Source organism: Lytechinus variegatus, chromosome 2 (genome assembly GCF_018143015.1).
Source record: "Lytechinus variegatus isolate NC3 chromosome 2, Lvar_3.0, whole genome shotgun sequence".
NCBI classification, from domain to species: Eukaryota; Metazoa; Echinodermata; class Echinoidea; order Temnopleuroida; family Toxopneustidae; genus Lytechinus; species Lytechinus variegatus.
In genome coordinates this window covers 66,583,216-66,655,304 of record NC_054741.1, presented here as the reverse complement: position 1 = coordinate 66,655,304, position 72,089 = coordinate 66,583,216, and the positions used below count along the sequence as shown (strand labels likewise).

At 36.5% G+C, this 72,089-nt stretch overlaps 4 protein-coding genes across 5 annotated transcripts in view; 2 read left to right on the top strand and 2 right to left on the bottom strand.

Annotated features, from left to right (window-relative positions):
* The window catches only part of LOC121409602, a 4,839-nt gene extending 956 nt beyond the window's left edge, over positions 1-3,883 (top strand). Inside the window, exon 2 of the mRNA XM_041601513.1 lies at positions 1,860-3,883. Coding sequence (XP_041457447.1) covers positions 1,860-2,514 — 655 coding nt within the window. The 3' untranslated portion in view covers positions 2,515-3,883. The remainder of the gene's footprint in view (positions 1-1,859) is intronic.
* A 3,378-nt stretch (positions 3,884-7,261) lies between these two features.
* Positions 7,262-21,893, bottom strand: LOC121406920 (lactadherin-like). Its single transcript, XM_041597794.1, has 10 exons — positions 21,845-21,893; positions 18,490-18,651; positions 17,911-18,066; positions 16,967-17,125; positions 15,067-15,243; positions 13,035-13,369; positions 11,078-11,234; positions 9,144-9,367; positions 8,183-8,329; positions 7,262-7,451 (listed from the first exon to the last, which is right to left on the bottom strand). Exons 1-10 carry the CDS (start codon positions 21,891-21,893, stop codon positions 7,308-7,310), a joined length of 1,710 nt encoding a protein of 569 aa, XP_041453728.1. The 3' UTR covers positions 7,262-7,307.
* A 3,002-nt stretch (positions 21,894-24,895) lies between these two features.
* On the bottom strand, positions 24,896-33,299 carry LOC121408720 (trypsin-3-like). 2 transcript variants are annotated; one of them, XM_041600324.1, is made up of 8 exons: positions 33,004-33,299; positions 31,866-31,946; positions 29,787-29,961; positions 28,439-28,743; positions 27,901-28,040; positions 27,149-27,332; positions 26,309-26,443; positions 24,896-25,611 (listed from the first exon to the last, which is right to left on the bottom strand). In XM_041600324.1, exons 2-8 carry the CDS (start codon positions 31,933-31,935, stop codon positions 25,556-25,558), a joined length of 1,065 nt encoding a protein of 354 aa, XP_041456258.1. In that variant the 5' UTR covers positions 31,936-31,946; positions 33,004-33,299; the 3' UTR covers positions 24,896-25,555. The 2 variants fall into 2 exon arrangements, with proteins under 2 accessions (XP_041456258.1, XP_041456259.1); XM_041600325.1 differs by lacking the exon at positions 31,866-31,946 and having other exon boundaries at positions 33,004-33,297.
* Positions 33,300-36,776: 3,477 nt separating this feature from the next.
* LOC121408717 (RUS family member 1-like) lies at positions 36,777-53,321 on the top strand. The gene is made up of 14 exons (XM_041600323.1): positions 36,777-36,939; positions 42,056-42,133; positions 43,567-43,681; positions 44,302-44,347; positions 45,013-45,045; positions 45,414-45,519; positions 45,916-46,017; positions 47,044-47,114; positions 47,924-48,114; positions 48,946-49,003; positions 49,245-49,318; positions 50,627-50,736; positions 52,036-52,084; positions 52,757-53,321. The coding sequence occupies exons 1-14, from the start codon at positions 36,805-36,807 to the stop codon at positions 52,945-52,947; spliced, it is 1,359 nt and encodes a 452-aa protein (XP_041456257.1). The 5' UTR covers positions 36,777-36,804; the 3' UTR covers positions 52,948-53,321.
* The last annotated feature ends 18,768 nt before the right edge of the window (positions 53,322-72,089 follow it).

Genomic DNA, 72,089 nt, shown 5'->3' with positions numbered 1-72,089 from the left:
CAGATCAGAGAGATGTGGCTTTGACGAATTAGTGAACGAGATCGAGCCCCAATGATGACATGAATTTTGACCAATCATGATGTGTCGGTGGAGAACCGGCGCACAGTTGGCCGGCGCGAAACAAAAGTGCGCCAAAAGTCATTTTGGGCAATTTCAAACTTTTAAATTTTGTCATGCCCAACTGAAAGACAACACTTTGAAGAATACTTCAGCAAAATATTTCATTCGGGAATTTGCATAAAGGTTGTTAATTTCCTATCTCAAATCGTAAAATTTTTCGAAATGCCGCGCATATGACAACATAGTTGAAAAATAAGCCATTTCACAGGTTTTTCATGTAGGAATCTGAAATGGCACCCACATAATCCTGATATATTCTCTTTCCTTGTGAAAGGGTTCAAATTAGATAAAAGACACATTGCAGAAGGTTTATAGGATAACATTCCTCGAAATAGGCTGACTATTCATGTTTTTGCATTTACATAAGAAACGTTTGGATTTCCGTTTAAATTCTATCATCATCATTTTGCCAGATATCAAAGCTTTAAGTCGATACCAAATTTAGCTGCGCGTTTTTGCCCGTTTTCATGTTACAGCCGATTTTACTTGACAAAACACCCCAAAACGATCATTTTCATACCGCGCAGGCAGCGCACCGTGTGGGGTGAACATTCCCGTTCATTTTTGCACGGCGAGGACGATTCCCCTTCCATTTCATGAAAATGACATGAATTCCGGACTTAAGGTTGACAACGCATACTAGGACTATACCCACCCTCTTCCAGAGATAAATGTTACTTGTAGAATAATTTCAGCAATAAACCCTCCTCATAGTAAAACATTCGTGTTGTTATATACTCTGCGTTTATACTCAAGTCTACGCCGCTTGATAAAGCACGGACTGCACGGTTAATATTTTTTTCAGATTTTTAAGTATTTCTTTTCATCTAATGATCAATTTGATGCCATAATATTATTTTCAGGATCTCATACACACTTTATAGGCATGTGAGAAGCATAAACCAACATTCACTCTGGTCAATCTTAAAGTAACACATAACACAAAGTTTCTATATTGCACATTGTTTAGCGTAATTTGTCTTTTTCACAGATAGGTTTTAAGTAACCAATCAAAATTTGGTATCAAAGTTTCGTCAGACCGGCTTTAAATCACATTCAGTCGTTTCTACGCCCAAAATTACACTTAGTAAACATGTTGAAGTAAAAATATAACACGGAATATAATTTTGGCGCACTTCAACTCATTCTGGCCCACTGTGCGGCGGCAGCTGGGGTCGTCATCTCGTCACCGACGAAGTCCCTCAGTTTTAACTTATACTGCCTACACTAACATTTGTGGTCTATTCTAGCTTTAAGTGGTTTTCCTCGAATTACTGAAATTAACCTCCTTATATACCTTGCCGCGTAACTAACCGTATTTTAAAAGCACTTCTAAAAATTTAACAGTGCATAAAAGCAACTCATTCCTATTAACAAAAGAGACTTCATGTACATCCGCACACCTACATTCATCAATGCTAGAGCTAGGAGGTCTTTTCTTGTGTATTTATGTAATTATAAAGTGTATTTCATTCTCATCAAAATAATCAAATTTTTCTAAATTTCGCGTGATTGCGTGCAGAATTACGTCATCCCGGGATAGCTTTGAAGCTGCTGAAAGGGATTACTCTTCAAGGTTCAAGGTCATGATATGATTTATTTGATATTAGTTACCCTTGAAATGGATTTTTTAAAAGAAACCTGTAGCGTTGATTTTTTTTTCTGTTGAAGTCCTATTACCATCAAACTTTCTTTTTAAACATAACTATTTCTTTTTCCATATCTTGATTTATCGATAGTTATGCATCCATTGGTCGACAGCTGGAGAAAACAACTAGTCGCCACGTCTTGGTCAAAGATATGGCCCTTGCCGTTTCTAAAGAGCAGAAAAAGTTTATCCCAAAAGGCTTCAAGCATATCTTCTTGATACGTCACCCGCTCCGTGTGTTCAACTCAACACGAAAATCGATGTTCAACCAACAATTAGATCTGGGTCTCCTAACCGGGGAAGCTGCCGTCGAAGAAACATTCGACTTTGAGCGTGACTACCAATACGCAAACGGATCAGGTTCGATGCTATTCAAAGACCTCTACGATATGTGGAAGTTTGTCCAAGAGGAGCTTGGTCAAGAAACGGTAATTTTCGATAGCGATGAATTTTTGTCTAATCCTTCTGAAATGCTACCGAAGATCTGTCAAGCAGCAGGGCTGCCGTATAACGAGTCACTTTTGAAATGGGATTCGTCTGTTGATGTGACAAAGAAGTGGATGGTCCATGCTGATGGTTACGTTGACAAGCTTGGGCACTTCTTCGAAACTGCCATCAATAGCTGTGAATTTTTGCCCCCAAGCAAGATGCCGTCACGTGATGAGGTTACACCTGACGTCATCAGATGTACCGATCGGGCTATGAAATATTATGACGAAATGTACGAAGTGAGACTAAAGGTCTAACTTCAGATTCATCCAGCAGTTCAAGGAGACTACTCTAGATCATCAAAAGGCATAATCTGAAATTACCCCCCAAAACAACTGTTTTGGTACTTGGATTTCTACATGTATAATCTGATATTTTTAATGTGAGTCTTATATTTTTCTCCTTAAAAGGATTGGTGAATTGTCTCGCATAAGTTTCCCCACATGCAGCATCATTACAAATTAAATGCGGGATAACTATTACTTTATAACAATGACTAAAGTTAGTTGGTGTAAAAGACCGGTTTAATAATCACACCAACACTTCTCGAAATCTTATATTTTCATGAGTAATCATCAACTAGAAATTGTACATTTTGACTCCCGTCGTTCTTAGTCGTTTTTATGACCTCTTGATAATGCATCCGGGGATCTTGAACCCTCATCCTCAATACAACATATATTTATCAAGTCGTATTCACTAAACATATACAACAAAGCAATTTGAAAAGAACAATATTATGCATATCTTGGTGTTGGGAGAGTAAGTGTGATCAGCAAAAATTTTGATTTGAATAATGAATTTCTTACTATCATAAAAGACCAGAAATAGTAGAGGAGAGATTTGATATTGTGCCCCCTAATATTTTGAGTAGGGGGGACATGTCCCCCCTGGGATTTCCGCCCACGCTGTTGACAGAACTCCGTTTCATCCACTACATGCTGTAATCTATTATTTACATAATTTCTAAACAAGTTCAAAGCTACCCCATGTCAAAACTGTTCACTTTCATGTCTATCAGTTGGATTTACGTACTAAATCCAAAAGTCCCACATTTGGAGAGCAAACCTTTCGCTTTCGAAAGTCAAATTGCGAAGCATGCTGAATAGCTGAATTAGAATTGTTCTTGGTTTATTTCATGTCTATATTCATATTTTTCTAATATACAAATAAAAAACAAATAAAACATGTAGATTATGATTGAAATCATCCAAATATACAATATTATCCACATGGCCGTACGCAGATATTTTCCCCCGGGGGGAGGGTTAGAAGCGTAAAATGCCACGGGGACGCGTTTGCATATTCCAAAGTGAACTTGAAAAAAATCGTGCTTACTTTTCCTGATTTTTGTGGAAATGTTCAGTAAAGGAATGTAAAGTTTTCAAAATTTCTGGGGGATCAACTGCCCACGTGAACCTCCCTGCTGCGATGCATTTACCCTATATTTGTAAATATCATAAAATATGGGTAACGATCTAACCCAGCATATATAGCTTCAGTTGAAACATTTCCAACTGGTGATGTCTGATTACAGAAACCGTATTTCAAAACTAGTGTTTGTTTCATAAACCTATTCGTAAGTTAAGAGCGACCTTAAGAACGACTGGTGAATCTTTCTTACGCGCCAAAAATCACCAATGAATATTTAATGTTGAATATCATTAATCAAAAGAAATGATCACCAGTCGTCGCAAAGTCGTTAAATTCACTGTTAACTTGCGAACAGCTTTATCTATTCTCAAGTTCACCACCAGCTCTCTTAACGCTAGACACCTTTTATGCTCCTCAAATGGAAATGAAACATTTTGAACAATTGGGCTTGTGTGGAAAAAAGAAGAAGAACAAAGAAAGTTTGGGGAAAATCGGACAAATAATGAGAGAGTGAGCATTTGAATATTGCGATCACTAATGCTATAGGGATCCTCCCATTGGCAATGCGACAAAGATGTGTGATGCCACATTTGAACGACTTTCCCTTTGATGGACTATAAGATACCCCCAAAATGTCTCTCGTTCTTTATTATGGTGATACAAACTCCCGTTATAAACACTTCATCCATAACACATTCTTTGAAAATCTGTATTACATGCCCTCCAATAGAAAGGGAACATGATCTTCTGATAGACACGATAAAAGAGGCAGTTTAAGTGAAATATATACTAAAGTAATGGGAAAGTTGTTCACAAGTGACATCACACATCTTTATCGCATTGCCAATCAGAGAATATATATAACATTAGTGACCGCAATATTCAAATGCTTATAACTTTTTCATTATTTGTCAGATTTTTCCAAAACTTTCGTTGATCTGATGATGATGATACACAGCATTATTTTGTATAGCGCCATTTATCTGTCAAAGAAAGATCTATTTCTTTGGTTTTTCTGTTTTCACACAAGCTTTATTGTTCCAAAAGTTTCATTTTCCTTTAAGTATTCCATTATATATTTCCTACCAATGCATTAGTTACCTAATTAGATAGAATTGATTTTGTTATTAAATTATCGTTTATCCATCTCACCATCTTCAAAGTATAATGAGTAAAGGTTAAAATATAATAACTCATGAAAATATTTGACCACTGTTCAAAATATATGATATTCAAACAGTTCACCAATCACTGAGTCAAGCAATCAATAATGATAATAATAATAAAGATGATAATAAGAACGTTTTATTTACCCAGGGTAACCACTTCAATCATGAGACTGCCCTTCCAGCGGGCCCTGCATAATATATTATGTATACCCTTCTCCAGTCTAAATGCTGAGCGCCAAGCAAGAAGGCAGAAGGTCCCATTTTCATTAGTCTTTGGTAGGACTCAGCCGGGGATCGAGCCAACGACCTCCTGTTCATAAGGCGGACGCTCTACCGCTGAGCCAACATGCCCGGTCAATCAATCAATCAATCAATCAATAAATCAATCAATCAATCAATCAATCGATAAATAGATCATTATATTAATTACTCCATCTTTTAAATAAACATTTGTAATGATAGTAGTTTTAATTAAAAGTGTTTAAGTTACATTTCAAACGTAATCAAATATACTACTGGAAATGAGAAATGTGTAAAAACAATTATTTTGTAGTAAGATAAGATTAACTCTAAAAGAGCCGGGTTATTTGGACCCATCCCACAGCCGGGGAGGGGCGGATCCCCCCCCCGCGAAGATTTGCACAGTGGCAGTGTGCGATAATAATCTACTAAATCTACTAAAGGCTGTATCATTATTTTTTTAAATAATAAGATTTTTCATTTAATGAATTAATTATGCTAAATTTATTCATGAAATAAAACATTTGCTCTAATCGACTATTATACTGCCTCAAAAATTGCTATTTTTTCAATCACAGTCTTTGTAGGATCTCGATCAAATGTACTTCAAAAAAATTGGTATCGCAATTTTTTTCATAATGTATTTTATTGTTTTTTTTTCAATTTCTTTGTTTTTATTGTTTTTTCGATGGAAATTGCTGCAGACTTAATTTTTACCTTAAACAAAACAAAATTAATTAAATGTAATCAGTAAGACAGTACTATATATACAAATAATGATACATTTATGAATTTTGGCTAAATACACAGTTTGCATTATATTTGTACATGAGCAGTTTTGGGTTTGACATGCACTTACATAATGTTGCGTCATTTCGTAATCGCGTACCCGGGCATCGCAAATTTGGCCTCAAAAGTTGTACGAGATTCGAAAGTAAGAAGTCATTGAGCGGCGCGTTGAAAAATTTCGCACGTGGCAGATTTATCGTAAAAATGTAGGGGGGTCTGCCCCAGGCCTTTTATGGTTAAAGGTCAAGTTCACCTCAGAAAAATGTTGATTTGAATCAATAGAGAAAAATTAGACAAGCACAATGCTGAAAATTTCATCACAATCGGATGAAAAATAAGAAAGTAATGACATTTTAAATTTCCCCTTATTTTTAACAAAATAGTTATATGAACGAGCCAGTTACATCCAAATGAGAGAGTCGATTATGTCACTCACTCACTATTTATTTTGTTTTTTATTGTTTGAATTATACATTATTACCTGAATGAGGCATTTTGGCGACATGATATAAACGCGTATTTTGTCTGTCACAATGGCCCGGTCAGCGATCAGCTGAATGACGAGTGACCATAATATTCGTACACCCCTCCTCCCCGAAAAGAGTAATTTTCCTACTGCACCTACGTACAATAATTGGCGGTCCATAATATCCGTATTCCGAGCGCGAGCTCATCAATCCCAACCGCATTTGTGGATGCGTATAAAGAGATACGCTTCATAAGGATCCGCGCACTAACAATATACGTCATAATAAAGACAACGCTGGATCCGAGCGCTTAATGTACGTCATAAAGTACGTCATAATGGTAAAGTGCAGAATCGACACTAGAGGCATGACCAAGGTAAGTCCAACAATTATTTATCTATCAATTTGTTAATTTAATGTACCAGAAAGTGTTGAACAGGTAATAATAATAATATTGACTGGCGTTACTTTTGGGAGATACCAAAAATATTTCCCTCACTAGTCCCATATTGCCCTCGTCTTCGACTCGGGGCAATATGAGACTAGTTTGGGAAATATATTTGGTATCTCCCTCAAGGCCAGTCAATATTATATAAATATTTCAATTCTTATGAATTTGACCTCCTTGCCTGAAGCACAAAATGTTAAAATAATGGAATTCCACGTGTTCAGGGAGGAATGAAACTTCATTTCACATGACAATGATGAGAAAATAAAATATTTCATATTTCATATAATAAAATACAAAAGAACTAGTCAGTGAGTGATGTCATCAGTTCCCTCATTCGCATACCGACCGAGATGTGCATATAACTGTTTTGTGAAATGAAGCGAAACTTTGAAATGTAATAACTCTTATTTTACATCCCATTTTGATGAAAATTTTCAGTGTTATGCTTTTTTAATTTTTCTCTTTTTATTCAAATCAATTAGTTTTTGTTGGGGTGGACTTGTCCTTTACGACTTAAAAAGCGACCCTTTTTTGTAAATATTTTAGCTATTGAAATTATCCTAATCTCGTATACCAAGGACTTCATATCTCATGCCGCAGACACTCTTCCATGTGAGTGGGTGAATTCTGACGTAGCGAGCAGTGAGTGGCTGGTTGAACACAATAGTCACAGGAGTGTCATTATCGTAGTTTGCAGGAAAGATCTAGTGAAAGAGAAAAATCGATTTAGATTCGGCGGGAATGAAAAAAAACAAAGAGAAGGGAAGGATGGATAAAATTGAACATAGAGAGGGGCAGGAAGAAAAGGGAATAAAATTAGAGGAGGGGAAATATTGTAAAAAAAATGAAAATAAAAATAAGAGGACCATTGCCGAAAGAATTGCGTTCATTACCTTACCCCCAAATATCAAGCGCAATTTCCAAATGAGTGCTTTTGACTGGTTGAAAATCAAGATACTTATGATTTCTTTTAGTTGCATTCGATTGGAACCAACGAACGTAGAGGGCAGCAACACACTGCACAGTGTTGCTGCTCTCTACGTTCGTTGCCGTTTAATAATAATGATAATAACAATGTTGTATACCGCAAATTCGCAAATTGCAACGTTTTTGTGCACAGGGACCTATGATACTTTATACAAAATATGTTTTTCTCGCGCGCTTGTTCATTAGGGTTAATTGGGGCTTATATTGAGATTGAATATATATGAATAAATATTTCTGGTCGTGTGTTGACCTTTCATTATTTTCCAGAAAAAGATTCGCATACTGTTGGCCACAAAAGAGTTCCCAATATGTCCCATTTTCAGGCCTGTTAAAAATTTCCAAAAAAATTACTAGATATTTTTTGCAACATCCCATTTGTTTAAGGAAAATGTCAGAGGAAAAAGATTGAATGCTTGATTGCTTTATTGTAACGTTCAAGCAAACTTACTTGTTGATCGCATTGTGGTTCCAAAACGAATGTCCATATATAATCATCAAGGGAATAGGACACTTTCAAAGACGTTACCCATTGATGTTCCATGTGTCGCCCTTGTACAATAATACCGGTGATGAGAGAGGTTTGACCAACATCTATCTGAGGAGTCAAAACATTCGCAGAAAAAAAATCAAATGGATAAAAAAAGTAAATAAATCCATATCCCTTGCCTCATGCAAAGAATATTAGTAAACTTGGAAAGCTAATCAGTACCCATCCCCCTCCTACCCCAAAGTTCTTGCAGCAGAGTATCAGAACCCCAGACCAGTAATCGTATATTGTGTTAAAATAAAGAGAATTGGTATCTGGGGTATGGATCCTTACACATTTTCCTTCAATAAATATTATCTTACCATTAAATTCTGTTTGAAATAGACCTTTTACATTAATTACCAACTAATTCACTATATTTTGTTTAAATAGACCTTTAATATCAATTGTCGAATGATTCACTAATTTTTCTGTAAAATCTTATTTATTCATTTTTTTATAATGTATCATAAGATCTGTGGAACCGTTTAGCTACATCAAATTTTCACATTACTGTATGATTTATGTTCAGGACATCTCCTTGTGATGAAATCTTGAACTTCCTAGGAATGTTCCTAATTATTAGAACAAGCGTAAGTGATTAGCTTTAACTCCGTTTTAAATCACAAAGAACATAATAAACCAAATTGTAAAAAGTTATATATTTTGTTCATTTTTGTTATGCTATGCACAATTACCAGTCTCTTAACATTTTGTCAAGACGAAAAAAAGAGCAAATCCCTCATAATTAATTTCAAATCTAAAACGCACATCGACCGATTCCAAATTTTCGGTCAAATGCGTAGCGAGATAAGTCTTAGACATGTCTTTATGAAGCACAGACTTTTCTGTGCGCAGACGAATACAAATATAACGGACCCACCATCACCCATTTGTCTTGGTCGTCATCAACGGCTAGCCAGCCAGCTTTCCTATTAGAATCCATTCCGCCGTTCAATCTTCCATTTTGCGCTAGAAAAAGGAATCCACCAAGAATTTGATACGATGAAGAAGTAAGCCTAGAATCTGGGATTTGCCCATCTTCCACTCCCATTTTACTTCCTCTCAGGGGATGTGAACATCCAGATTCCTCTTGGTTCATAGCAGCTAAACTTGAAATGATTAAGAATTAACAACGATTTAAATGAAATATCTTTGAGAGATCGATAGCAAGGCAAGTTAATGCCCACAGGCCTATCTAAGGCTACTTCTTCCGTGAGTTTTTCGGCTTCTGTCCGAGCAAGAGGAAAAACAGATTGTACTTCTTGAACTTCCCCAATCGAGATATTCCTAGGAATTCTCTAAATTCCTAAGATTAGAATATGAAATGAGATTCGAGAAAATCTGTTAGTTTTAGATGTTCAATCTAATTTTGGATATCAGTGCACTCTACATTATTTGCAGTGGATTTCTACGCATTGTCCAGAGACATTGTCCAGAGACATACCTGTGAAGTCAGTTGAAGTAGTGTCACGAGTATCAGTCCAGATATTAAGTCGCAGTGCCTCATGATTTTAGCCATCGATTGTGTGGATATTGTGAACAAATGTTTTTTTTTGCAACTTGTAAAAATTCCTTACTTGTCAAATATTTTTTTTTCTGATTGTGTTCAAGCTTCACCATATCTGCTTCTGTAAAATGACTTTGTGGCTAGTTCGAAATCCGCTTATAAGTCAAATCGTATTAGAGTATAGTACTAGATCTTTATTACTATTCACGCACAAATAGAATTAAACACATTTATCAGATATCGTATAATCTAATGGTGGTGTCACACCTTGGCGTTTTAGACAGCGTTTTTTCAACTGTGGGCGTATACTTAGAGTATTCATAGTTGGACGTATACATAACGTATTAGTATCTTATATCGAACGCTTCGTTAACGTATAAGTAACGTATTCCAACGAATGCTTAGTGTATTGCTGGCGTACACAACTTATGCCCCACGATAGCCTAACTTACGCATAGCGCGCGGCAGCGTATCGCTGACGAACACGTGTCGTAGCCTATAAAAAGGCTGCCGCTCGACTATTCAAATCATAACCGCACGATACCCTCCATCTCTCGAATGGCATGGGCATCTGTTCACCATGAAGTCTTCGTGAGTTCTGATGGGTTCCTCCTGTGAACCCCACCTTTATATACCAATTCCTATAAACGTTGTCAATACGCCATTATACGGTAGCTGTAAGTTATAAACACGTTCAGTAAGTTTTGTGGTCGTCCGGAGCACGTCTTCATACGTCAATATACGTTGGAGTTAAGTTACACATACGTTCAAAGCACGTTACTCATAGGTTAGAAGTAAGTTTTAGGGTACGCTGGACATTATCTCGACGTACATCGACTTATGAGTAACTTACGAGTAACGTGTGTCAACGTGTATCAACGATCGCGTAACTTGCCTACAACTTATGGCCCGCGTATGCGGGACGTATGAGCCATACGCTGGCATACGTCGAAAAATGTTGTGCTTGCACAGAATTTTTCGACGACCTCGCCGTATGACGACGTATACCAGCGTGTTTTAGCGTACTCTTAACGTTTGCAAAACTTACCCTTAACGTATTCGACGTACGCCAGCGTATTCGCCAAATTCCTCATACGTCGGGCATACGCTGTCTAAAACGCCAAGGTGTGACAGCGCCATAATTTCTATATTTGGTGTGAAAAAAACTAAATCTTATCTTAAATTATAATTTCCGATAATTGTTCAAACGTTAAATTCTAATTGAATACTAAAACTTCGTATTAGCTTAGTTCCAAATTCGATCGGAAGCACTGACATCATGATCACTGATCATTATTTGTGCTCACCTAATAATTCATTGATGGGACCGTACCCGGTGAGTTCTAACCTGAGGCTCTTATAACCCAAGCTCTTTAGCAGATGGATACGAAAGTATCTACATACGATGGGTGCAGAGAAGCTGTGTTCTACTTGACTCTCACCGTCGTAATTTCCTGAGAAGACCTGAAGAAAACGCAAAAACATGGTTGTATGATAAGATGGTAATTCATAATTTTCATAATGCCGGATAAACTGTTTAAAGTAGGCCAAATATTAAAGGAGAATGAGACCTTTAGATCAAGATAGCTTGTGTGAAAACAGAAAAATGAAAGAAACAGATCAACGAAAAATTAAGAAAAATCAGATAAATAATGAGGTTATGAGCATTTGAATATTACAATCACTAATGCTATGGAGATCCTCACACTGTCAATGCGACAAAGATGTGCGATGTCACTTGTCGTCATGCTGTTGAACAACTCTCCCCATTACTTTAGTATATATTTCACTTAAATTGCCTCTTTTATCACATCTATCAGTAGATCATGTGTTCTTTCTATAGGAGGGCATGTAATACAATTTTTTAAAGAATACATCATGGATAAAGAATATGTATCACCATAAGAAAAAGTAAAGAGACATTTTGGGGGTATTTTATAGTCCATCAAAGGGAAAGTTGTTCACATGTGACATCACACATCCTTGTCGCATTGCCAATGGGAGGATCTCCATAGAATTAGTGCTTGCATTATTGAAATGCACAAAACTTTCTCATAGTTTGTCAGATTTTTCTCAAACTTTCGTTGATCCGTTTCTTTGATTTTTCTGTTTCGACACAAGCCTACTTATTCCAAAGGTTTCATTCCCCTTTAAGATTAGGCCTACTCATCATGATAATAATAATCAGAGAATGCAGTTTTCAAAAGCACATTTGCTCTGATAAAAGTGCTGATTATTTGAAAACATAAAAAACATGAACCCCTATTTTTTTAAATGTTTACACCTTTTAAATATATCTTCTATGCAAAATTTGGTGAAAATGACATGGGTTTTGAATAAGTGCAGCTGCATTTATTGAACTTCTCAAATTTGTATTGAAATTACACATTTTTGAGATTGGGTTTTTGTTGTCTTTCACACCATCTTTAAGACCCAGACTGAGGGTGTGTTTATGTTTCCATTGCGAGGACAGAATCAGCGTTTTCAAACGTTGTTTAAAACGGTGATCGTAAACGTAAAAGAGCATACAAATAGCAATGTTATATTTTCCATCTTAAAGAATACAATTATTAACTATGTTTCGAAACTATGCTGCGAAATCTAATATTCATGGATTTTGACTGAGTAATAGAGGATTAAACTCATTGTAGTGATCTCGTGAGGTCTAAAAATTCCAAATTTTTTTGAATGCGTAATTCTTAAGAACATCCATTTGGGTGAACGTTCAAAGCTCTATAGCACAAAATCAAGCACATAGACCCACGTTAATTTTTGCATATTTGGAATATTCAGGTGCTACTTACTATTCTATGATTCTATGTTTGGTGCAAATGACATGGATTTCACTTTAACTGTGGAATGTCCTTGAAAGATCCACATTGCCCTCGTTTTAAGAGTCGGGGCAATATGATTCTGTTGCTGGCGACAACACACTGCACAGTGTTGATGTTAATGTAAAAAAAGTTATCGAAATTGTAAAACTCAATCTAAAGACCCCAAGGCCAGTCAATATCATATAAATATTCCCCAAACTTGTTTGGACCAAATCATAAACAACCACGTGAGGTTTTGTTCACACAGGCGTTTGGCCATGGGTGTATTCATTAAAATCTCTCTGATAATAATGCAATTATTGGGATTGAAACAGTATTTAATTACGCTCGCTATCTCCCCCTCTCTGTTCTCAGATTTGGTTCCAAGTTGTTTCAGGCTTTGTTTTGTATAGGATATTAAAAGAGGACAAGATGCAATATCGATGTTTACCTTGTCTGTATTAGCAGAAGTGTCTTGGTAGAAGGCCCATGACGTTCCGTCCATACTGTAGGACGCTTTGTATGCGGTCGTCCACTGTCTTTCAAATACTGGTCTGCCTTGTGTTATGATAGTTGTGATGATAAAAGCGGAATCAAAGGCAACCTGTAGCCAGGGGTCAGCGTCGTGGGTTATGTTAGGGCGCCACGCAGAGTAACCATTAAGACGAGCTTTATTTTTGTCCACAGTGGTCTCGCTCCACTCACTTGAAACTGAAATAGCATCATCATGTATTTTACCGCTTTCTAGACCTAGAGGACTACCACGGGGTGTGTTGCACATGTACGCTGTTGTATAGAAAACACATATGCAGAATTGTAAGCGGTCCTGATAACCATAATTAATTAAACTGATTGTGTGTATAAGCACTGTTATATAAAAAAGAAACTGAAAATCCATATCGGTCATTATTAAGATTAAAATTCACTCTATCACTAAATAATGACTGTAGAGAAAAAGGGGGGAAAACCCTATTTTAATTTAACCCTCTTCCCTTCTCTCTTCCCTAACTGCAAACACTGCATTGTAATTGCATTGTAAAACAAACTTAAGACCAGGTAACATCGCCCGATTTTTGTTGGAGCGTTCCTTGAACGGAAGGGAGAGGGGGCCGAATTTCGAGAACGCTAATTGTTGCCTTAGCGGTGCACCGCTGAAGCCAACGTTGCTTTAGCGATGACGCAAGCGTTGACAGAGCGGCGTTCTGCACATGCGGATGTTGGCTCGGCGGGGGTTTTAAGTTGGTTTAGCGGCATACCGCTTTTGACTACGGAGCTGAACGGATGTCTTTGATAGAAGTTCTGATAGATTCCAAATGGGCCCCTGGTCCATTTCTCCCCGTATTTATAGTCTGTTATGTTCTTGTGTTGTGGTTCTTAAAGGGATACATAATAATGAGATAATAGCACACCGATGTAGAGTAGTGTCTGCCATTTAATGTTACGCCATCTTGCTCTCTCTCGCGCATGCTTACAACGCTGCACATCAAGCTTGCGTGGTTAGTCTTCATTTCCATACATCACATAGTCGAATGCTGGTCCCTCTCCGACACCTCCATACCAACGCCAAACCAAAGTTCATCACAGCAACGGATCGCTGCTTCAACGCCCGACACCTGCAATCCCGTTTCTGCTCGTAAAACGCTGGTCAAAACGAAACTTAGCTATTTTTGGTCGGGTAACTATTCTTAAATGTTTAGCACTTAGTCAAATAATACATTTGAGCATTGTTCATTCCATTCCAACGAAATTCCTGAAAATTCTAAATAAATATAGTGTTTAGATTCATTTGGAACAGAAAAGTAGAAAAAATTAAAAGATGTACTTTAACAGATAATTATATTAATGGTGGAATAATGACTGATGTACACCATCAAATGCTAAGCTTTCGGTTAAAATGGTTAGGAAGGTTTTCGAATGACAAAACAGAAAAATGGAAAAAAATGTGTTCATATTGACCTCCTAGGAGGTATCTCGTTCCTTTTAAATTGTAATTTCAGTACTAAAACACTGAAAATTATAAACGAAAGGAAAATACCAACTTTTTACAAATAAATATTGGCGGCCTGGGAAACTTTTAGAACTGTTACCACATTGAAAGATGTGTCTAGCCTATGTCTAACCCTAACTGTAATGATATTCGAAATCAAATACTTTGGCATAATAAACATATAATATTTGATAACCAGTCTTTGTTTTATAAAGACTGGTATAGAAGTGGTATAGTGGTTAGAGCGAAGAAATAACAAGCTGACTAAAATAATCGGTTATTAGACTACGTTCGTTGCCACCGAATGTACAAAGTGTTTTTGCCTGCCGGGTATGACGTTACATTTAATTTGGTTATAATTTGTTGAACTTCCAGTACTTTATCTTTACATATTGTTTTATTTGACTTTAATCGGTTTACTTTGATATTGAATTGAACTCATATTGTGAAAAATTATTTGCCCTTCAAAGAAAATCGCATCATTCTGAATACTCACATGTACAACAAACAATAGCAATACTCTTGTCCAAACGGATCTTCCGTTCCATACGCTTATACCAGCAGCGAGTAATGTTATCCATATTAGCTGGACATCCTAGAGACACAGCATCATAAGAATTATTAGATGAGGATGATATCTCAAAGAGATCTCCTCCTACTGTTGCATATGCACCTGTTAAGAGACAAATAGAAAATACAAGATGAATGGTGACTTCCGTTGCTTAACGAAGTAATATGAAATGGACTTTAGATCCATTCATCATTCGCAATGGGTATTCATGAGTGACTTTATCCAGTGATGTTAAAGCCTTTGGTTGAATTACATGTAATTCACCTTAGATTATAGTATGTTTCTTTTCATAAGATATTTGACGTAAAATGATTATTTAAAAACTACTCGTAACTTTAAAACAGATTATATCTGCCAACTCTATCCAATTATAGGAGGCGCGATATCTAGCTCAGTCGGTAGAGCGGGGATTCGTATTCCGGTGACCCGGGTTCGATTCTCATTTGGTGCGCTAAGTGCCCTTTGGTAAGACATTAATCCTCATTACCAGGTCCTTCGGAGAGGATCTTAAGCCGTCGGTCCTCTGGTTGCTTGCTTACAAGCAATCATGCTTTCTTAGCAATCAGGTAAAAAATCCCCACCAATCAATTAATTGGTGGTAATACTTCCGCGTTAATATGCGGGTTTAAAGTACCAACTGATTTTGATTTTTTTTTCTTTGACTAAGTGGTATTTTTAATCCTCTTCAGAATCACCCAAGCAAGTGGTTAAACAAGCGCAAGATATGCGTTAGATGTTTCAATATCTTATTCAAATAGATCCAAATTGCGGATGTCTGCATCCACTACAAATGTTGCACAGAACAGCAAAGATTGAAAGAGTTTGGATGATTGGGAAGGAGCCAAGCGATTGTTGAGTATCATATACATGTACGTTGCTGGAATTTGTCAGCCAGTTAATCTGAAGGAAAAGTGTATTCACGAATCGCGATGTCCAAAAAGTTTCCTTTTTTGTCAATAAACACTTCAACTCTCGTAAAATGTTCAATAACGCTCAAACCTTCTCTATTGTTACTTCTGCCATTACCCTTACATGTCTTTTAACATTTGATATGAACTATCGTACAGATAAAATTCCTTCCTTTCAGTTCGATTTTGCAAAACGTTGTGAATGTGAGGGGGATAGAAGTGTACCGTGAAGCCAACTGTCGTTATTGGAAAATAAATCTTTTTCTTTTAATGTATGTTCGCAGACAGGAAGTGCAAATTTATATCAAGAGGAATGTTATGTTACAAGAGCTCGAAAACACGAAGTTTTTCTTTTGGTCCACCCAAGGAGATATCTCCTTGGTCCACCGCTGCGTTCCCTCGCATTAAATCAATTAACATACTGAATGAACAAAGATGTCAAAGAGGGAAGACCCAACCCATCCCCCCCCCCCCCCCCAGAAATTCAAGGTCCCCATCATCGTGATACTTAACTCACCAGGTGCCAAATGGAGAGCAATTACAAAGTATTTTGTGTATAGCTTTGCAACTCTCCATATTTGACATTTATTATATTTATTATATCATAAATGACACATTGGGTCTACTCTAAGTCTTGCAATGCAATGGGTACACTGCAAGAAGGCCATACATGAGATTTTGTATCAAAGGGCAAAATACGTTCAAATTATTCAGAGGAAAGCTAAGCGACAGAATGCCAACGCGGTTTAGGCATTGTTAACGAACTTCATCGATGAATTCACATGATTAAAAGAGCCAAATTTATTATTTGCTAAAAAATCTTTCTAGAAATTGGAGGGGGTGTACTTGCCACCCCCTCTCACAAACAGTGGGATATATCCACCAACCTCCAGGGGTTAGCTCTGGTGATCATTTACCTTCATATCCTAGATACCTGCAGACGAACCGCGATGCATCCTTTGGCCAATCTCGCTGATGAACGAGCAAATCAGTTGTTGGGTCAGCTTGAGATGTGACAACTAATCTTCCCTCAGTTTCATTACCACCGACAAGTCTTAAAGACCGTAAGAATGGGTCTTTTGTAAGGAAATGGAAACAGATTGCAAACATTAAGGGAGTTTCTACCTCTGACTCCAAGTTGTTTAGTAAAAATGAATCGGGACTTTGCACGAATGAAAACATTATCGTTGACTTGTTATTTGTAGGACCAACAGTGCTTACAAATATTTTTGATGAAACACGTAAGATATATTACTAACACACAGTGCAGGCATATGGCCAAGAGGAAGAACAGGTTGGTTATTCATAGCTAACCTGAAACGGGTTATCTCTACGCTATAAGTTCTATATATCCTTTATTATTATGTTAACATATTCTTAAATAATTATTTGATCATACAAAGTATATTTGAAATGTAAATTCAATCATAAATGAAATTTGGTTATCTTATCTCTCTGCAAATCTCTCTCCCTTTCTCTTTGTATGTGAAGTGGTCTTTAAATTGTTATTGGTCTAAAAGAACCTTTTATGTGTTTATTTAGAACAAACATATTCTCCTTTTAATAAGTATATTCTCCAAGGATTCCAATACAGAATCAAATAATAGTTCAAATCACAAATTATTCTTTCAGAGTGTATATGGTTCTAGGACATCTCGCCAAGAAGACAACTCCCCCTGTCCCCAGAGGACAGCTCTCCTGGAAGACAACTACTCCGTAAGATGTCTTACCATGCAGACATGCTAGGATGACTAGTCCCCCGTATAGGTTTTAGAGAGAAAGCGAATTTTACAGTTCGAATTGTACACGCGTCGGCCGCAGTTATAAGATTAATTTATCTTCCAGTCGTCTATACCATTACATGGGGGAGATGTCGGAGTTGTACTCGGTGTGAGTTGTATTCGGGGGAGTTGTCCCCCAAGAGAATTGTATTCTTTGGTGTAAGTTGTCATCTTGGGGATATGATCAGGGGAGCTATCCTCCAGGAAACTCGTCCTCTGGAGGGGGACGCTTCCTCCTAGGGATATGAAATGCGAGGTAGTCAGGGAGTTGGGAGGTCCATCCGTGGTAGTCCATCCGTGAGATAGGCAGTACACATGAATATACACTCTCAAGGCAAAGGAGCTATAATCTGACGGACCAGTCCTGGTGGAGTGAGATTTTGGTCTTTCAAGAGTAAGTTTTCACCCTTTTGGAGTGAAAGTGTGCAATTTTTCATACTTTCACTCCGAAAGGGGTGAAATTTCACTCTTGAAAGACCGAAATCTCACTCCATTACGACTAGTCCCTCATTCACTCTCAGAGGAGCGTGATAAGGGAGCAGAATAGTTCCTTTGCATTTACAGAGTACTTGGACATTCTCAAGATCGCCTAAAAATTGATATTTTGTTCCACATTGCTTATCAAGGGTATAATAAGTTGTCAGTTATCATGTTCTTACCTGCACAGTAGAATCCTTTTGATTGAACAGGAGGAAAATTGAACCCACTTGGTATGGCCGAAGTTTTGACTTCCATTAATTCTGATTGTACAATGTCTCCACTTGCCAACGTCTTTGGTGGACACTTAACGATCTCTGGGCAAATTTGACCAGCAGCAAGAGCTGTGGGGTTATAGTGGTTTATGAAAAAAAGACTATCAGCAAAATCTCAAGGAAAAGGAACATCCTTCATGGAATAATAGATCCGCGCCTGATCATTAGTTTGTTGTTTCATCATGACTTTATTCAAGTCTAAAAGACAATGATATAATAAATACATAAAAAAGACACAAAGGTTAGCGATAAATAGCACGCTTGATTTTTTATGATTGATTGTACAATGCAGTTAATGCAATCAATCGTAGAAAAATATTCTTTGATCATTGTTAAGCTTTGTGTTGCGGGCCCATGGTCCACCTTTTCATTCCAGACGAATGGCAGGTCAATACATGGGGTACATATCAAAAGTAACACATACCAATACAGAAAATTATTCAAAGTAACATCAAATGCAGGAGAATAAAGTTAAAGCTCTCATTGATATCATATTGAAAAAAAAACACTTAATCAAATTTCTAAATTAGAATCGGATATAAATCAAATTAATTTGTTACTGCATAAATTGAAAATGTACGGCGAATACGGAAGTATAACAATGGGACGCTGAATAAATGGACGCGACCAATATATGTTAATGTGTATTCAGATCAAATTAATTAGTTTCCGACATTACAAAGTTTGAAAAGTAATGATGATAAAGTGTATTTGGCTTTAATTAATACACTAAAAAGCCTGACTAAGTGAATAATGTTGGGGATGGTTACGGGTCCAAGTGTCGTATCTCCCCCAGGTTCGCCCTTTTTTGCGTAAAATATCGAAAAAGTAGGGCGAGTTTAGAAATGGTATGGAAGTATTCGTTGGTCGGATTTTTGAGCTTGTTATTCTCAGGAGTGTTCATTAAGGCGGTGTTTGCCATTCTGGTCTACTAGGCCCCTTTCTCCGGCTTCTATCGCCTAGACACTGTGTAGCCCTTTTCCTTGATGTCCCTAACGATCCAGTCATACTTTCCTTTGGTGTGCATTATCAAGGTTGGTTTCAAATGCGATTGTTCATTCGGTCATAATTGTCTCTTTCTGTTTTTTTTCCGAAAAATTATTAAATCATGGAGCATAGATGTTGTGAGAATGTTGGGAGGTATGGGCCCCCTGCGATTGAATGCCCTTCAGAGTCAGTATAAATGTTCCCGTTAGTCAAATTTTCATGAAATGTTTTGTGCAGGAACTTCAGAGTGACGCCACTCATATCTCTCAAGGAAGACTGGGCAGTTTGAGAGTATAATATGTTGAAAGGTGCCTGTTGTACCAGCGCAGAATAAACACTTATAATTTAGGCCTTTAGCCCAGGTATGTAAGTTTGTATAAGAGGGCAAAGAGTCAATATACGCATTAACAACAAACCTGAGAACTCGTTTTGGAAGATTATACAAACTTGATTTTCAATGGTTAGAAGTAAGTTTTAGGGTACGCTGGACATTATCTCGACGTACATCGACTTATGAGTAACTTACGAGTAACGTGTGTCAACGTGTATCAACGATCGCGTAACTTGCCTACAACTTATGGCCCACGTATGCGGGATGTATGAGCCATACGCTGGCATACGTCGAAAAATGTTGTGCTTGCACAACATTTTTCGACGACCTCACCGTATGACGACGTATACCAGCGTGTTTTAGCGTACTCTTAACCTATGCAAAACTTACCCGCAACGTATTCGACGTACGCCAGCGTATTCGCCAAATTCCTCATACGTCGGGCATACGCTGTCTAAAACGCCAAGGTGTGACAGCGCCATAGTTCTCGTTTTCCAGAAACAACAATAAGGCAATTTGTCCCTGAACCCAGAGAGACTCTAATCAAACCAATATTTTACTGGTCTTCCTCTATTATCTCCTTAACGGTTTTCTTCACAGTGTGCCATGGACTATAGTCTCAACACTGGTAGTGTTTTCAAGATTCAACTCTACGATGGGTTTCATTACAATGTACGACAGTTCACGGGACCAATGTGACTCTCTCTCCATAGCAGAGTCAATCGCTAGGTTAACTACTGAATCCGCTTTAACTCTCGATCTGCTAAAAGCGGTGGATTGGGATTGATTGTAAATGTCGGATTGTCATGGAATATTGAGACCTTGAGTTAAGAGGGACATAGCGATGTGGGCACCTCGAGAAGGGATACCTAACCAATTAGGTATTTATCGGCTAGCACGTCGAGTTTATCTAAGTGGGTTTTTTCATGGAGGTAGGGCGGACAGATAATGTGTCTAATCTTTGGATTTTATCGGCAATTTCAAAATCATATACCTCAGCTGGTTTGCCACTGAAACATATATTTGACCCACAAAGGGCTTTTCTCTGATTGAACGAATATATTCTGTGCCGATTGAGATCTTGATTTATTTCGGGTTACCTCCACAGATTGACAGACTGCAACATTTGGAAGGTTTTAATTTGAGTCCTATCGACGATGTGTATGAATATAAATTATGGATTATCTTTTGATGTTGTATTTTGTTATTTGTTATTGAAGTAAAATCGTCGGCGTACGCGGTAATTATGATCCTGGTGCCATTCAGGTCACTTCCCAGACTATTTTTCATTTGACCGAGGTATTCAATGAGGGGGTTAAAACATGACAAGAAGATAATAGGTGAAAAGGGATTTCCCTGGAACACACCTTTTTTTAACATAAATGTTTCAGATGATCATTTATTGCCTTTGACCTTGCAATCTACCATATAGATTACCGATGTACACTGACGGATTGATTTGGCACATGAAATCGACGTAGGGAATGGAAAATTTACTCATGAGATACACTACCAAAAGCATGAGCTAAGTCAAAGAACGTGACATGTACAATGCGTTCCCTGGCTTTACTATGTGACATTATTCATGTAGGACTTGATTGTGCTCCACGCAACCATAGATACCATAAGTTAAAGCCTTCTGTACATTATGGTCAATGTACTTATTTGTTGTCAAGTTGTCAACTAAACGATTTGCTGATACTTTATGGAAAACTTTACTTACACAAGAGGTTAACGAAATCATTCTGAAATTTTCTGGTGCATTGGAATCCTCGCCCTTGTGTTTGAGCGTTACTTGGCAACGGGACCAGTTCTAAGGGGGTCGTGTGTTTCGAGAAGAAGTTACGAGAAAAATGATTAGCACATGGAGTATTTTTCAATTAATTTTCATGACACGAGGCTATCAAAGGATAATGAGTGCAGTGAATAGTCTTAAATATTTACCTGTTTCTTGAAGAAGAACCACGGACAACAAGAGAACTATCTCAAACATAACGAAAGTTGTCACCACACGACGCTGGAGACGTTGCCTGATGTGTGTAAACAGAACATAACCAGGAAGTCAGAAACAAGAATTTTCGGGGACGTCCGTCGGAAATGAAAAAAATCTTGTTCTAAAACATAAGAACTATTGTCCTACAATTTATAAAAACAAAAAAAAATCGAAAAATTGCAATTTATGACGAATTTTATATCTGGTGAGAAGAGACGTGCGATGTGTCACAAGGCGTTTACTGATCTGTAGTCATCAAGTCGACGTTATGCAGTGAATTTGACAGGATAATAAGTAATATTTGGTAAAGCCGACTGGATACGTGAACGAAAAGGACTTTAAACAAACCGATAGTTACTCATTGGTAATACAGTATTTTTTTGTGTGTCGAATTGAGACGGTTTCTATGATGTACCTGTATCATAATGGGTGAAAACATGGAGAAACATTGCGATTATCAAATCCAGAAATGTCGTTAGTCGATTACATTTAAATCTACTTTTCACAGCGTGAAATGAGAAAACATGCCAATTAATTGGCTCCGATCGGTCCGCGCAACATGACAATTATATGACAAAAATACAATCTTCAGAGTGATATAATGACGATATATACGAATAACTTTCTTATTGCTTGATTACCCCTGAATGATTACAAGTAATGAGAATTGCGTTTATTCATATGTTCGTTTTGTTTCGTTTATTTGTCTGTTCCAAGGTGAGAGGAACAAAAAATTAGAAGTTGTGAACAGCTTGATTTGATTGCACAATAACCACTGGTGCAGTAAGAGTGTTGATAATGTCAGTTCGTTATTATGACTCACATGAGAATCTTATTATAATTTCCAATAAACACAATTATTTTTCTTTCTTTTCTTGCTACAGATACATGCATTGTATCGTGTTTCATTTGCGTGTTGAATGTTTTCGGCATTGTGGGGGAACCGACGGAATTGTAGGTAATTACGCCTCTAAAATGTCTAATATTGCTAACAAACTTTTCTCTACGACGTTGACGATATGCCATTGTTTTTCATGACGTGCTAATCATCACCTATCACCGACCCCTCCCTCCCACCCACCCATCCAATTCCACGCACAAAATAGGTATTTCTGAAACGGCAGCGACTCGGTGGGTCATTATTAGGCCTATAAAATAAACCCCTTAAAAAGTTTGGAAATCTGAGTTTGGCCATTAATTTCTCCCAACTCCCAATTTTACACAATGCATATTTGATATCATTAAAACGATCAAACGATCATTTAATTATCTTGAAAAATAATGATACCATGCTTGTTATGATCTTTCCATCATGAAAAGAGCAGGATTCAAAAGTGTTTGATGAGGTCCGAATTGAAAAGCTGCAAAACGAGCAAAAATAGTCATGGACGATGAAGGGTCAATGAAGAACATGATTCTGTCCGTGTCAATAGAGATGAAAATCCACTGAAATCAAGCCCCTGCTCTTCATTGTTATATGTTTTGTTGTGGTGTATGTAGTGATGGTTCTGTGAGATGGTTTGAGTCGTGGTTGGAAATACCCATGCACGTTTGTTTGTTATGTGTTTGCTTGCGCAGAGGTGTGTTTGATTACATGTTAACGTTGATGTTAAAAGGTCCATGAAAAAAAAAAGAAATCGCTGAGAAACTCGCTCATTACCACGAAAAAAAGAACAGTGACTTTCAATATCGTATCATTTTGCAACTGTTTAATTTTGACCTTGCCCCCACAATTCAAGGCACTGCACATCCATATGAACCATGATCATATCATGTAGGGTATCATTTTAAAGATAACTGAATGGTGCATATAATCATATAATTAATATTTACTGAAACTGAGGAGTGATTATCGATCAAATTCTGATTTCCAAACATTTTTTGAGGAGAATAGTTCACGGCAACTTGATATTATCAATGACGTAGGCTGGTTTGAGCATGGGAGGCAGTTAAGATCCTGTGGAAGTAGAACTAAAGTGGTATATATTGGGGAGCACGTTTTGAGGAGGTAGAACTGAAGTTTTGAAAATCAGCTGTTGAGAGCAGGAGGGGTACAAAGTTCGTTTTGCTTGCCAGTGTCGGAACTCCTCTGCCTCAGCGAGAGGATGCACACACCCACCCACAAACAAACACTCTCACATACAAGTAATATCCACTCTCTCCCTTTCCCTTACATGCATGCGTATTCACATACATTGATGACAGAATGACACAAATCATGAAAATGCTCCATATTGTATGATATGGAGTATGTGATACAATCGGTAAAGAAGCTCTAGACCAAAGCACCTAACCCATCCAAATCCCCCCAAAAGACACCCCATACGCTAATAAGATTCATATATCCACATGCTCACTTTATCCTTACACGCCCCTACCCCCCCCCACACCCGTCACTGCCACATACACATGCACGCATATTTACCAAAAAGACGTTCTCATTTGCTTGATTCAAGATAAAAAGAGCCGCGTAGATAATGCCTTGCCCTAGGGCATAAAATGCCTTGTCGGGAATCGAACCCCAGACTTGATTGTGTAGTTTGACGCCTTACACCACTTGGCCACGGCACCTACAATAAACATACCCATCAACCCTCACCCACACACACTCTCTCACGTACCCACACATACACACTCTGCACGTACCCACACGCACACAATCAATATTTCTGCTCATTTTCATAAGTGGGCGTGAAACCAAATCGCCTAAGCCTTGTTGCTGTATAATATCCTCCGCACAACCCATATCACTCACTCACCCACACACACACACACACAATCCTGGATTAATATGAAGCATCACACCTCTTGAAAGTATAAAACCGGGTTGTACGTCGTGATCATTTCACCTTCCCTGTGGGTGCGTATGTCCAGGTTATAGTACAAGTAGTAATAACTCAACTAGTAAACAAAAATAGGTTCTGCACCTTCTTATCTAGGATTTTTTTTCCTACTTTTTCAGGCCTATCGAAATTAAATGAAAATATGCGCATAAATGAATGTACGATACATGACTACCTTCTTTATTAATGACAAATAATAAACACAAAACACAAAGAGGCATTATTCTACATGAAATCATTAAAACGAACATTGCTATTTTAAATCAGATTTAACGTATATTAACAATTTAAATGATTATAAGTGCTGTTTCGTCAGAAACTGATTTTGTATTGCACTTTTGCAATATGAACAAGAACGACTATCTGGATCAAAAAGAAAACCTAATATTCGACGGGTCAGAATTCGAGAATATTCTCGGACTTTCGCAAAAGCAACAAACTGAGCCATCGTCTGTCATAAAAAACTACTATCTTAGCAAAAATTAACAATTCTGCCAGCATATAAATTACAATTTATCACAAAACAGACATAATAACCGTTATTATAAACATAAATGAAAGGAAATACGAATAAGCTGATCAATTTCTGTCAGCAGTGGATCATAAAAATGTGTAGTACAATATGAAAATAAGTATAACATGAAAACGTTCTCATAACAGAACTAGTGAATTCCGTGGGGTTACGACTACCCTGCAAAATTACATACTGTAAATGATGAGTAAATGGATGGTGGTGGGGGCGCGCGGGCACCACCTATCAAATCCCCGATCATCTCTTGGGGAATGGGATGGGGTGGTCTCGTGTGTTCCATCCTCATTTCATTCTTTGTCTGTCAACGTGTGCCCAATGTCTCCCTTTTGGCTATCTTGGACTCCTGTACAAAGAAAATGAAATAAGATTACAAAATGTATAGTAATACTGAACATAATACGCCGCTCCTCATTTTCCCGACTGAAATAGAAAAGGATCTAGACCAATAATTCGAAATTTGACAACGCAAGCTTCCAACGGACAGATCACGATCATTCTAATAACAAAGTCTGACTCCCATCATGCACATGTATTGTAACAATACAATTTGTGTTAGCTGATTTTTACGATCAAATTGAAAAGTTATGCATATAATTTAGTTTTTGTTTGTGGTAATTTTTAATTATTCAAGCAATATCAATATATTTTGAACTGTTTGAGCTACTCTTTCGTGTTTATTGTTAGGGGGAGACCTCTAAACTATCAATGATTGTAAGACATAAATATATTTATTTTGCAGTTTTTGTCACTATTTCGATTTTCGCCAATGCAAATATCACTATCGAATGATTCGAAATTCAGACTTCTGATCTGGGATGTATGCATCCATTTCAAATATATTTTATTTACTGCTTCATGATACTTAATGTTAGGCAAGAGTTTCTTTATTTATTGTACCTTGATTCATTGATTTTAATATTGATGTAATGAATTGAAATTGAATTTAAACTGAAATAAGAGTGAATCATTATAATACACTTTAAAAGCAGTGACATTTGTTGTAATACTATTTTATGATTGAACAAAAATGTATACCCTACCTTTGTTTTTGTTCTTTTTCCACATGATAATGAGGGCTGTATTGAAGCCTATCGAAACGGCTAAAAGTAACGACAAAGAAGTCAGTCCCCCTATCACAGCCGATGACAATGGTTGTGGACAAACGCATGGAACATCTAAAATATTAAATGAGACATTTCAATCACAGCCAAAGTTTTATCAAATTTCACATGCAAATGCTATCAGTTTCAAATTTTAATTGATTGAAATTCAGGCATATTTGACCGTCCTAAGGTGATTACAAACATTTATATATAAAAGAATACAATTAAAGAGTTGAAAGAAATGTTATGTAAAGTATCGTATTGAAATAAGAAGAACAACGATAGAAAACAAACACTATTTTTTTCTATTTGAAATGCATTTTGCAGTATACACCGTTCTTCTCTCCGTTTACTGTTTCAGTAACCCTTTTTTCCATTTCCGTTTTTTCTAACAAGAAATAAAAAACCTTAAACGTTCGAACAGAGAAATGACAAACAGGTGAAAGAATACTACTAACAAATTTTGTTTTTAATTGTTAAGGAGGAAAAGGAACTGAGAAAAGTACTCAGTATTTACATACTTATAAAGAGGTCCACGTTGACATCACCAACAATTGATATTTCTTAGAAAACGCCAAGCGAGTTTGGTAATACTCAGTGTCTTGTGTTGATTGCTCCATTGATTTATGTTCCTTGAATACAATTGAGCAGGCTAATATGATGAACTTATTTACTACGTTAACTTAGCAGTCCGAAAGCAAAACGAAAAGTTCATAAGCCTTGCAAGAGCAAAAAAAAAAACAATCCCCATGCCTTGCTGAAACAAAATAATCTTACATGAATCTAAGGTGTAGTTGTTGTTAAAGATAGGTAGGATCCAGCTTTCGAAGCGAGTTACTCTGGTATATACACCGGGCGAGTCCGGATCACCACACCCTTCACCCCAGCTCACAATACCAATCAGGTAATACTGGTCGTTATTAACCCCTCCAAGTGATACCAGGGGGCCACCACTGTCACCCTTGTCATGCAAGAAAAAGAGCGATCGTATATCTTGTAAATTAAGATAATGATACCAAGTATTCTTACGACAATGTAAAATAAAAATGCAATTTAAACAAACGCACAAGGTGCTAAAGGTTGAACACAATTGCAGAAATATTTTCTGTTTTAATGAGGCCCTAGAAAAATGGAGTACTTTAAATCTCGATCATCATCATCTCCGTCATCATGACCACCACTACCAACAGCGCAATCGCCAACAAAACCATCTTCATTTTCATAATCATTATCATCATCATCATCATCTTTATTATCATCATCTTTATCATCATCATCATTATCTTTATCATCATCATCATCTTTATTATCATCATCTTTATCATTATCTATATCATCCTCATCATCATTATCTTCCTCATCATTCTTCTCCTCATCATCATGGTCAATATATTACCGTCATCACCATCATCAACATCTCTTCATTTCTATCGGATGATCATCACCGCAGTCATCATCATAATCCTTCCCCATCTTCACCTCCGCCTCCTCCTCATCATTATCATCACTACCATCGTCGCCATCATTACCTGGCAAGCATCGACTCCTCCTTCCGGCAAGCCAGCGCAAATCATGTTATCAGTTATTTCGCCATTTAGTGATTTGTTGCATTGCTCCTGGTCGTAAATGGGAACATCCACCTGATACATCGTATCCGGATAGTCGGATTCTGGATTACGGATAGAAAAACTGATTATAATATTTGAAGAAAATCAAGATCAACATAAGGCATTGCATTGTGTCTGGATACTTTAGCAATGGGCAAAAGAACCGAACAGCATAGGCTACTCTGTTCATGAAAATGCAACAAAAGATGCAAAAGGCATTTTCTTACTGTTTTAGAACCAAAGTAAAACCTGTATTTAGTCATGTTCATTTTATTCATGAATAAAAATCCTCATATTTTTGTTCAGAACCCCTGTTACATGATCCTTTTAAAATCGACCATTTACTCTTCGAATCACAAGACATACAAATTACAATGGACTTATTGTAACCTCTTTACTATCCTACTACAACTGTCTTCATACAAAATAGATAGAGTCTGCCCCTGTTTCACATATCTACCTCCACTCTCAAGAGTCCCCCAACCTGTGACCGTCGCGGTCTTCCCTGCGCCGAACTCATCGTCCATATCCCTCGTTGGAAGACAGATGGTATTTACTCGATAATCTTCAGTGAGATTGAAAGGCTCCGACATCATGAACAGGGCAATATCATGATCGACCTCCTCATCACCGAGTAGATCGAACTCGGGATGAGTGAAGATTCTGGACGCGCGGCGGACCTGGGTGGAATTGGTCTCGGAAGTCAGGCTGATGGAGCCAGCGAGGAACTCGAAGACGTGCGGCTCGCAAAGGTAACATGGGTCACTGAAAGGCAAAGTCAGAAATAATAATAATAATAATGATAATGAAAAACGAACGTAGCGATGATCGATGCGTAGAATATTTTTATGGTGCATGGCGGACCTTGATATCACTGGACCTCGAATACATTGGATCCTGAGTTCATACTAACAGAGCCAGGAAGATACCAAAATTTCGTCTGACTTGCAGATCAAGGGGCATATCTCAAAATGATATGAAAATAAGTGATGATGATGCTGCTGCTGATAATGATGTTGATGACCAAGATGATGATGATTGGTGGTGGCTGCTACTGATGATGACGACCATGACAAAAACTGGTCCTATATTGACGAATACGATCGACATCGAAGTGGCCCTATTAGACTTAAGTGACTTCAGCCGATACGATTTTTTTTTATTGTGACATGAAGTTTTTTTTTTAATTTTCCAAGTCCATGAAGTCTTCCCCTCAATTTATTTTATTAACTCGTGTTCCTCCTCTTTGTTTTCTTTTCCTTTTCTCCTCTCGTTTCCCTTCTTCCTCCCCCCCCCCCCCCGTCTTTCCCCTCTTTTTCTTTTTTGTGCTACGCCAATAGGGGGAGAGGGCGCCCCCTGTATCCCCCTATGACATACTACTACCACCACCATAACCACTATTTATACTACTGGTACATGTGGTACGTGCTTCTTCAGTATAACATATACCACTCCTCCATTACAACTACCTTTTCCCCCTTTTTTGCATTAAGAATTCCCATTTTAATGGACTATTCTCCGTTGTTTAAGAGATAAATTTTTCATTCGTCACTTTTAATAGTGAAATCATAGTCGTTCGCCCTTATTAATGATTTAGAGGATAAGTATGCTGTTCCCGGCCCTTCAACTATGGTCAGATTCTATTTAAATCGAATTGCGATGAAGTAGTTGAGTGGTCTGTGAACTTGAATATTTGAAAGTCGAGGGATCCACACATAGAAGGGCGCACAATTGAACAATTAGGACATGCACCAGACAAATGGAAATGCACACGTCGTGTTTGAAAACAAATGTTTTAAAATACTTACACACAATGAGCAGCCGTAATGACCCACCATGGGTCGATTAAGGATGCCCCACAAATCTGTTCTCCATTTTCCAACATAGCGACCTGCCAGGGCCAGGCATATTCCTCTGCGGGTTCTCCCCCAACGATTTGGGTGTCGATCCCAGCATATTTTCGACCACATTCATCGGGTCTTGCTGTGATAAAATACAGTTTGATAAAAGATACATAAACATAGTGTTCATTTATCGTTTAAGTTAAATGCGCCTAGATTTTTAAGCAGTTTTCTCTTTTTACATTCACAATCAGTTTTTGTATTATCTATTGACACAGAAAAAATCGCTAAAACTGTGTGAGAATGAGCTATGAAAGTTATAGGTATAACACAAATTTGAAAATTGATTACAAAGTCATGAACTGATGAATGCAGAATGACAGACCTAAAATGTTGGAATGTAAGATAACACATCTAAAAGGTTGGCAAATGATCCGCATATTCGTGTGTTCGTTCATTCGTTCGTTCGTTTAATCATTCATTCATTCATTTATTCATTCATTCATTCATTCATCAATCATTCATTTTCTTTCATTTGCACACTTCATTTTTAACAACTTAAATAACAGGTTTGTGTACACAAAAACCCCGAGATTCCCAAAGTAGTAGGCTAGTAGGCTTGTTTCAGGATCAGCATGTAATGTATAAAATACAATATACACAATAAAACGCATGAAGAAGAGCTATAGCTAGAATGACTAAAGCCCAGCGCCCAGGGGGCCACTTACATTGACGAGTGGATACCATGCGCGACAAAAAAACACGTAAAAAGGATGTCCTTTTCACGGTCCTTTTCACGATAGGGCACGTTACGTACGTAACGTGATAAGGGTGTCAACAACACAAAAATAATGAAAAAAGGGTATCTATTTCGCTAGGAAAATTACGTGTTTAGGGTCGAATTTGCGGGGATGATAAAACAAAATTGAAATGTTTTATAAAGGATGTCCTTTTTGCCCCAACACTACGTGTTTAGAGTCCTATTTGCGCGAGGTGTAGAAGGTGGGGTCGTACTAAACCAAATAAGGTAAAGCCGACGACCGAAGGACCCGTAACAATAAAACATTCCTGTACTTGTTTAGGGGTTCATTTCAGGGAATATTTACCAAGAGTATCGTTTTGTTTCCAATACTTGTTAACTTGAAGGGTAGGGTTTCACACGCCAATACTTGTTAAGAATGCATTTTCAGAATATGGAAATTACGTGTTTAGGGTGCTTTTCGAGACCCCATGGTCGCGCATGGTATCCACTCGTGAATGGAAGTGGCCCCCCCCCCCAGGCCCAGCGCACACTATGAGGTTCAAATTTCAAAGAAATTGTAATAACACAGATGTATATGCATATTCTATCCAATTATATTTTAGCGATCAGAGTTCAAAATAGTGTGAAAAAACTATACTGAAATCGAAATTCAATCTAGTTCGAGCCTCGCTGCAGGAATGAAAGAAAATTAAATTCCAAGTCGTAATGACGTGATCATAGCCTGCGACTTGATGCCGATTTGGACATTACTCCGACCACAGGGCTTGCCGCAAAGAAATAAAATATTATTTCATTATTTCGAACATCATGCCGAACTTTAAATATAAAATAATTTTACTTCTTGGAACTTTCACATGTAACGCAATTTGTGATTTATCGAAAGAAAAATTGCGTGGCATAATGTGCATTGTGCTTAAGATAAAAAAAAGAAACGAGAGGGATCGAGAGAGTGAGCGGGAAAGCCGGCATGCATTGCCATAAGCATGGTTATCATGATTACATTTAGACTTTGAGCCTTTTTTAATAACAAAGAGATCCTTATTTTTATATCAGTCTATGTAGAACAGTATTATCTAACAACATTCATCAAGTTGAGATATTACAGGAAAATATTTCTTTGAAGTATCATTCTCAGTTGATTTGTTACAACTTGTCGATGATGATGAGTGACTGCAGCTAATTACATTATATGACGACATCGATGATGTTAAGTGAAAATAATGACCCTATGATCATGATGATGAACCTCATACAATAACAATGTTACAACAATTTGGGCTCACCCTGCCAGTTTAGATTTAAAACCGGAGAAAAAAGCAGCAGTAAATATACCAAAGATAACTGCGTCAGCATTCTACGCCTCACTGTATAAAACATTAATAACAATTAAACTTAGATTATTTAATCGAATATTTTAAATAGATGATGCATATACATGTATATAAGAAGTTCATTAAAAATGGACCAAAAATTTACGTTTTCATGCAAAAGAGACTAAATCTATCTTTGCTCAATCTTCATAAATCTTTTTTTTCACACAAATTAATGTTAATTTCTATTCAGGTAGTTTTGTTCCTATGTTTAAAAAATCATATACGTTATAAAAATTACAGTGAAAAAAAAAATCCTGCAGATTTCTTTTTGTTATGAACAAATTTCTATGTATTTCTGTATTAAGTCCCTTTGCATGAAAACGTAAATTTCACGTCCATTTTTAATAAACTTCTCGATTTTTTTTTTTTTAGTTCGGCTATAGTCAGTTTGATGCACATGGTGATTCTACATGCAAGAAAATGCCATATGATAAAATGGATTTAAAGTCCATAGGGCATAGATAGATCTACAGAAGGTTTAATATGAATATTTTATTGCACTGTTTATGTTTTTCTATCCCCTTTCCTTTCGAAGCCTCCATCAATTCAAAGCTCTAAGCTTGAGATGGAGGCCCCCACATTTTCTAAATGTATTATGTCGATATATTTTTTGTTGGGGGTAATTGTTGAATCGCCATCATAACTTTGAGAGTTTATGGATATTGTTTATGAAATAATCAAGTGTTACTTACAAGTCCTAGGTCACACGATCAAGGTCAAATGTCATTAAGGGTCAATGGACCTAGTATTATATCATTATATGATTTTTTGTGAATACTTATTTTATAGTAGTTTTCAAAGTCAGTACTGCTGCTATATTGAATTGCGTAATGTAGGCGAGACTGACAGACGTGCGCCACTTGTTGTTACCTATAGTGGTGACTCTTGAACATATTGTAAGGATTTCTCGAAGAGAAACAGATTTGGGTGAAATAAATTATGTTGGTTTCTGAAGAATGAACAAAAGTGGATTTAGTCCTTTTTGCACGATTTAAACTCTTCATATATGCAGGAATAGAAACATTTTATATTATATAGGCCTACTCACCCTTACAATGTTACAGGGGTCGATTTATAAATTATCCTTGATTTTAATTGCCGTTGTTATAAACTTCTCAGCTGGTACGAGTCGTACAACCGTCCAAATCTAATGTTAAATGACCATTTTTAACTTTTTTGTGTCCGATAATGTCTTAAATTTAGTGTTGGAGCTATAGTCACAGATCATCTGACTCGGGACTGTTGTTGTAAACACGGAAACAAACGCAGACTATACTGGTAGATTACTGTAGTTATCAGTATTTGTTAAGAGGATTCGTCATGATTGTCTGGAGTTGATGAATGACTTGGTTAAACTTTAACGAAACACAACTTGTTAAATGGGTTTGTGTGCAATAGTATGGAAACGTTTTAGTTAGCCAGGATTACGACGTCGTAAAGATAAAATAAGGCTTGCAGTGGTGGTGTGACTACCAACTGAGATTTTAAGATGGGGTACAGATGCACCCCCCACACACACCCTCATCCTTACATGCACACATGTATAAATATTTAATATTCCAATCTGAAAAAGGATCAATTTATAAAACACTATGTCAAGCACTGTGTAGGAAATATCTGAAATGGATATGGACCGCACTTAATAAATAATGCGAGCGCGAAGCGCGAGCTGATCGATAATATTATAATTATTAGTGTGGCCTAGAAACGGGACAATCTAAGCTTATTTTGTCATCATATGAAAATGATGACTATATATTTCATATTCCTCTCGGTTCTAAGCGCGAGATAAAGCTTTTAGATATTCCTTTCTTAATAAAAGGGACAATTTGATTATTAAGAATTCATGAAAATGTTATCTTATTCATTAATCTAATAACCCTAGATGAAAGTGCGAAATTTGTTTATATTAAGGCCTGAAAACTGGAAATTTTAAGCACTTTTGTATTTTTGACTAGGATGCATGGGATGATATATTTTTAACAGTTGATGCTAGCGCAAATCGCGAGCCGAATTTTTTATAAAACGTCAGGAAAATGGGATTTTAAGTAGTTTAGAATTACAATAGAGGTATACATTACTCACCAATGAAAATGCGAGCACGCAGCTAAAGCTGGTTGGTTTTGACAATCAAACCTGAAAAGGGATATTTTGAAAACTTATATGGAACACATGAAGACTAAATAAAATAATGTAAGCACGCAATGCGGGCTGAAAATGTTGATACTCAGACAATAAAACTGACATTTTACAGAGCACTTTTTGAAAATCAATTTGTAAATCAACAAAATATTGAAAGCTCGATGTCCGATTTCAAAATTGTATTGCAGGGGCGGATCCAGCTTTCGCCAATAGGGGGGCCGAAAAATATTTTCATCAATATTTTTCTCGATTGACCGCTATAATCTGATTTTGATTTTTGGGGGTTTTTTTCAGGGGGTAGTCCTAACTAAAGACTGACGTTTTAAGTATATGTTAGTCTCTATTGTTATAAACAAGATAAGGTATCTCATGTGGTCTTAATATATAATGCGAGCGCGAGCTAAAATTCTTTGATATTATTTTTATGCCCTTAGAACTGGAGATTCTGAGCAATTTTAAATCATGAACAAAGATATGTATCCAACTAAACAATGCGAGCGCGAAGCGCGAGCCGAAATTTTATTATATTAACGTGAAAAGGTACTCGATTAGGACTGTTTTTAGTGATCAATGAAGAGGATACAAGTATTACCAATTAAATAATGAGAGTGCGAAGCCCGAGCTCAAATTTTTTGATATTCCGACCTGACTGAAAACTGGACAGTCTAAGCGCGTTATTATGTCTCAAACAATTAAATGCGAGCGCGAAACACGAGCTTAATCTTTTGAAATACTGACATGATAAAGGAGCATTTTGACAAATTTTGGAAAGAATTTCCAAAGAGGATAGGTATCACTCAAATCAAAGAATGCGAGCGCGCGGCGTGAGCTGAAAACCATTTGTGTAAATCAAACAAAATAATGAAAGCTTGATGTGCGAGCTAAAATATTGTGTGCAAATTGATTTCACAACTGGATATATTAAATGTCATTTAATCCTCTTGAATAGGATTCATTACACAGGCAACGCGAGTGCAAAGCGCGAGCGAAATTTTTATATAAAGTCTATTTTCTGATTTCCCTCACCTTTTTCTTGTTTCCTTTCGGGGTCTTGCCGGCCGTTACGAGACTGTGAATTACACATCATGGGTATCCCCTTTCTTACTTTATTTCTGTTTTTCATAGTTTATATCAAGTTAAAGAGTACACTTTTTCTGCAGGTTGTCAAAAAATAGGGGGGGGGGCGGGGCCGGCTCGGCCCCCTCCTGAATCCACGCCTGTATTGTATATTAACTTCAAAACCTTCTATCTTAAGCTCTTTAACAGCCCATTGAGCAAGATATGTACCTCATCGAACTTGCAATGAGAGCGCGAAACACAAGCGAATTTGCAGTGGCATTAAATATTTTTCCCAAGTCTTCCCCTCATCTTAGTTTTATTTATTCACTCGTCTTCCCCCTCTTTTCCCCTCTTTTTTTCTCACCTCTTTCCCTTCTTTTCCCTTTCTCCCTCTTTTTTTGAAATCCTACAGGGGGTATGTGCACCCTAGCTTATAGCCCCACCCCCTGGATCCACGCCTGACATAAATAAAGGTGGTTGAGGCGCTGCTTCAAAAATTGCCGGCCCTCGAGCGATGTGACATCACGTTGAGTCGGCCACCAGATTGAAATCCAAGAAGGCTGCCATTTAACAATTTTTTTTTAAATAAATAAATTTTCTCTTAATTTGTCATGACGTACGGGCACCAAAAAGTTGTCATAGTTTGGGGCCATTTTAAGACGCCGACCCGCGGTCGGGCCAGCAATACAAATATGAGGTGCCGTGGCCGAGTGGTCTAAGGCGTCTGGGCTATACATGGAAAGTGCGCCGGTTCGATCCCGGCCGCGGCACCTATGCCCGTGAGCAAAGCATTTAATCTACAAAGCTCTTTTATCTTGCTTTCAAATAAATGGAAATGCTATATGCATTATTGGTAACTAGGTGTGAAAAAAAATATTGCAATCAGTGTCACAAAATGCCTATGCCTAATATGTGTGCAACGTGTCATTTAACACTCAAGAAAATGATTTTCCCTTGCTATTTATGAGTTATATATATATATATATATATATATTTTTCTTCTTCTTCATTTATCATAGGGCCGGTCCTTTCTATTTCTTTTCTCATTGATCTCAGCCAGGCTATCGTCCCTCAATCCTTTGGTCATTTTTGACGTGCCCTGATAAAATTTGCCCCCATGATCATAGGCGGCGGAAGCGGGGGGGGGGGACGTCTCACTCTAAATTAGTGGGGGGACGTTCCCCCCTAAATTTTGAGTTGATAACCCTTTTTTTTAATTTAATTTTACTCGTCAATTTTGTTTTCTGCGTCCACCCTTAATTCACGTGGACCCCCCTGAAACGTTTGTCGTCCCCTCCCCCTAAAATTTAGGTTCATGACCTTTTTTTTTTTGCTTGTCAAAATTTTTTGGTGAAGCCATGCACTCCTAAAATTTTAACCTTTTTTTTTTGCCTTGTCCAATTTTTTACCTGTGTCCATCCAAAAATTTCATGTGGACTCCCCCTAATTTTTTTGGCTTCTTGTCGGCCTATATATGCCCCTGAAACATGAATATATTTTAATAGGAGGATGAAGATATCAATAAACATTTTCAAGTAAAATGTAGGAAGCCTAATACGTTTTGTCGGAAATTACTAAAATAAAAATATTGTTGAGTTCTACTTTTGGCTTGCCATAATATGAAAACTGATTCTGTCTTTTCGTAAAAATGGACACGTTGATTTGTCGAGAAACTTACGGATCTCGGTCGGATCCAAGGGATTATATGTGCAATAATGATGGTAAAATATTAGAGTCACGATCTTCTAATAGAGGACTGTCATCTTTGCTCCACTTTTTTCGGGTAAGACTGAGAATCTGTTAACCAATTGTCATTGATTTCCAAATGGCAATTGTCAGCCCCACCCGTGTTGATTTTTGTTTGTTCTTCAATTTTGCGGTAGATGTACAGTTAGTCAACTTAGTGGTGAGTGGATTGATGGCAGTCTATCCTATTTATTGCCGGACACCTTTATTTCATTGCTTTAAAAATGACAACTAAAGGAAATACGGAAAGACTTCCATATGTCCCCTCCACCATTTAAAAAAATACTTCTCCAACAAAACCCCCTTCTTTCGTTCTCTTTTTCTTTTTTTTCTTCTTCCGGTTGGAGCTTGGCCTTGGCATGCTTGGATTCGAACCTCTCGCTGCTGAGTGCTGATCGAGGCATCTTCTGTCTGTCGCCTTACTGAGGTAGCAGGAATTGTTGAAAACCATGGGTTTCATAAAGGTTATCTTCTTTCCTTGGTTGGCAACCAGTCAGGATTGACTATTTTTGCCAACCGATATTACAACAAGTCTACTATCCAAAATAGTCCAAGAGTATTGCCTATTGGGTGTTTTTTTTTCTGACTAAATAAACCGATGCCACTGGGAATTACATACACTCGAATTTTTGACGGAATAAAGCCATATTTTGGTATGTATCCAACTTTTCCTTCTTAAATCTCTTAGACATATATGTTAGATAATTCTTGATAAACCTCCATATTTTTTTTTCAATTTCAGTGGAGGGGACATATGGAAGTCTTGCCGGAAAGGGGATCGAGAAATCTTCGCACTTGCTATTAAAAATATGAAAATTATGAATATGATAAAATTATTTTATATTTACCACCCATTTTCTTTGCATTGCACTTGCTGCATACCCCTCCACTAAAAAAAAAAAATTGGGAGGGGCGACAAATTACATCATGATTCCGGACGCGCGCCGGACGGGTAAAGATATCCTTGATTATAATGATGGAAGAACAAATTTGTGTGATTTTTTCTTTTTATTTTATCATATCATGAATAATTCTTAAGTTTTTGTTTTTTTATATCGCATCTGAGCAGATGTTGGTAATAAATTCGTGTTTGAAAACTTATTTAATTTTTTTTTAGCTGCATGTTCCATGGCACTTTCCTATATTATGCTTGTTCGTATCGTGACACTCATCAAGTTCTATCGATGCGCTAGCCGCTAGCTGCCAATCGACGGCTCTACTCACGGTAAACCTTGCGCACGGGTAAGAACTAGGCGTCGACGATCACCCACAATACACCACACTTCCTCATTCGATCGAAGGAGCGTACGAGATTGAAATTGGGCCCTTATCAGGCTCATACGTGTATTTCCGTTAAAACATATATCAATTGTAAATGCAAAACTATGTTATATGATATTTTAAGCATTTTCTGTCATTTTAGAGATAAATAAGGTAAAAGTTGGATTTTTTCGCCTTGTTTAATTTGCAATCTTGTTCTATGTATTGCTCTGTGAAATTGAATTGCGGAAGTCTTGCCGTACGAAAATATTTTTGAACTCAGTAATATGCGCGTCCGGAATCATAATAGTGTCCGGTAATACAATATGTGACTATACAAGTCGTATTACCGTACATTTTTCATTTTCATATCAAACGGAATATTTTCTTCAAACTCATTGAACTACTAGAATACACAAATACATACAATTACAAATATTGACTTATCATGCTTATTTGTATCAAGATATAGATTCTGCCGAAATCGATCAATATCAATATATTATCAGTTTTCTTTTTTTATTATGAGTGACATTGAGATCGATATCATTAACATTATCAATATCACTTGGCTTCCAACTGCACCACTTACGAGTCTTACTTACTTGGATGTAGAGACATAAAGCTGGAAGCTTATTTGCCCCTCGTCACATCATATAGGGTTGTCTCTGGTAATGGTGAATATTTTAATGGATGGGAGTTGGCTTCGCATGCAATATATTTTGGACACTTGAAGTTAAAGATATTACTGAACATGGTTTTCCGTAAGAAAAGTTGGAAAATTTAAAAAATAACCGGTCAGTGAACGGGGCATCTTGAGCATTTACATGTATCTTGTTTTGTGAACATATAAAGCCTTTATAATATGAATATGTGTTTTTGGACCTTTTTCATCATCTTTCTGTTCTCTTTGACTTTGGACCAGACTTTGAAGTACATTTGCAAAGTTGTAAAGTTGTAAATTATTTTCTGATGCGCAAATGTGCGTGTTGGGTATATCACAAGGACGGTCAGTAATACTATCACTCACTAAAGTATAATGACTTTATACTCCGAGTACTGTCATCTTACTCATAGTCTTAGCTCTTGCAGTCTGCAAGCACAAGCAGCAGCTGCAACCATGGCATGGCCACCTCGGTTGTGTTGAGGCTACAGAACATTCAATATACTACACTTAATTATTTTAACAAGAAATATTTGATTACATAATTTCATTTATGATCTGTCTTTTTTTTAATAATCCTCTGTCGTGCCACTCACATAGCAGCTGATAATGAACTGTCACTTAAGTGTCGGTGTCTTTATTCCTTTTTTTACCTTTTACTTTCTCCTATCTATGGAGGAGGTGTAGTGAAGCAAGATTTAGTCCAGCAGGGCAGCAGATGAAAAGGGACTGAAGAGACTGAATCTCTTGGTCCACTTTGAATTTTTAGCACCCCTGTGACTAGTTAGAGAGGCCTTTCATTGCTAAAAAAAAGTAACTATTGCAGCTGACATACTTTAATAAAAAAAATAGCCTCATGAGTTCAGTATATTATTTACATGTAGTAGTGATTTGGCAAGGCATATGAATGATAACTGTAAAAGTCTGACTCTGCCAAGAAGTGTTATTTTCATTAGGGTCATTCCATGCCAATTCACCCAATGAATGTGCAATTTTGCACCCGACCGTCTCAGAATTCGTTGTAATTTGGTATACATAAAATTCACCATGGCTCAAGCACAAAACAAAAAAAATTAGTCCAATCGGTCCGTCGGTTCTCGCGCTACGGCCCGCCCTTTTCTCCTTGTTTTGACAAAAATGGGCGTGACCTTCAACTTTCAATGGCCACTGCGTTGTTACGTGTTGACCAATTTTCATGAAACTGGTACCATTTGATAGGAAATTCAGAGAGGAATCTAAAACATGCATTGAATAATGTATTCGAGCAATTTATAAGGTCATGACCTTTGACCTTAACTTTGACCTTGAGTTTGACCCCCGGACAAATAATTTTTTAACTTGATTTTCGTGTATGTTAATTATTGGTATGATATTGACAAAATATGTTAAAATCAATGATGATATTTTATTTCTTCACCTTTAAAAACTCTTCCAAAGATACCATGAAATTTCACTCTAGTCCCACACACTGATATTCATGTTAGTAAAGTGTTTACCAGTTACATGATTTCTTCCAATCTTAAGTTACAGTATGCAAGCACATGAAAAGAAATTAAGCTTAATCAGTTCACAAATAAAAGATTAAACCTTTATGCTCATGAATAGGTATCTGTTTAGGCATTTTGATGTTCATCAATATATATTCATTTTGAAGTTCGGCAATATATATCATATATATTCATGGTAGTAGTCTTCACTTTATTCATCAAAATATATACATGTATATATATGTATATGATATATATTGCTGAATCATAAAATGCCTAAACAGATACCTATTCATGAGCATAAAGGTTTAATCTTTTATTTGTGAACTGATTAAGCTTAATTTCTTTTCATGTGCTTGCATACTGTAACTTAAGATTGGAAGAAATCATGTAACTGGTAAACACTTTACTAACATGAATATCAGTGTGTGGGACTAGAGTGAAATTTCATGGTATCTTTGGAAGAGTTTTTAAAGGTGAAGAAATAAAATATCATCATTGATTTTAACATATTTTGTCAATATCATACCAATAATTAACATACACGAAAATCAAGTTAAAAAATTATTTGTCCGGGGGTCAAACTCAAGGTCAAAGTTAAGGTCAAAGGTCATGACCTTATAAATTGCTCGAATACATTATTCAATGCATGTTTTAGATTCCTCTCTGAATTTCCTATCAAATGGTACCAGTTTCATGAAAATTGGTCAACACGTAACAACGCAGTGGCCATTGAAAGTTGAAGGTCACGCCCATTTTTGTCAAAACAAGGAGAAAAGGGCGGGCCGTAGCGCGAGAACCGACGGACCGATTGGAGTAATTTTTTTTGTTTTGTGCTTGAGCCATGGTGAATTTTATGTATACCAAATTACAACGAATTCTGAGACGGTCAGGTGCAACCACTGGGTGAATCCAGATGGAATGACCCATTACTAGATCAAGAGAAGATAAACAAACTGATTATCCAAACATGTCAATCTTATTTCAGCATACAGGATTACTAACTTTTAACCGATATCATGAACATGTACATCGCATGATGATTTATATGATGCTTACACCCAGTTGCCCCCAGTGTAAGTAGGAGACATTCTAGAACAAAAATTAAGTTAATTTCATTTTTGGATATGTTTTGCTGAGTAGTAACTAAACTGTAAGTGGGAAAGGAGAATAACCCCAAATGGCTTTATTTTTTTTGCTCATCAATGTTTTTTTTTCCTGGAAACCAAAATGCCTGTCATTTGTGAGTAATTACCTTTTTTTTGGTTGTCAAATTTTGGGGACAGAATACAACCCCTAAAGAAAATACTGAAACGGTATGCCATAATCCCTCTCCTGCTCTGCTGATTGCTTTAGTGCCAGGGGCTCTACCCCCTTCAATATTTTACATGTTTTTACTATCATCATCATCTGGTATAAAGGAGAAAGAATATCCTGTAGATCTCCTGGTCATTGACAAAGTTACAGATTATTGTCAGTTTACAAACTTGTGCACAGTGAGATAGTGCTTGGATATCAGGGAAGCTAGAATTGTTTTCCAAAATTGTCAGAGTTATCCAAGCTAGGCTTAAATGCAGCAAGATTGCATGCAGATACAATTGATTCCAGCAAATATGACCAGCTAACATGCTTACATTTTATTTACATAATACATTTTCAAATGTTTGATGAATATATTTTCTTCATTTCACCTTTTGGATCTGGTTCTTTTGGAATATCTTCATCTTTTCATCCCATTACAGGTAGTGTTTCTCCCTCAAGGCTATCCAGACAGTGTGAGCAAAGACTACTTAGAATATCAGATCTGGGACACTGTACAGGTATACTCACTGCCATGATTTTAACAAATTACCTCATAAATACAGTTTATTTAGGAGGAATATACACCAAGAATGTTTTTGTCTCACCTGCATAGCAGAGTGAGACTATAGGCGCCGCTTTTCCGACGGCGGCGGCGATGGCGGCGTCAAATCTTAACCTGAGGTTAAGTTTTTTTAAATGACATCATAACTTAGAAAGTATATGGACCTAGTTCATGAAACTTGGCCATAAGGTTAATCAAGTATTACTGAACATCCTGCAAGAGTTTCATGTCACATGACCAAGGTCAAAGGTCATTTAGGGTCAATGAACTTAGACCATGTTGGAGGAATCAAAATCTTAACCTGAGGTTAAGTTTTTGAAATGTCATCATAACTTAGAAAATATATGGACCTAGTTCATGAAACTTGGACATAAGTTTAATCAAGTATCACTGAACATCCTGCATGAGTTTCACGTCACATGACCAAGGTCAAAGGTCATTTAGGGTCAATGAACTTTGGCCGAATCGGGGATATCTGTTGAATTACCATCATAACTTTGAAAGTTTATTGGTCTAGTTCGTTAAACTTGGACATTAGAGTAATCAAGTATCACTGAACATCCTGTACGCATTTCAGGTCACATGACCAAGGTCAAAGGTCAATGAACTTTGGCCGAATTGGGTGTATCTGTTGAATTACCATCATAACTTTGAAAGTTTATGGATCTGATTCATGAAACTTGGACATAAGAGTAATCAAGTATCACTGAACATCCTGTGCAAGTTTCAGGTCACATGATCAAGGTCAAAGGTCATGTAAGGTCAATGAACTTTGGCCATGTTGGGGTTTTTTGTTGAATAACCATCATATCTCTGTAAGTTTATTGGTCTATTTCATAAAAAGTGGACATAAGAGTAACCATGTATCACTGAACATCTTGTGCGAGTTAGAGTAGTTTTCAAAGTCAGCACTGCTTCTATATTGAACCGCGTGATAAAGGTGAGACGGCCAGAGGCATTCCACTTGTTCCAAGATGAGCAATTACAATTTGTTATATTTTTCTCAACATTTAAAGTATAATTTAGGAGATAACAATTGCAGTCAAACAATGATTTCTAATCATCAGAGTTGTTAATTTGAGAATAAGAAAAATTATGGCAACTGCATGGACTCAGGAAGAAAATTCTCATATAATCCATTAATATTTTGTTATTTAGCTCTTCAAAAATTGTTGTCACCTTAGTGGCTACAGCGCTGATAATATCAACAACTCCATTTTCTCATTTGAAGTGAAGATTATGAAAGACCATTAGACTCACTTAATTTCACTTGATTTGAAGTTCATTTATTTTGACATTCAAATATTTTTTTCATGTGATTTTTTTTCAAATTATATGTCCAGCTTACATCAAAGTCTGATGATACATGTTTTATGTTTGTAACTTTAGGCTTTTAGTAGCAGCATTACTGGGACTCTGTCTACCCATGCCATGCTGAAAGGTGTAGGAGTAGGTGACGAGACAGCTTCTGCTGCTGCTGCTACAATCACATGGCTACTAAGAGGTCAGTTTCCAATAGTGCTGGTTAATATTTGATATCAATGTTAGTTGATTATAGCCAGCAAAATTTCACTGATAAGACAATATATTGATGAGTCTGAAACTGTAATCCTGTGAGAGCAGGGGAGAGGAAAATGAAAGTAAGGCTTTTATTTGTGATTGTCCATGATAAGCAGGTATTTGGGAACCAACTCACAAAGTTTTAAGTTGGTTTAAAGCAACACAGAGCAGCATTTTTGGTCAATAGGTAGTGATTAATTTTACATAATTGACAGTATTTTTGTCTCATCATGTTACCACAATAAAACTACGTAATCATAAAACTATGATTGAATTTACGATATATTTTCAATGTTGCATAAATTTGATGATATTGTTTGCAACTAGGAGTTTGGGAGGGGGCATAGATAATGAAGAGAGTAGAAGTTGGAGACTGCTTCTGCTTTTGCTGTTATAGTCACATGGCTTCTAAGAGGTAAGGTTTGCGTATATTGTGAGCATGCTCTTGCTCTTTTAAATCCTATCACAATTGGTAATTAGACTAAAATAGTTTCTGAGATATTCAAGTTTGAAAAAAATATCAGTGATATGATTTATATTTTACATTTCTTTTTTTTTAAACAGATGGAACAAGTATGACTGGTAGAATTGCGTTTGCATGGTATCAAGGGTTAGTCTATTTTACTTTCTTCTACAAATCGGTTTGTCTTGCATTCGTAGCTTGGAATGTGTATGGATTTGTATCATGAAACTTAGCCATAATAATATTCAAGTATCAGTGACCATGTGGTATAAGTTTCAGGTTACATGATCAAGGTCAAAGATCATTTAGGATCAATGAGATTTGACCACATTGTTGCTTCAACATGAAAACTTAACAAAGGTGAAGATTTAGAATTGGACCGTCATTTTCCTCAATGGCAATTCATTCGTGAATGATGATGATGATAACAGTTATGACAACTAGTGTAGAAGTATTCTAATGCAGTGAGTTTGTATTAAAATTCAAATGTTGAATGTACACATAACCCAGTTTTTTAATAAACATCTGATTTGATTAGTTACCTGGTTCCATTAGGCAACGGAATCCGCATGTATGCGGGTATTTGACTTGGGATTATTCCTCTTTACTGTCCTAGACCTAAAATAGAAAAAAAGGAAAATATTACAATTTGCCGACAAAAGCTTCTAAATTGGCATTTCAAACTGGTTGAGAATAACTATTATTTTTTAAATTCATATTAGGTTCTATGAAATGGGGTTCTCATAGAAATGATTGCTTATCTCTTGGGGGAAAAATTATTGATTGTTTTAATTTGTTATCATTAACCATAGGTCAAGCCTGGATAGTGATGCTAAAAGATGGAGGTAAGCTTATTCATTTTTAATTGTAGGGGGTATGTATTACAAAAAAAATAACAGTGTCATATTTTCAATTTTCGCTCACTGAATTTTACAGCAAACCGGTGAATTATATATTGTAGAAAATAGTGATCTTGATCGTTGATGCTTGATAAACCGTCCTCATCCGGAAATCTTCACTGGTCAGTAGAACTAGTCTAAGTACCAGTCATTAGCAACTTTACCTGCTAGCTAAAGTAAAATTAATCATGTGATATATTTCAGCCAGTCATGTGATTGGGACCCACATTACCATTTTGTATTGATGAATAATGTACAGAGTAAATAATCGTTATGAAATTAAAGATCTACATCACCCTGTTCTCTCCTTGCAGATTGTTTGCAGACATCATGAATGATGCAGCACTCTGTATAGAGCTCATTTCAGTATTCTTTCCTCAATACTTTGTCATCATTGCATGCATGTCATCATTGTTCAAAGTAAGTATGCTAACCCTATCAAGAAGCTTTGGAATAGCATCATTTACCAGGAATAACCATTGGGTATCATATTTTTTTTCATATTTCATGTTTTTGTTTTAATTTAAAAAGTGGAAAGGGAACACTGAACATATTAGTGGTAACTATTGTTATAACTAATCAAATCACAAGTAAGATTTTTATCAAAGCATATCAAATTCTTTTGAAGATAACTTTCTATCAACTTCAGTGAAGGTGCATGGTAGTCCATCTGAAATTAATATCAAGTGATACTATGTTGTATTTTATGTGCAATGCACCTTCAAGGAAAATATCATATCAACGATAACATGGTACTTCCTGGATGATCAACAAGCAATTTGATTTTATGGGACTGCTTTCTTTCTTCTTTTTCAGTCTATGGTTGGTGTTGCTGGAGGAGCAACAAGAGCTGCACTCACCATGCATCAAGCTCGGAGAAACAACATGGCTGACGTATCCGCTAAAGATGGTTCTCAGGTAAACATCTTCTCGTAGAAGACACCATATCGCAGCCACTTTCAACAGCATCAGCCTCTTTAACGTCTAAGCTACTCTTATAGCTTCTGGATGTAGATGCTTACTATAATTAGACATAATTTTTTGCTAATCTTTAGAACATTCATACAATGTTTGCCAAGGACCAAAATGTTTACAGAATTGCTCTTAACATTCAGTTTCTCAATGAAGATGGAAGGACCATCAAAGTTTTTAAATCAAAATTTTTGATCGGGTTGTTTTATGAAAAAGGTATATTTATGTATCAAGACTATCAATAATGCACATGGGACTATAGCACTGTGTGATATACATGTACATGTAGGTCATTGATGTGTAGTAGCTCTTTAATCAGTGATAACCTAGACTTAATTGAAATATCCTTATTTTTACAGTGTAACGATTGTTTAAAAATATCTATCCACCAAACTTGTCTTAGTGAGTTTAAGTTGGGGACATTATTAATGTTGTAAGTACCGGTAACTTTTCGTTTGCTACAATGTCACATGACTGGATGACTGCATAATTCCAATTCAAATGTATGTGGCTCTCGAAAGGTTACACAATATTTGCTCCTGCAACAATTACTCCGGGCTATATTTCGTCCAAGATATATAGTTACAATGGGGTTTTGTGTTAGCCATTTGGATAGATTTATGATAGGGTATATTATTTGATCCAGGGTTGAATTAATCAATCAATATGTATGTGGAAATTGTAGTGGAGCAGTTGTCACTGTAGCACATACATTGTACCGTGAAACTTCTCAGAAGTGTAATATCAAGTTTAAATAAGTAAAAATAATACATTTCATTAGGGGTCTATGCATTTTTAAAGTTAATTTTTAATCTTCTTAATTTGAATCTTCATGTACTTAAGATTATTATTTTTGCAGCCTTCTAATGATGCTCAAAGTTTTCAAATCTATCAAGGGTTTTTCTTCAAGTTTGAAAATGCTAATGATTGAATTTCATTTTTCATTGTTATTTCTTCCTGATTTGTTTTCAGGAAACATTGGTGAATTTAGCAGCTCTTTTTATAGGTCTCATCATCACTCCAATGGCATCAAAAAACATCCTGTGAGTCCATTTCCTTAAGAATTTATACACTACTGCGGCATGCCATAATTAGTTAGTGGTGGATCCAAGAATGAATCAAAGAGATGGGGTAGGTCGGTGTTAACAAAAAGTTAGTTGATATCTTCAGAATCTTATAATACACCCCCTGAAAAGATAATACTTACATGGGAGGAGGTTTAATAAGAAATGGAGACACAATTTTAAATCTTGGGCAGTTAGGAGGAATGTGACATATTTTCCATGTTTACTCACAACACAGGCTTCTGGATGGGCAATTGCTTGCCCCTTAATCATATTTGTTATCAAGAGTTGTACACCACTTTTTGCCCATTTCTGAATGGGAGCATGAAAAAGAGAATGTAATCTGTTGATTCCTGATTTCTTTACTTCTCACAAGATTTGTACATAGACATTCCAGTTCAGGTATTAAAGGAAAGGGCCAAACACTGGACTTATTCCAGGGATGAGTGATTGAACAATCTCTTTTAGTGCTATTGTTGCTTAAATTTATTGAATATCAAAGATATAACTTGGGGTTAATATTGTTTTCAGTGAAAAGAGCATATAGATAGATGTAGTTTTTACATATTTCATCAATTCTATTAAAGGCAAGTCTACCTTAGTGTGTGCATTGCCATATAGTGGAAACTTAAATTTTTTCTGGGATTTCTTTTGTCATTAAGTTTTATGCATGTTTCAGAAGAAATATGACATTTTTGATGTATTTAGAACAGCATAGATTTCTGATATTGGGTTAATGTGAATATAGTGTCACTGTCTAGAGGTCCCATTGTTTTATTTTTTTTCAGACTGACATGGACACTTTTCTTCCTCTGTACCTGTCTCCATCTCTATGCCAATTACCGGGCAGTGACTTGCGTTGTCATGGAAACCTTGAACCAGACCAGGTTCCACATCCTAGTCCAAGACTACCTCCACAGCTCTCATGTCAGTATGTGTGGACCTGATGCAGTTAATAGGAAGGAACCTGTTATATGGAGTAAGTCTAACCTAATTTTTTTGTTAATTACAGTGTCTATTCTCTTAGTAGTCTGCTTTTCCCAAGCAGCTCTAATCCAAGGCCATACAAGTGTAGGGTGGCATTGGGCTGGTTCATTGGGCATGGTATCCCTATATACAGGGTTAAAGCATAACATGTTCACTCCTTGCTTGCCTGTGTAGATCTGTCCTGAGCTATCACATTAAACCTCAAGGGTTAATATGCATATACATGTCTACATACTTGATTTACATAAATGAAAATATTGAATATTCAAATAGCACAGATAACCAATAAAATACATGTATGAATAAACATAGAACATGAATAGCTGCTACTGAATATTAATGATCCTAAGTCTGTTGATAGAACCAATCAGAGAATAAGAACATAAATATTGTCAAGTATGTGTAAACATGAACATGTACAAAAGACAAGGATCAAAGAAAAAATGGAATTTTGATTACTAACACAGGAGAGAGAGGATGATCAAGAATAGTAAAAATCTTAGATACCTATTTCAGAACCCTAATCACATTACAGCTCTACACAAGCATGACCTTGGATGCAGTATTGGTCAGCTTCAGTTTCCCTCTACCCTCTCAAAAAAATGGCATTGCCCTGAAAGTATCAATAGCTTTGGCCTGATATAATTGGGGGGATTATTCCTGTATGTCTTTAAAGTGCTTAATGTTCCAATGCATCAAGAGATATATAAAAAGGGATATTATTGTTAAAAACTGTTCCTTTTTTCAGAATTATTGCACACGACTGGTCATAATAAGCTTAAGGTTATATTGCAACCTTTGTTGTCATTTTTTTTCAATACAGGACTTACAAGACCTCTAAAGCTTAACCTTGGTATACCATTCAACAGAGTAGCCAAAAGGTAATTTGACTGATTTATTTGACTTCAATTTAATTGATTGAAAAAAGTGATATGTAGCCACATAAGTTGTTCAAAGCTACCTATATTGATTTGAATCAATTAAATAGCCTCTAATAGTTATGTTATGTTGTCTATTGAATTCTTTTTTTTTGCCTAGTGTTTCCTTGACATTTAACACATTAAAACATTTTGATACATTGTTTAGGTACTTATATTTTATTTTTGTGTTTTTTTTTGTCAGCATGAGAGATCTTGAGATGTGTTTAAAAAGCAATGGAGAGGAAAGGTTTCTATTAAGTTTGGACATGAAGAAAGGTGAGTACGTTGTTTAGCTGTCTTATTATCATTTTGAAATGTCACACAAGTGTGCTGCCTCAACATGAATGATATTGATCTGATAGCAATTTCCTTGAAATCTTTGATTTTGGTTCGCTATTGCTCTTTGTTATAATAGTATAGATAGTAACATAAGAATAACTTTTTTTGCAATGGGGCTCTAGTCTTAACCCTAAATCTCCCGGGGTATTTTGATTCTTGTCATTCCTGGGGGGGGCCATTATGGCCCCCCCTTAAGATCTCGGCCGCCAATCGCGCGAGCGACGCAAAAATTTGCACGCTGGTAGTGTGCGATGTAATCTACAAGGCCGTATGGTAAAATTTTCCAAAATAATGAGATTTTATTTTATATGAATTAATTATGCTAATTTATGCATAAATCATACTTTTTGCTCTAATTCACTAAATAAAGCTCCTAGAATGCTAATTTTTGGTAAAAATTTTCTTTGTAGCATTCTTAACAATCGTAATTCAAAAAACTTTGGTTTTGAAATAAATTTCTTATGTATTTTATTGTTTTATGATTTTCTTATGTATTTCTTTGTTTTTTAATTTTTGTTTTTTATTGTTTTTTCAATGGAAATTGTTCCAGACATTATTCTGATCATAAACAAGGCAAAATTAATTAAGTTTGATCAGTAAAAGTAGAAATAATGATACATTTATGAATTTTGGCTAAATACGCAATTTGCATTGGATTTGTACATGAAATCACGTTTATGAGCAATTTTGGGTCTGACATGTACTTGCATAATGTTGCGTAATATCGTAACCGCGTACCCGGGCATCACAAATTTGGTCTCAAAATTTGCGCGAGACTTGAATGTAAAAAGTAAGTGAGCTGTGAGGTGAAAAAAATTTCGCGCAGCAGATATATCGCGAAAATTGTTGAGGGGGGGCCATTATGGCCCCCCCCCCCCCGGGAGAATTAGGGTTAAAGTGCTTTAGTGATTACAAATACAGTAATAAGAAAATTTATCTTTTTAAAAGTACTTTGCACAAAATGTTGATTAGATTCCTGTGCTAATTAGTTTTTCTTGTGTGCCTCTTGCATTTTTATATGATAGCAGCAAGTCATTACACAAAAAATACAAATTAACGCAATTCAAAATGCATTTGATTCTACAAAGTAATTCAAGATTGTGATCTGTCATAATGGTTCATTCATCTCATCCATTAGAAATTACATGTTCTCCTGACAAAGCTAGCTCCTCTGTCAATGAAATTGATCTCAACAAGTTTTCAGTGATAAATTTTCAATTTTATTTTGTGATTTCGATCTCGTAGGTTGTATTGATATTGTGATCCATCATGATAGTACATCAGAAGATGTCCTTAAAGCTTGTCTCCAGGCTGAGATCATCATGTATACAACATTCCATCTCCATGCCAACAGGGTATGTATAATCTTATTGTTACATTATGTAGTGGTATGCCTATTGTGAGAATGAATTGGCATCTTGAAGGCGGGTGAGCGCTCCTTCTCGCAGAACCTGGCTGGATTTACTTTCATTCGTCGTTCAGTAAGGATGTGCAGCTCCTAGTTGGTTTCCGGATTTGTGGCTTGCCCAACCTAAAAATAAAAAGACATTTCCTAAATTTTTTTTTTTTTTTAAATTGACATTTGACGGAACGCTGATATATCAGTCTTTTTGAAGAGATCTGAGAAAATAAAATAGACTTCTACTGGAATGAACTTGTTCTCTTTATTTTTGTCATCGTACGCTACCCCTACAATTGTAATATTAGCAAAAGTAATTAAAATCCAGTTTGGGGCAGTGTGATATTCTCGCAATCCTTCTTTATGTTTATTACTAGTATAACATCATATGAGCAGAGGTCATGTTATTATATTTGTTATTTGTAGTTATCTCTGCCAGCAAGCTCTATCTATCTACCTAAAATCCAAAATGGTTGCTATAAGACATTCCTTTTGCCTGGTCAAAATTGTTGAATTCTCTCTCAGATTAAGCTACATAATTGTAAATCTTCATGAGGACTGTGCTTAGCTTGGTAACTGCATCCCTGTTTTCAATATAATGTGAATTGTGAGTTTAGGTAACCTTGATTTCATTGCAAAGATTCTTGGGGTTTTTTTTAATATAATTTTGCATCTGATATTTTGTTGAAATCAGTAATCGTGGTTTTCACTTAAGGTGATATGTTATGATAGCCAATCTTACATCGATGATTGCTTTTCAGTTGGCCCTACTACTTTTTCAATTCCATATTTTTGATTGATCCAATTGGGTAAATGGATTTACATTTTAATGAAAGTGCCACTTGATATTACCATTTGCTTGTACAAACTGGAAAGACATGTTCATAGTCAAAGGAGACTTGAAGAATCTTGTTACTTTATTAGAATTCATAAAAGGAGTAAAAGTATGAGAACTATTGATAACTATCGAGCACAGTTATCTATACAAAATAACCAGAGTTGTTCATATTTGTTAAAGCCAAATCTATGAAATCTCGATATTTTATTTGGTTAAATTTCACTGATTTGGTAAAGTCTGAGATCATATTGCAATTTTATCAAGCAGAGAAATAGATATATTCTGTATTTGGTTCAATACATATGAAACAAAACATATATTTTGACTTTCTGCAAGTATGGATATAATTAGTGGATTCTTTGAGGTTATTTATCTTTTTTTTTTCATTTTTTATTTTTGATTGTTTTGTTATTGCAGGTTTCTGGTGACAGTTTATCCAGAGAACTAACAGATATCTTAGAAAGAGGTAAATGTACAGTATGGTATATAAGCTTTCTAAATTCTGTTCAAGATATTTGTTACTGTGAATAACATTTAACTGATAATGTTATTTTCAATTAGGGAGCTTTGTAAAAATATAAGTTGTTTGACTCCTCCTAGAATGGGGAGTGTCACACCCTCTTTACCTTATTTGCATTTGAAAGTTGGAAATCATTTGTGCTTATTTCAGTTTACGAAAATATGAAGTATCGCTTAAATATGAATAAAATGGGGTAATGGCAGCCTTCACTCAATCATTTTGTAAATAACATCAGTGACATGGTAAGGATAGGAATACTTGTATTTCTTTTTTTCCTGATTTTTTCCTGATTTTTCTTTCTTGTTCTTTTGACTTATTTGTACATTTATTAATTCATCACATCTTCTATTAGTTAAATTTATTGATTATTGTATTTGTTTCTCATTTTATTCATGAATCCATCCATCCATTCATACATTTATTTATTCACTCAATTATTCCTTCATTCATTCATTCATTTATCCAGTCATACATTTGTTCTTTCATTCATTCATTAATTCATCCATCCATCCATTTATTCATTAATTTGATATTACAAAATCAGCAGCACCTCCACCTGGAGTAGACATTAAAAGTCTGAATATGTTGTTTTCCTTGTTTCCATGGTGATCTTTCTAGGTGTGTATATGAGCAGAGACAATGCTTGGCAGGCAGTCAAGGTTTCCGGCCAGATTTGTAACAAACTCTTCCCAAGGTTCCTCCATGACCTAGGTCAAGCTGGTTGGGTCAAAGGTCATTCACAGATGGGTGCGGATGAATGGAGAGCGACGTGGAATATGAATGGGATCGATGCAAGGAAAGTCTTCTGAGTAACTGAACGAAAGGCCATCACAAGACGAGGGCCAAGAAACACAAGGCTTATTAGTGATTGATTGTGCAGTTGAATTGTTTTATTGATTGCAATGTATGTTCAATGCAATCACTTGTAAAATTCAATATGTTGATTACTATGCTGTGTGTTACAGGGTCCAAATTCACAGGTGACAGGGGCAGGCATATGGATATCCATGAAGAAAAGTGCAAACTTAAGAAAATCACGTTTTTATCTGGTAGGGATTCTGTCAGGATTATCCCCCTTGACCAAATATGAGCTTCAGAGATGACTAGACATGATGAAAATCTTGCTTTGAAGAGCAGTATACCCCAGTTTCCCTCATCAATTCTCTTCTCCCAGTACTACAAACCCTATTGCCCTCAAGCATGAAATTTAAGTATAGAAACACCTGTTTCTTGACCTCGGTCCGAAGATAACACACCCCAGCATCAACGGTCACAGCAGGGGGCCACACACGATGGATTGCAATGTGTGTAGTTCTGGTGAGTGCATGGAGTTCCATGTATACACGCGTTGATAGAAACTTTTCTTCCTTTCTTTCTTTCTCTCTCTCTCTTCCTTCCTTTCTTTCATTAAGACTGTATCAATTGCGCGAGTGAATGGCGTGCATCCCATATTTTCTTGCTGGACGGACAGAAACTATATGGGATGCATCGCGGTCCTTGCATGCTAAGCATACCGTAATTTTTATTCGCTTACTTTCCTTATTTCGAGGTCGATTTTCTTCGTTCGAAATTGAAAATGGACTAGTATTGGATGTCTGAATGTAATATGCCTTTGAAAACGTGATTAATATCGAATACAATAATTTCATTCCGAAGATCATTCTACAGGCAGACAAGTCTTACGTAATAGCACAGCTGTTGTTTATCATTTCGTCCTTGGCTCAATGCTCGTTTAGCTAGCCCGTGGTGGTGATATTGAGACAAGGGGATTACCTGGTCAAGATGGGTTTATCGGGGTTGGAAATGTTGTTGAGATTTTGCAAATGAAAAATGGGGTATACGACCGCAGTTTGCAGTCTGAAGTGCGGTCAAGAATCAAACAGGATATTTTCGTAATGACAAAGAAAATCGGTACGATATGAATATCGCTCAGTACTTGTTTATATTTCTTTTGGCAAACTCCACCAACGTTTCATAACTTTCTGGATATATAAATGTCTTTATTCATTATCAGTAAAATTCAAACAAGATTCAGTTAACTCTGCTTGGAACTGCATAACCCGTTCCATTTAAGATAACTGTGAGTTATAAGTGGAAAATAAGATATGATTCGTGCTATTTGTGGGCTGTATCATCAAGCTTATCATAGATTATACATGACTCTAGGGCATGGCTGGTGACCCTTGTGTGCTAACTGAGATACCCCCAAATTGTAACCGTAAGGAGTGCATTTCCTATAACCTGAATGAAGTTCTTAAAATGTTTAATTTCTTATGTTCAGATCCTTGTTACAATGAGAATTTTGATCTGGAAAGATCTAGGCCCCGTCTTACAAAGAGTCATGATTGGTCCAATCAATCTTAACTCTTCCATCAGTGTCATAATTTTTTGTACCGGATATTTGTAAAATGTCCTTTCTAAACAAAGGCAAACACACCAATTTGTCAAGAAAATTATGAATTTATGAATATACAGCATATCTAGTCAAAGAATTTGAACAAACATGTATTTAGATGTGGGTGTTGCTGGTTTTCCATTTCTGAGGTTGATCAGGTCAATTGCAATTCTTTGTAAGATGAGGCCCAGATTTCAACTTTAGCTGATGGGAATAAGAATAATTGGGAATCTGATTTAGATTTATGCACCCAAGGAACTGTCTTCAATCTATGCGGTACAGACAGTCTTGTGAAATCTCATCCAGGTCTGCAAAATTAGACTTTAATATCTAATTGCTCTTACAGTCTGCATTGTTTCTTTTGATCAATGCTGGTCTTCTTTACTACTGTATTGCATTTTTATTACGAATCTTGCCATAACTTGCATGCGGCATTTGTTATTGTAGGTATGCCATATATTTGTCTGTAGGTAGTACTAATGAAATATTGCATTGATCATTGGTCAGTACTGTATACACCTTTATACTTCATGGAATACTATGTTCCATGATTATTTAGATATTTAGTTTAGTTAGTTTACTTTACTCCAAGGACCAAAGTAGAATGTCTATTGCTGCTCTCCTTCAGACAAAACTAGATGCGCTACTTATGTTGGGAGGGAGGGGTGGCAAGAGTATCGTAGACAGCAAAAAATCCATGAAAACACACAAGAATAAAAAATCACTCAAACTCATAGGTAATCTTGTCCCGATGCTTATCCAGTCTATTATGTAAATGCAATCACTGAACAAGCAGTAACTACATCTTCTGGGAGACTGTTCCACACATCTATCACTCGGTTAGCAAAGAAAAACGTACGCACATCAAAACGTGAATATTTTTTCTCCAGCTTTAAGGAATGACCACATGTTTTACAACCATTTCTCAGACAGATGAGCTCAGAACTCGTATCACAGTACGAATGCAGATATTTGTACACGTCAATCATGTCATCTCTTTTACATCTGTGACTGAGTGATGGCAATTTCAGGAGGTGGAGACGTTCAGAGTATCATTTAAGCAGAGGATATCCAATTAATTCAATTAAAGGGGAATCTACTTGTAAACCAAGTAGCAGATTCTTTGTAAAGAAAATTAAAAACTCAGGGAAAGAGATGGGTAAAAGTTTGAACAAAATTGGACAAACAATAATTTCAGAAATTTCGAAAATTTCAAGCATTGTGCCTGAAAGAATTTCAAATTAGCTGCACAGGTGATATCATTGTGATATAGGGAAGGAACAACTCAATTATTTGCTTTAATAAAATTTAAAAAAAATAAAATAGGAATGAATTCTTTTATGAAGATAACATATTTATGTTAAATTGTTATTACTGACAAGGAAAAAGATGCATAGGAGAATTCCTCAAAGTCCTAATAATGAAGGTCATCTCTCAAAATCTATCTACTCACCAATTGCCAATTTGAGATTTGTATATTCTTAGTGATCTCATTCTAAAAAACTTACAAGATGATTAATCTTTGCTTCATCTCTTTAAAACCTTATTTGTCCATTCTTATTTCTTATGTTCTTATCAATTACTCATTTGATAATTGTAAATTTGTAGTAATCTCATTTTGAAAATGATTTATTTTTGTTCTTTTTAAGATTTCTTAAAACATCTTATCATTTTTTATCTCTCTTCACACAAATAATATTTTCTTCCCAAGGTTGTATGACTGTTTGAAGGTTCTGTGAATAAGGTTGTTATGCCTGTGGTCTCAACCTGTAGATTGGCCTTTGCACAAAACTAACGTGAATACATGCATACTGCAGATGCATCTTTAGATAAGGCATGAATGATTTTTTAATTAATGGTATGAGTTTATGACCTGGTGGGCCTTTCCTCATGGGTTTAATGTCTATTCGTTTAGGCTAATGATCTTAAGCACTGGTAGCCCAGCTCTTGAATGGTCACAATATATATTTATTTCAAAGGTGTCATTGTGTTGAAACCATTAAAAATTAGTTTGATTGAAAGTATTTAGGGGGATTGAAAGTATTTAGGAGATAGGGAAGGGATGGGATTGTTCTTTCAAACTTTATACAGGTGTTTTGGGGGAAATTATACAATCGCTTTCAAAATCATTTGCAAACAACTGCAAGACTTACATGTACAAGAGAATGAAATCCTTGGAACAAGCTAGCTTGTGTGAAATAAAAAATAAATCGAAGAACAAGATCAACAACATATTCGACAAACAAGCAGTCATGAGCATTTGAATGTCGAGAACACTGAGATAAAATAGACAGTTGTAGTAATGGGGAAGTTGTGTATGTGGCAGTGACATCACAGATCTTGGTCACATTGTTAAGTTGGGGGTCGAACCATTGTGGTTTGATCCCACAACTCTTTTTGTTGAGCTGGATATTCTGGCGCCATTTGATGCAGGATTTAGTAAGCTAATTGGAAATTTACTTTAAAAACAGCAGACTTATAAAGCGCTGAAGTCTAAGCCTTTAACTTTTTCTTCTCAAATTCTAACTACATATGGCATTTTTTCCATTATTTTCTGAAGTTATGTTTATAGGTTAACCTTAAATCAATTTTAACATAAATTAGCTTTAGTCATTGTGATGTAGAATGATTGTAAAACTCATTACAGTTTGTGAAGTCATGCACAACTTTACAAACACGTTTATGAAGCAGGCCACTGACATACATGTGGCGGTCGGCAAAGGACCTGGAGTGAAATTCACTGCTTTGTTTGGAATGTTTTCCTCAGAGTGATATTTACTGTAAATAGCTGAAGGTGGCATGTAATGCATCATTGCTTTCAGTACAACACATTGGTCAGATCTTACTTTAGGGAAGCGTGCTGCTCCATCATTCTCAATGAAATAATGCATTGACATTTGTGCACGACTTGCTTTTTTGTGAAAACCCGACCCCAAAATTGTTATTGTCAAAAAGGAATTCACGTATACATTTGTTCTATTATTTGCCTTTAAAAAAATATATTTTCTCTCTAAAATAAGGTTTAGGATTCTTTGTATTCTGTATCATGATAATACTAGAATACAATAAATGTACAGAATAGAACTTCATGTGCAATTGTTACTAGTGTATACGTGTATATTAAGTTGTCTTGCAATCTGTAGCCTGTAGCTTTGAAAGACAAATTGATGAAGTATCATGCCTAGATGCAAAGGAGATTTTGACTGAAGTCACTGAGCAGATTGGAAGCATTCTTCAAAACCACCTCCCCAGCTACTGGTGTAATCTTAAATGCAAACCTTTAGGCAGTGGCGGACCGTGACCCGGTGGAGACAAATCATTGGAGGGGCACAACATTGTTCACAAACCATACAGTGCCCCTCCAAATCATTGTCTCCTCCGGGTCACGGTCCCCCACTGCCTTTAGGTCAGAAAGGAATTACCAGAGCTTTACAGACTATAAAGCAGCCGTTTATATACCAAGAAATTTAGGATAGAAAATTCTCTTCTCAATGGCATACCATTAAAGGGGAATCCAACCAAAATAAACAACTTGTTTTTATAAGGAAAAGAAAAATCAGGCAAGTTGATAGGTGAAAGTTTGAACAATATTGGACAAACAACAAGAAAGTTATGAATTTTTAAAAGTTGTAAATATTGGTAATCACTACAATCATGGAGACTTCAAATTGGCCGCATATGGGATTTCATAGTGATGTAAGGCAAGGACTACTCTTCCATATACTCCAATACATATTATGGCTAAAATATCATTTTCCCTAAAAGTTTTATTTAAAACAATACACTACCTGGGCTATATTTAGATTTCTGCCCCAGGGGAATGGGTACTTAGGAGAAAACCACAAATCCCTGATAATAAAGTACATGGCCTATGGAAAAGTTGTCCTTGCCCCTTGTCATAATTTACTTACCCAGTTGCCAATTTTAAATCTACACAGTATTAGTGATCTCAATTTTAAAGCAGCTATAACTTTCTTATTGCTTGTCCGATTTCTTTCAAACTTTCACCATTATGTTTAATTTATTTTTCTCCTTCCCAACACACCATTTTATGGCCAAGGCTGGATTCCCCTTTAAGACCATGTCTAGTATAGTTCTTTGCATGCCACATGCTTCTGCTCTTGATCACATGGTGCATTGCCTCCTGGTCACTCGAGTCATTGTCTACTGCAAACCCCGATCCAACCATAATCATTTTTACAACCAATTTGTCAAATCAATTTCTCACTGTTTTACGGAGACAATAAATGCTTATCTTATAAATCTTATCTTATATATATATTTTTGTTTTAGATTGTTATAATTTCTATTTAATTTCAAAGAAATTCAAGTTTCAGTAATTGAGTATATTAAAGAGAACCGGTTTTTCTCCCATTCTGTCAAATGACGATTTTTCTACTTGAGAAAAGGTTCATTAATCCTTTCAAAGGCAATCCACCACATCACATTTAATAGCGCCAGCTACAGTCCTGATTTTAATCAAAGATTCTTAGATGTACTTCCTGTCATATTTTTCAAAACATTGATACAATGTTTTGAAATATTACAGTAACACCTCAAATTGTTTTACAATACGTCAAGTGACCAATATTCCAACTTAAGAAATTCACGACTGTCCACTTCTAGTATCTCATTTTGCAAGATTCATGGGTTTTATCCACTTAATTGGTCGACAAGCAGATGGTATGATTCTCAAATCGACCAATACCATCATGGCTAAACCTGCTTGGTCTATAATTAAACTGGTCTTATTTGTAATAACTTTGTCTGGATATCATAATTTAGTCCGAGCCCAGAAGATCTTTTTTTTGTCTAAACCATAATTTTGCGCTTAATCTAATGAAATATGGGTCCATAAACTGTTTATCTAACCATACAGATCAAGTGGTGTTAGACCAAGTGGATACTTTATGAAATGGGCAAGCTTATCTGGGAAGTGGGCAAAGTGGTTGATTGGGTAATCTCCTTTAATTTGTTTTTTTTCTACTTGTCCCTATCTTCTATCTCTCCCTCGTTCTATCTTTCTCCCCTTTCTATCTTTCTTTTCTACCTAAACGTTTTCTTTTCCACTCTACTCCCCTATATCATCGTTTTCATGTCATGTCCATCTTGCTATCTCTTTATCCCATATTTATTCAAGTTTTCGTTTTCCTGCTTTTAAACAAAACAAAAAATATATGAATTTCACCCATCTCCTATTGTAAGAAAACAGATTTTCTACTGAAATATACATGTTTTTTTAAATGCAAGCCTTGTTCTTACGTAATATACTTTACTTGTTGTCAAGATAAATTAATAAACTAAATGTGGGGTGCCTTTAAATGAAATGAAATTACTGTTTCAATGAAGTAAATGAATGAATTCGTCGAGCATAATTTGATTAGGCCGATGCGGCTGAATGTATTTTTGTTTGGGGGGGGGGGAGGTAGAGCCAAAAAAGGCACTGATATGTAAAAAATTGGCAATTTGGTGCAAACGGATATTTTTATCATGAGATTATCATGTGCGCGAAGTAATGTGTTTTTCTAACCAAAAATGTTTTATGTTTTACTTCAAAGAGGGTATTTCAATTTGAAAAAGAGCACATTCCGTTTTGAAAAGGGCACTTTCCATTAAAACAAGATTTTTTTCGTACGAGGAATAGGGGGCACGTGCCCCCTGCCCCCCCGGTTCCACCGCCCCTGGATACACTCGTATTATAATAAAAAGCTGTACTGTTATATGCAGTGTACTCAATAGGATAATCGAACATGATTCGAGCAGACTTGTGTATTCATTTTAATTGGATCACTTGCAAGCAATTGGTCGTTTCCTTGGTTTCGTTTACGAAGTCGATCTTTATGAATTATCTTTGCTTTTTATCTTCATCCAGTGACTTTGATCTCCTATTTCAATTCCTTGTGCACTTAAACTTTTATATCAGGGGCGGCCCGTTGTAATTTCAGAGGGGGGGGGTGTGATTTAATGTTTTAATGAATTTAGGCATGTTGCAATTGTTTATTGACATATGCAAGGCAAATGCATATTGAGCGATGTTGAGCTTTTACTAAACCCACTGTACTTTGTAAGAAAAAAAAATGAATTAGCTTGTCAAAAAACAAGTGTGAAAATAGTGTAGAGAATGTCATACATTTTGCATGACGAAGAAGTCTACTCAGCCAGTTTTTCAAAGTTATTTAAGTTCGGTGGAAAATTAATAATTTTTTTTATATTTATTAAGTTAGTATATTTTTTTATTTTTTTTTTCCCTTACGCTCCAGCCCCTTTATCACAACTTTGTCTCCCCAAATTCCCATGTGCTTTTAGCAATATGAGAGGCCCACGTTTTCATATATCAATAAAACGCCTATTTCGAACACATTTAGAAGAGAGTTCAACTCATTATATAAACCACGCTAATGAATTACCGTCGCCCTAGACTCGTATCGCAAGTGTATTAATTAAAGTTCTGTATTTCATGAATACATGATAGAATTGGTGTACTTGGAAGGCTTGTGCTTTCATGTTACATTATTATGTATCCCTGTTAATTTATAACGCTATCGATGTACGTGTGATCAATTCTGATGGTGCAAAGTCTGAAGTTCATAGTACTATTTTCCACTTGCACAATTACATACCATTCTGCTCTGAAGTATAATCATGGTTGGAGTGGTATGATAAATAGTATCCCTGCAAAGCCCCATTCTCGGAGATAACTCTGCCATGTTCGGCGTCATGTACATGTGATCATGTGACATTCGGTGACCATTTAATTTCGAATAATAAGTGTTTGAAATAAGTTAAATACCCAGTTGTTGTTTGTCCGGACAATCAATAATATCATAAACAACCACTTGGAAAATTAACAAGCAAGGTTTCATCGGTAATTAGTACAAAATGTTTGGAAACATTATGGATAACAAATTAACATATATTGGCAACTATCTAATTCATGATTTTATGGTAATCCGTGGGTCCAAAAGAAAAGAAAAAAAAAAGGTTTCAAAATTTTTAAGAGTCCAGATGCCTGACCCGCCCGCCCAATCCTACGGATACTGCAACGTCGCGAGGACAAGCCTTCCCTTTTCCAGCAACATTTTTCTGTTGTGATTTTCTTCCTCTTTTCTCCTCCCGAATCCCAATTAATAAATTGAAGAATCAAATCACATGGGTCAGTGGCGGACCGTGACCCGGAGGAGACAAAGCATTGGAGGGGCACAGCTGCATTGTTCACTAACAATACCATGAATACAGTGCTTCTCCAATCATTGTCTCCTACGGGTCACGGTCCGCCACTGGTGGGGGGGGGGGGTAGTCTGCTGGGCAAACCCTTCACTCGAAACAAGGGTCTGAATGTGCAGCCTACTCATGCCTTGTGTACTGAAGGCTGTATTGGAACAGCAAGTTGTGTATGTGCTAGTCTTTGCGTGGAGGCACACTTGTTGATCAAAGTTCCAATGAGGGTCTGTGCCTGCAGACTAGGGGGGGGAGGAGGGGGTGGTAGACAAACAAAGGGACGGTTACCCCCTGACCACGGACGGGTCACTACGTGGTATTCTATCCCTGCATCCTGCATCCCGCCACCGCTGTTCTCACAGTGCCTTTCCTTTCCGAGAAAGAATTCGTCTTCGTTTCAGGCACAGGTAGAAGAAGGGGATAAAAGGTGTAAAAAACATGGCCGTACGCAGATATATTTTCTGCTAGGGGGGGGGAGGGCATCGAGCGTAAGCCAAAATTTGAAAGAGAGTGAGCGAACGACGGAGCTTGTCATGTGGACGCTTTTGTATTTTGAAAAGTGAGATTGAAGTATTTCATGCATAGGTTTAAGTGATTTTTTAAATAGATTTTCAGTACAGAAATCTAAATTTCGGGGGAGGGGGAGGCAACTGCCGCCCTGCCCACCCCGCTGGGTACGGCCATGGTAAAAATTCATTATGCAAATGCAGTTACTTGCTATTGGCAAAGAAAGCATTCCTAGAAATACAATGGCAGTTGAAAAGCCAGAGATAAGCATTATGGTAGAAAGGGGGTAGAAATGTATAACACTATTACCAGGAAACAAGCTGGAGTAGTATAGCTTATATCTATCAGACTCAGAGGTAAAACAAGTAAAAGAGATGTAATGTGTGGTATGACATTTTAATTCCCAATAAGTAATCCGTTCAGATCATATTAGAGTCTGACGTCATTTGAAGTGTCCCAAGTATGTATAATCATTTCTTTTCGTTATTGCATGTTGATTTTCGTAGATGTACCAAACACAATAGAATATTAATCTCGGTCCACTCATGCCCCCTCCCCATTTATGAAATCCTTGATCCACACCTATATCCACAACGTGTACCTCTCTTTTTATGCCTTTGTTCTCTCACCTCTTCCATTTTCCTCCTCTTTTTCTTTATTTTTCACTACTTGAAAAATCATAGGTGACGGTCGGCTCATGTCCCCTGTAGATTTAAAAGCACTAACAATGTATTTTCAATTTCTTTCATAATTTCCTATATATCAGATCAACTCAGGGCTGGGCTGCCCCTCATACGGTTGTTCATGTTTCCTTTCTGTCATCGGTAACCTTCTCCATCTCACTTTCCTTTTACATCCCCCTTTTTTTTGGGGGGGTGTACCACGTTGGAAGGGGGGGCGGCAATCTATCAGAGTTATAACAACTAAGGAGATGTATGCAAAAGAGCATTTATATTCCAATATTTTATTTATTTATTTTTTATTCATTTATTTGTTTTATTATTATTATCATTTTTTTGGGGGGGAAGCATGTCCCAAGGGTTGGCTCGATATGATAAAATTAGAGCTTTTGAACACGACAAGCAATTTTCTTTTAATCTCCTTTTTTTTTCTTTCTTCATTTTTTCAATTTGTCACCTCTATTATTCAAGAACTGGAAATATTATAGGGGTGCCTCCTGCATTGACGTTACATTTACGCCTGCGGCAATTGCTCCGGTCTTTATTTCACTAAATACGGTAAGCCTATATAAATAAGGTTGAGGTCGTTGCTTTGAGGATTGCATTTTGACGACTTAAACTAGAGAAGTCTGATGATATAAATTTACCATAGAGACGATTGTTGCAGGGGAAAATATCATGAAAATGCCCATGCCCTCTCTGTACCACCGCCCTGACACACATTCACCTATTAGTGCAATCAATAGCTTGGCTTGTGATACGACATGAATATGTTTTCCATTGGACTCTCCAACCCTTGAGCCTGCAATCAATGCCTGCCTGGGAAAGAGAATAAAAACCTTCGTCTTTTCTCATCTTGGAGCTCTGGGCGACGAATCCTTTTCTCTTTTCCTCCATTCCCTATCATGTCAATCCATCCCTGCATCGTATAATTACTATTTTCCACGCTCGGACCCTCTGCCTTTGCTGCCAGCTGACTTCTAGAGTCGCTTTGAATATAAATTATTGCCCCATATTGGCGGCATTTTGGGACTCGCCGAGAGCTGTTTTTCTCGCTGGATAAAACACCCTTTTCAAATGTGGGATTTTATCCGCGAGCAATGCATGGTGCATTTATCGATTGGGATAGCAAATTTTGCTAACTTGAGTGGACAATACTTCGGAAACGTGAATAAATTCGCGTACAATGAACATGGAACATAAATCTATTATTATTTAAAAGCAGAAGCTGATTGGTGGTATTTCTTCCACATGAGATTCGTCGTTTAATCCATTTATACTTGTTCTCCGTCACTGCTTCATCAATTTTTTCGAAAACCATAGAAAGAAAACTGCTTTCTAGTTTTTGTCTCACCTGCGAAGCAAAGTGAGACTATAGGCGCCGCTTTTCCGACGGCGGCGGCGGCGGCGTCAACATCAAATCTGAACCTGAGGTTAAGTTTTTGAAATGACGTCATAACTTAGAAAGTATATGGACCTAGTTAATAAAACTTGGCCATAAGGTTAATCAAGTATTACTGAACATCCTATTAGAGTTTCATGTCACATGACCAAGGTCAAAGGTCATTTAGGGTCAATGAACTTAGACCATGTTGGAGGAATCAACATCGAAATCTTAACCTGAGGTTAAGTTTTTGAAATGTCATCATAACTTAGAAAATATATGGACCTAGTTCATGAAACTTGGATATAAGGTTAATCAAGTATCACTAAACATCCTGCATGAGTTTCACGTCACATGACCAAGGTCAAAGGTCATTTAGGGTCAATGAACTTTGGCCGAATTGGGGATATCTGTTGAATTCCCATCATAACTTTAAAAGTTTATGGATCTGATTCATGAAACTTGGACATAATAGTAATCAAGCATCACTAAAAATTTTGTGCAAGTTTCAGGTCTCATGATTAAGGTCAAAGGTCATTTAGGGTCAATGAACTTTGGCCGAATCGGGGGGTATCTGTTGAATTACCATCATAACTTTGAAAGTTTATTGGTCTAGTTCATTAAACTTGGACATTAGAGTAATCAAGTATCACTGAACATCCTGTGCGCGTTTCAGGTCACATGACCAAGGTCAAAGGTCAATGAACTTTGGCCGAATCGGGTGTATCTGTTGAATTACCATCATAACTTTGAAAGTTTATGGATCTGATTCATGAAACTTGTACATAAGAGTAATCAAGTATCACTGAACATCCTGTTCGAGTTTCAGGTCACATGATCAAGGTCAAAGGTCATGTAAGGTCAATGAACTTTGGCCATGTTGGGTTTTTTTTTTTTAATAACCATTATATCTCTGTAAGTTTATTGGTCTAGTTCATAAAAAGTGGACATAAGAGTAACCTTGTATCACTGAACATCTTGTGCGAGTTAGAGTAGTATTCAAAGTCAGCACTGCTGCTATATTGCACCGAGTGATGCAGGTGAGACGGCCAGAGGCATTCCACTTGTTACATATTCAGCTCTGCTTAGTGTAAGACTGTCATCTGATTTTCAACCCTCTTATCTTTATGGTTTTTCAGTATATCGTTTATTATCGAGAGTAAAAGTGTAAAGACAGAATAAGAAGAAAGTTTTAAAGGCATGCTGTCATCTTTAACCCTATCTAGGCCGGGGTATTTTGGGAGTTCATATGGCCGGGGGGGCCTCCCAGGCCCCCCCCCCCCTAAGATCTCGGCCGTCGACCGCGCGATCGCGCCGAAAATTGGCATGCTGGTAGCCTGGGACATAATCTCCAAGATTGTATAGTAATTTTTTTCGTGTGAGTCGCTATTAAGTGATTATGCTAATTTATGCGTAATTAGTATGCAAAATCATACTTTTTCCTCTAACTCCCTAAATAAAGCTCCAAATGTACTAGTTTTTGGTATAGAAACTCTTTGTGGCGTTCTTAGCAAGTGTACATAAAAAAAATTGCGATATCAAATCATTTTCTTATGTATTTTATTGTTTTTTGCAATTTCTTATGTATTTCTTTGTTTTTTGACCTTTTGTTTTTCATTGTTTTTTCAATGAAATTTGTTGGGGACTCTTCTGTGATCATAAAAAGCATAAAATAAATACATAGAGCAGCAAAACTAAAAATAATCATACATTTATGAATTTTGGTTGAAAACGCAATTTGCATTGACTTTGTACACGAAATCACGTTTTTGAGCAATTTTCGGTCTGACATGCACTTACATAATGTTGCGTAATTTCGGAACCACGTACCCGGAGGACGCAAAGTTGGTCTCAAAAGTTGCGCAAGACTTGAAAGTAAAAAGTCAGCGAGTGGCGCGGTCAAAAAATTTCGCGCGGCGAAAATATTGCGCGATTTGTTGAGGGGGGGCCTCCGAGGCCCCCCCCCCCGGCCTAGATAGGGTTAAACAAGTTTTAGATAGGAAAAGGGGAAAATTGCACCATTCATGTTTTAACACCTATTTTTATTATTCTTTATATCTAAGTTTCCTTTATTCTACAAATTCTGCAGCAGATTTTTCAAGTCAAGTTCAAATTTAAAAAAATGTAAGACTCTCCGGACGTTGATTTGCCCCTTCGCTTCCACTTTTCCCGGGATATTTAAACATTCCCCCCCCCCCCCATTCTTAAAACAATCACAATCCATCTTTAAAGCCGTTTAATCATCATGATCGCTGCAAATTTAGCCTTGTTTCAGACCTTCAAGAGTTTCATTTTCTCATAATCGTGACCCACCATATAGTACGAAGAATGGGGTTCTTAAACCCATATCAGAAATCTCCATTCGGTAAAGAACCTCGGGCGATGAATGAGATTATTCAAGATCCAGCCTAGCTCGAAAGATAATAGATAGTAGAAATATTGGGGGGGGGGGCTCTAAATGACACTAACTAAGGTGTTCTGGGAATTATTACACAAATAAGAATGATTAAATATGGTGAGTGGTGATTGGTAACAGTGCGCAAATATAAGGTGTACTAGTCGTTATTATGCAGCACGATCGAGTGGTGATTTGGGATAACTTACTAGAATTACCTTACATCAGTTAAACACTAAACAGTACAACTATAAAGTCTACATGTTTTTATTCTTTTCTGCATTATAAGGCATTCATCAGTTTTTTTTTCATAAAAAACAAACAAACGGATAATAAGCAAATTAAAAGAGGTAGATACTTGATAATCACATCAAATCCATCCCCTATTACCCCCCTTTCCACTCCATCCCCTCACTATCGCTGCCCCACCACTTCCAACAATATCCACACAAAGCAATTATAAACATAACCTAACACACCCCATTGTCACAAGCTCACACACTCACAGACCCCATACACATCCTGCGCACATGGCACCCCTACCCACAAATAACCAAAAAAGGCGTATCTTGCTCATTTTTTTTTTTTACTAGGCCTTCTTATGAGATAGTATCCCTTAATTAGACCCCAAAATAGCCAATCTGGAATAAAATTATTGGAAATGGTTTTTCAACTGATTTGAGTAGGTATGGGTGTCAACATTTACCAAAAAAAAGTTAGGAGGAATACGGGTTGGGGAAAGTGGTTTTTTCAAGGTCAAAGGTCAATCACCTTTTCATATATATCGTATAATGATATCTCTGAGATGGAAAGGCGCAGGTTGGTGATAATGGTGTCAAAATGCACAAATTTTTACCAGAATATCAAATAAATAGAATTAAGTACCTAGCATGCACATTCACCGATGAAATTCAAGGTCAAAGCCTTTCAAAGATCAATGACCTTTTTTTACATTATATACCATACTGTATAATGGTATCTCTGAGATGATAAGGTACAGGCTAGTGATCATGGTGTCAAAATGTACAGATTCTTACAAGAAGGTAAAATAGAATGAATGTGAATACCTAGAATGGACATTCACCAATAAAATTCAAGGTCAAAGCTTTCAAAAGGTCAATGACCTTTTACATTATGTATATCATACTGCATAATGGTATCTCTGAGATGAAAAGGCACAGGTTGGTGATCATGGTGTCAAAATGCACAGATTCTGATCAGAAGTTCAAATAAAATAAAATTAAGGACATAGAATGCATATTCACCCATAAATTTTAAGGCCAAAGGTCAATGACCTTTTATACATTATATACCATATTATATACTGGTATCTCGAAGATAAAACGGCGCAGGTTGGTGTTCTTGGTGTCAGAATACACAGATTCTTACAGGAAGATCAAATAAAATGAAATTAAGTATCGACGATGCACATTCACCCTTAAAATTCAAAGACAAAGGTCAATGTCCTTTTTGACATTAGATAATAATAATGGTATCTCTTGAGATAAAACACCGCAAGTTAGTGATCTTGGTGCCAAAATGCAAAGATTTGAACAAGAATCTTCTGAAAATGGGTAGGATAGGTCTAACTCTCATGTCACAGCTAGCATCATCTGAGAGCATTTCCAAACAGCAGAGGGATGATGATGAAGTGAAGGCCATCATTAGAGCTGCATGTATATCAACTTCAACAAAGATGAATTCCCGTATTATTATTAATTACCTCTCATTGCGAGCTGCCAGAATCTCTTGAGATGCTAATGTTGCAGGACAAAACTTCATACCTGCTCTCTGCCGTACATCACCCATGATGCTATTTCTACTTGGTGTCAATTTGTAAAAGGATCATTATTTGGTCCAGAATAACTGAGTGTTATCATGCACAAATTAGGCATATGATATGATAATGAAATTCAAAAGGAGATAATAGCTTAAAAGTACACATCCAATGACCCAACAAAACTCCTACAGCACCACGTCCAGTTCTTGAGAATCAAGCTATGCAACATATCAGCAATAATATAGACCCTGGTCTGATATCCCTTGACAGAACGTTATTAGGCTTTCATTGAATGGGCCAGATCAAAGTCCTGAAAATGTCAGAAGGTTTTCAAAAGCTTAATTACTCTTTGCTGAAGTTGAGACACTTAACTTCATTTACTATGACAAAAGCTGCAGCTCTAATGATTGCCTTATTTTAATTCTTCGTCATTGCCCCTGGCTGTATGAAAATGTTCTTAGATGATGCATGCCATTAGGGTTAGGCCTATCCTTTCCATTTACAGATTAAGTTATAGTTTATAGTATTGATTGTAGCAATTGAGGTTAGTGACAATATATATTAAAAAGTGCTATTTGATATCGATTTCACCTCGAACTTGTATTTTGACGTCATCATTGGTCAATGAATCAACTATTAATTTTGTGTTCATTTTCCATGCAGGTCAGTCTTTTCCCATCAGAATCACTATATACAATGAAGTTATCAAGTTATCGACCTATTTACTTAATTCCCTGACGTTATTGATTTAGTTGATTGACTTCTAACCCTTAAATATATTTTCCATGGCTGCCATTATTTATCCTTATTTCAGAGTGAAATTATTAAACATCCAAGTTTTCATTACAAATAAGTATCTTTCTTTCTATAATTCACAAATAAAATGTGAATATAATAATTATGAATTACTATCTTTTTTTTTGGGGGGGGATCATGCATGGATGTATGAATATTTACTAACTTTTGACCTTTGACTCTGGATATCAAAGGTAAAGGTTAATTCTTTATGATTATATTGTGCCTTTTCCTCTTCTTGCAAAAATTGCTTTTTGACACCAAATCACCAACCTGCGACTTTTCATCTCAGAGATACCATTATACCGTATTATAATGTAAAAAGGTCATTAACCTTTAAAAGGCTTTGACCTTGAATTTCATTGGTAAATGAGCATTGTAGGTACCTTATTTTATTTTATTTTATTTGATCTTCTTGTAAGAATCTGTGATTTTTTTACACCAACCTGCGCCTTTTCATCTCAGAGATATCATAGTACCGTATATGGTATATAATGTAAAAGGGTCATTGACCTTTGAAAGGCTTTGGCCTTGAATTTCATTGGTGAATAAGCATTGTGGTTACTTGATTTGATCTTCATGTAAAAATCTGTGCATTTTGACACCAAGATCATCAACTTGCGCCTTTTCATCTCAGATATACCATTATACCGTATATGGTATATATTTTTAAAAAGGTCGATAACCTTTGAAAGGCTTTGACCTTGAATGTTTTTGGTTAATGTGCATTCTGGGGACCTAATTTTATTTTATTCGATCTTCCAGTAAGAACCTCTGCATTTTGACACCAAGATCACCAACCTGTGCCTTTTCATCTCAGAGATACCACTATACCTTATATGGTATATAGTGTAAAAAAAGGTCATTGACCTTTGAAAGGCTTTGACCTTGAATTTCATCGGTGAATGAGCATTGTAGGTACTTGATTTGATTTTATTTGATCTTTTTGTAAGAATCTGTGCATTTTGACACCATGATCACCAACTTGTAGTATTTTATCTGGGAGATACCATGATACAGTATATTTAAAAAGGTCATTGACCTTTGACCTTGAAAAAAGCACTTTCCCCAACCCGTATTCTTCCTAACTTTTTTTTTGGTAAATGTTGACACCCATACCTACTCAAATCAGTCAAAAAACCATTTCCAATAATTTTATTCCAGATGGTTACTAATTATGGGATACTAAGAGTGATTTAGTGGCGTACCTTCAAAACCTCGTCAGCTCAGTAGCGGCAATATTTTCAGACAACTGAAGAAAAATATTTTCTTTGTAACTTGATCTTTGTTGAAATGTTGAGTAAAATAATGATAAACATGCATTTAATATTTCAAAAGCCGTAGGTTAAGCATTTCTGGAAGAATTTATCGGACTATTTGGATAAGCAAGCAAAAATCATCAAAATTCTACCAGGGAGAGGTAATTTTTACCCCCCCCCCCATGCGCTCAAGTGCGCGAGGAGGCATGACGTTTTAATACTGGGAAACTATTAGTGTGTATTTTGAAATGGAAAACAAAGAACACGACACTGATTTTGTTTTCTTTCGGCGCAAGGCCAAGCTACTTAGCAAGAACAACTATAACACGGAACAAATTTCAATTGCGGCGAAGGATTGAATCACGGATCGGAGACAGAGACAAAGATACATACAGGGAGGAACAGAGATAAAGAGAGAAGGGGGGGGGGGTAAGGAGGTAAGGGGAGAAGTTGACATAGTTGATGAAAGGAGCTGGAATAGTATTTGACAAATGCCCTCGATGCCCGTACCACTCATAATCATTAGTGCGTCTCGCGTTCAGCTTAATTGGCAATTAGTACTTTTATGCTAAATAGTAGATTTCGTCGGACGTGCAATCTCGTCCGAGCTGCATGTATACAAACTACCACTTGTAAACATACAAGCCATATTAAATGACCCAGATATACACCGATGTTGAAATGGAGATCGATGAATCGAGAGCGGAAGGATGACTCTTTCAGGATGTGTTTACGAGCGGGGCACCGAAATGATGCTGCCACCAAAATAACAACAAAGGGTTGTTTATCGCGATTAACTTCCCAAACACCGCGTGCATGCTACGTGTGGATGCGCACGTTCAGCATGAAATCATTCATGTTGCATGTTTCATAAAAGAACACTATTCCAACTGTAGAACAAGAGGAGGCATCAGCAAAGCCAATATTTTCTGCATCCAGAAAAATATATTCATCTTTTCACTTAATTCCCAACGGTGTGCATCATTTTCCAATTCTGGCTTTCACTTTTGCTCTTTCAATCCTCTCTTCTCTTTAATTCCCTTCTTCCCCTCCTTTTTGTCGTGTTTTCCATCGTCTATATTTCCACAAAAAATCTTAAAAACGAAACTAGCAGATTATCGAGAACATCTGTAATCTTACTGAACCGTGTAATCTTACATGCATTTGTGTAAAATTACAGAAAATTGGTATTTGATATATGTAACCCATTTCCCCTTTTTTAACAGACCCTTTCTGTAAAATTGTAGAAAAATTGTTAAAAAATCTGTTCTATTACAAAAATTTACAGAATGATTTCGCAATTTCTTTCTGTAAAATATGCATTCTATCTTTTCTTTTGTAAAATGTTTTTTTTTTTTCAAAAGTGCAAGCCTCATCCTCACTTTCTTCCGTTTCCTTTCATTAATTCCTATCCTTATTATATCCCCAGTAACACCAAGCTTTGTGCTTGATATATTAAGAGCTGATTTTACGCTTGATTACGTCGACCGTCATGTACAATCGAGTATACAAAATCATTTTAATGATCAATCACTAAC

What these genes read in the sequence shown, in the direction of transcription:
- LOC121406920 (XM_041597794.1), bottom strand. Translation starts at nt 21,893, where the DNA reads ATGTTTGAGATAGTTCTCTTGTTGTCCGTGGTTCTTCTTCAAGAAACA. An exon ending in AAAAGGATTCTACTGTGCAG is followed by an intron (nt 18,067 to 18,489) that starts GTAAGAACATGA and finishes TCATATCCCTAG; the next exon opens with GAGGAAGCGTCCCCCTCCAG. An exon ending in AACTCCGACATCTCCCCCAT is followed by an intron (nt 17,126 to 17,910) that starts GTAATGGTATAG and finishes TCCTTACAAAAG; the next exon opens with ACCCATTCTTACGGTCTTTA.
- LOC121408720 (XM_041600324.1), bottom strand. Translation starts at nt 31,935, where the DNA reads ATGCTGACGCAGTTATCTTTGGTATATTTACTGCTGCTTTTTTCTCCG. An exon ending in GAGGAGTCGATGCTTGCCAG is followed by an intron (nt 27,333 to 27,900) that starts GTAATGATGGCG and finishes TTGCATGACAAG; the next exon opens with GGTGACAGTGGTGGCCCCCT. An exon ending in CAACTACACCTTAGATTCAT is followed by an intron (nt 26,444 to 27,148) that starts GTAAGATTATTT and finishes TTAATATTTTAG; the next exon opens with ATGTTCCATGCGTTTGTCCA.
- LOC121408717 (XM_041600323.1), top strand. Translation starts at nt 36,805, where the DNA reads ATGGACACGTTGATTTGTCGAGAAACTTACGGATCTCGGTCGGATCCA. An exon ending in GCGTTTGCATGGTATCAAGG is followed by an intron (nt 44,348 to 45,012) that starts GTTAGTCTATTT and finishes CATTAACCATAG; the next exon opens with GTCAAGCCTGGATAGTGATG. An exon ending in ATGGCATCAAAAAACATCCT is followed by an intron (nt 47,115 to 47,923) that starts GTGAGTCCATTT and finishes ATTTTTTTTCAG; the next exon opens with ACTGACATGGACACTTTTCT.